Source organism: Oncorhynchus masou, chromosome 17 (assembly GCF_036934945.1).
Source record: "Oncorhynchus masou masou isolate Uvic2021 chromosome 17, UVic_Omas_1.1, whole genome shotgun sequence".
NCBI lineage: Eukaryota > Metazoa > Chordata > Actinopteri > Salmoniformes > Salmonidae > Oncorhynchus > Oncorhynchus masou.
This window is the reverse complement of record NC_088228.1, coordinates 35,247,286-35,315,992: the sequence shown is the minus strand read 5'-3', so window position 1 is coordinate 35,315,992 and position 68,707 is coordinate 35,247,286. Positions and strand designations below refer to the sequence as shown.

The following is a 68,707-nucleotide window of genomic DNA, read 5'->3' as shown; positions in this document are numbered from 1 at the left end:
AGTGTCCAAAGCTATCATCAAGGCAAAGGGTGGCTACTTTGAAGAATTTAAAATCTAAAATATATTTGGATTTGTTTAACACTTTTTCGCTTACTACATGATTCCATATGCCCAGACTCTAAAAACCTGTTTTCTGCAGCATTGAAGGTCCCCAAGATCACAGTGGCCTTCATCATTCTGAAATGGAAGAAGTTTGGAACCACCTAGACTCTTCCTAGAGCTGGCCGCCTGGTCAAACTGAGCAATCGGGGGAGAAGAGCCTTGGTTGGGGAGGTGACCAAGAACCCGATGGTCACTCTGACAGAGCTCCAGAGTTCCTCTGTGGAGATGGGAGAACCTTCCAGAAGGACAACCATCTCTGCCCCACTCCACCAATCAGGCCTTTATGGTAGAGCAGCCAGACTGAAGCCACTCCTCAGTAAAAGGCACATGACAGCCCGCTTGGAGTTTGCCAAAAGGCACATTTTTTAAATATTTTTATTTATTTTACTAGGCAAGTCAGTTAAGAACAAATTCTTATTTTCAATGACGGCCTAGGAACGGTGGGTTAACTGCCTGTTCAGGGGCAGAACGACAGATTTGTACCTTGTCAGCTCGGGGATTTGAACTTGCAACCTTTCGGTTACTAGTCCAACGCTCTAACCACTAGGCTACCCTGCCGCCCCTAAAGGACTCTGAACATGAATGCCAAGCATCACGTCTGGCATCATGCTGTGGGGAAGTTTTTCAGCGGCAGGGACTGTGAGACTAGTCAGGATCGAGGGAAAGATGAACAGAGCAAAGTACAGAGAGATCCTTGATGATAACCTGTTCCAGAGTGCTCAGGACCTCAGACTGGGGCGAAGGTTCTCCTTCCAACAGGACAATGACACTAAGCACACAGCTAAGGCAACACAGAAGGGGCTTCGGGACAAGTCTCTGAATGTCCTTGAGGGGCCCTGCCACAGCCTGGACATGAACCCGATCAAACATCTCTGGAGAGACCTGAAAATAGCTCTGTAGTGATGCTGCCCGTCCAACCTGACAGAGCTTGAGAGGTGTGCCAAGCTTGTAGCGTGATACCCAAGAAAACTCGAGACTGTAATCGCTGCCCAAGGTGCTTCAACAAAGTACTGAGTAAAGGGTCTGCAATCTTATGTAAATGGATTATTTCAGTTTTTATACATTTTCAAAAATGAATAAAAACCTGTTTTTGCTTCATTATTATATGGGGTATTGCGTGTAGATTGATGAGGGGAAAAAAATATTTAATCAATTTTAGCATAAGGTTGTAACGTAACAAAATGTGGAAAAAGTAAAGGGGTGGAACGCTCTTAGATTCACCCAGAAAGTCTCACAGCTGTAATCGATGCCAAAGGTGCTTCTACAAAGTATTGACTCGGGTGTGAATACTTATGTAAATCTGAGATCTGAGACCAGGCTAAATTCTTTAGGTTGATATCTTCTATATTTTTATTTCCCAGAGCCCAACTTCATCGCCTTGGCCCAGATGCCAGAGAGTGAGAGCAGGTCAGCAGTTGTTGATGACAAGGTATACCTGTTCTTCAGTGAGACTGCTGTGGAGTATGACTTCAACAGCAAACTGGTGGTGTCCTGCGTGGTTCGTGTCTGCACGGTGTGTGTGAACCACCGCATTTAACCATGACAAGGTGACTGGGATTATGGCCGAATACAAACAGTGTAGTTATTCCCTCCGTAAGGCAATCAAACAGGCAAAACAAAAAGTCGAAATACAACGGCTCAGACACGAACGCTATATGGCAGGGTCTACAGAGTTCCTCTGTCCTGGCTCTTTGTTCTTTTGCCCATCTTCATCTTTTATTTTTATTGGCTAGTCTGAGATATGGCTTTTTCTTTGCAACTCTCTGTTGACGTTGAGACAAGTGTTTTACGGGTACTATTTAATGAAGGTCCCACTATAGGACTTGTGAGGCGTATGATTCTCAAACTAGACACTCTAACGTACTTGTCCTCTTGCTCAGTTGTGCACCGGGGCCTCCCACTCCTCTTTCTATTCTGGTTAGGGCCAGTTTGCGCTGTTCTGTGAAGGGAGTAGTTCACAGCGTTGTACGAGATCTTCAGTTTCTTGGCAGTTTCTCGCATGGAATAGCCTTCATTTCTCAGAACATGAATAGACTGAAGAGTTTCAGAAGAAAGTCCTTTGTTTCTGGCCATTTTGAGCCTGTAATCGAACCCACAAATGCTGATGCTTCTTAAATCAGAAGAACAGTTTCAGCTTTGCCAACATAATTGCAAAAGGGTTTTCTAATGATCAATTGTCACACCCTGATATGTTTCACCCTTCCTCGTTATTGTCTCCACCCCCTCCAGGTGTCGCTTGTTTTCCCCAGTGTATTTATCTGTGTTTCCTGTCTCTCTGTGGCAGTTTGTCTTGTAAGTTTCCAAGTCAACCAGCGGTTTTCTACTTTTACATATATATATTAATTTGTTTACCCTTGCCTCTTTCTGGACTTTGTAAGCGCCTGCCTTGACCACGAGCCTGTCTGCCACTCTTTACCTCCTGGACTTTGATCTGGTTTGACCTTTTTGCCTATCCATTACCATTCTCTTGCCTACTACTTTGGCTTAATAAATATTGTAAGACTCCAACCGTCTGCATCTAGGTCTCGCCTTGATAAATTTGCCTTTTAAAATGATAAACTTGGATTAGCTAACACAATGTGCCATTGGAACGCAGGAGTGATATTCCATAAATCTGCCGTTTCCAGCTACAATAGTCATTTGCAACATTAATAAGGTCTACACTGTTTTTCTGATTAATTTGACGTTATTTTAATAGACAAAAAAATTGTTTTTCTTTCAAAACAAGGACATTTCTAAGTGATCCCAAACTTTTGAACGGTAGTGTATATCCTACCAACGGGACATTAACTGTAATATCTTATGTTTCACTGAGTCATGGCTGAACGATGACTATCGGCAGCATAGAACAGAAGCCTCTGGTAAGACACTAGGCGGGGGCCTATGCATATTTGTAAAGAACAGCTAGTGCACGATATCTAAGGAAGTCTCAAGGTTTTGCTCGCCTGAGGTAGAGTATCTCATCATAAGCTGTAGACCACACTATCTACCTATAGTTTACATATCACCACAGACGTATGCTGGTACTAAAACCACACTCAATGAGCTGTATACCGCCATAAGTGAACAGGAAAATGCTCATCCAGAGGCGGTGCTCCTAGTGGCCGGGGACTTAAATGCAGGGAAACTTAACTCAGTTTTAACTAATTTCTATTAGCATGTTAAATTTGCAGCCAGAGGGGGGAAAAACTCTAGACCACCTTTACTACAAAGCTCTCCCTCGCCCTCCATTTGGAAAATCTGACCATATTTCTATCCTCCTGCTTACATGCAAAAATTAAAACAGGAAGCACCAGTGACCTGTTCTATAAAAAAGTGGTCAGATGAAGCAGATGCTAAACTACAGGACTTTTTTGCTAGCACAGACTGGAATATGGTCCAAGATTCTTCCGATGGCATTGAGGAGTACACCACATCAGTCACTGGCTTCATCAATACATGCATGGGTGACGTTGTCCCCACAGTGACTGTACGTACATACCAGAAGCCATGGATTACAGGCATCATTCGCACTGCGCTAAAGGGTAGAGCTGCCGCTTTCAAGGAGCGGGACTCTAACCCGGAAGCTTATAAGAAATCCCACTATGCCCTCCGACGAACCATCAGGCAAGGGTCAATACAAGACTAAGATCGAATCGCCCTACATCTGCATCGACGCTTGTCGGATGTGGCAGGGCTTGCATACTATTACAGACTACAAAGGGAAGCACAGCCGAGAGCTGCCCAGTGACACAAGCCTACCAGACGAGCTAAATAACTTCTATGCTCACTTCGAGACAAGAAAAACTGAAACAAGCATTAGAGCATCAGCTTTTCCGGACGACTGTGTGATCATGCTCTCTCTCTACAGCAAGACCTTTAAACAGGTCAACATTCACAAGGTCGCATGGCCAGAAGGATTACCAGGACGTGTACTCTGAGTATACGCTGACACACTGATATTTTCAACCTCTCCCTGTCTGAGTCAAGCAGACCGCAAAAGTCCATGTGCCCAAGAACACTAAGGTAACCTGTCTAAATGACTACCGACCCATAGCACTCAAGTCTGTAGCCATGAAATGCTTTGAAAGGTTGGTCATGGCTCACATCAACACCATTATGCCAGAAACCCTAGACCCACTCCAATTTTCATACCGCCCCAACAGATCCACAGATGATGCAATCTCTATTGCACTCCACACTGCCCTCACACCTGGACAAAAGTAACACCTATGTGAGAATGCTATTAATTGACTACAGCTCAGCGTTCAACACCATACTACCCTCAAAGCTCATCACTATGCTAAGGACCCTGGGACTAAACATTTCCCTCTGCAACTGGATCCTGGACTTCCTGACGGGCCGCCCCCTGGTGGTAAGGGTAGGTAACAACACATCCGCCACGCTGATCCTCAACATGGGGGCCCCTCAGGGGTGCGTGCTCAGTCCCCTCCTGTACTCCCTGTTCACTCATGACTGCACGGCCAGGCATGACTCCATCCCCATCATTAAGTTTGCTGATGACAACAACAGCCTTATCACGGACAACGATGAGACAGCCTATAGGGAGGAGGTCAGAGAACTGGCAGTGTGGTGCCTGGACAACAACCTTTCCCTCAATGTGAGCAAGACGAGTTGATCGTGGACTACAGGAAAAGGTAGGCCGAACAGGCCCCCAATAACATCAACAGGGCTTCAGTGGAGCGGATCAAAGAGTTTCAAGTTCCTTGGTGTCCACATCACCAACGATCTATTATGGTCCAAACGCAACTGCTCGGCATCTGACTGTACAGAGGGTAGTGCGTACGGCCCAGTACATCACTGGGGCCAAGCTTCCTGCAATCGAGGATCTATATAATATGCGTGTCAGAGGAAAGCCCATAAAATTGTCAGAGACTCCAGTCACCCAAGTCATAGACAGTTCTCTGCTACTGCACGTCAAGCGGTACTGGAGCACCAAGTCTAGAACCAAAAGGCTCCTCAACAGCTTCTACCCTCAAGCCATAAGACTGCTGAACAATTAACCTGATTAGTCTGGCCACCAGACTATTTACATTGACCCACCCATCCGTTTTGGTTTGAACACTGCTGCTACTCACTGTTTATTATCTATGCATAGTCACTCCACCCCTACATACATGTACAATTTACCTCTAACCTGTACTCCCACACACTGACCCCTGAACACTGACTGATGCCCCCTGTATATAGCCTCGTTATTGTTATGTTATTGTGTTACTTTTTATTATTTTTTCATTTAGTTTATTTGGTAAATATTTTCTTTACTCTTCTTGAACTGCACTGTTGGTTAAGGGCTTGTAAGTAAGCATTTCACGGTAAGGTCTACACTTGTATTCGCCGCATGTGACAAATAAAGTTTGATTTGATTTTGATTTGATATTCTACGGTATTTTAGTTTATGCTGCTCCGACACTGCTCGTTCAAATATTTATTGATTCTTAATTCCATTCCTTTACTTTAAATGTGTGTGTATTATTGTAAAATTGTTCGATATTATTGCACTGTTGGAGCTAGAAACACAAGCATTTCACTACACCCGCAATAACATCTGCTAAACATGTGTATGTGACCAATAAAATCTGATTTATGTGTTAGTGTATCTATGTTTGTGTGTACGCGCATGTGAGAGTTTCTCTTTAACGTCTCTTTAATGCACTGTGTTGTTGTGTTCAAGGGACCTCTCTGTGGTGTGTGCATACAGCGTGTTGGACATTGGTAACCGTGGAACTGTCCTTTGTGAAGTTGGTGATGTACAGCTGTGACATCCCCACCACCAGACTTGGAGCTGTGAGTCAGACTGATATCCTCTCTTTTCTCTTGTTTTTTATTCAACTTTATTCTCTCCCCACCCCCATTTTGAGAAATGGAAACAGAACCCGGAACTAAAGTGATCTCTTGTGTTCTGGAACAGAACCGTTATTTTCAAATCTTGAGAACCTTTTTGTACCAAAAATATTCCTCATGTCTACATGTCCTCATAATTCTATAATTCGGTGAAATTATAATGCTAGTAATAGCCTAAACACATTCCAGTTCACGTCATGTCATGATGTTCAGCTTTTCAAGCCAAGCCCCCTCCATGTTCACCCCTCTCTCTCCCCACCTGTGAAATTTCTGTAGCATCTCGTGCCGTTCGGCCCATAGCAAGCTTCTCTAGCTGTGCTAATAGGTTGAGTAAATGAATGAAACTATGTTGATTTCACAGGTTACAAAAAGGAACTATATGGGTTCAAACTGGTTCAGAACTTTATTTTTTGATCAGACAGGAACAAAGGAAATATGGGTCCTGTTCAGAATGATTGGAAAATAATTTTGGTTCCAACTAAATGGATCATATTTTGAGTGTATTCAGCACTCACTGTGACTGATCAGTATGCGAAGGATGGAAGTTAAGTTTTCATTGGGAAAATCATTTTAGTTAGAACAGATAGGTGTTCTGTTACCAAATAATGACATAAACATATTTTCTAATCAATCAAATGTATTCATAAAGCCCTTTTTATATCAGCAGATGTCAAAGTGCTTATACAGAAACCCAGCCTAAAACCCCAAATAGAAAGCACGCTACTGTGTGCTTGTGTCTTGAAAGGCTTATTACATTTTGTGTAATTGCCCATTGTTGATATGCTGTAAGTGTGTGAATGAGATTAAAACATGATCACACATTGAAAAACTAGTTGCCTTCGGCTATTCAGACACAGAGGCAAGGCAGTGCCACTCATAAATATAGCAAGAGCTGTATGAAGGTGTATGAAGGTTGGCTTTACTTGGCTCATCGAGCTCTAGCGACTCCTTGTGGGAAGCCGGGTGCCTGCAGGCAGACCTCTGTCGTCAGTTGAACGACGTTTACTCTTTTAGGGGCTAAGCGGGCGGATGTTAAGAAAAGCGGTTTGGCGGGTCATGTTTCGGAGGACACATGACTCGACCTTCGCCTCCCGAGCCTGTTGGGGAGTTGCAGCGATGAGACAAGATCGAATTTGCGGGTAAAAAGGGTGTCAAATACACACAAAAAAAGTATTTACACCAACAGTCTTTATAGGCATGAGTGTTGTACACAATTCTGAAAAAAGGCCTCATTTACAAAATTAATATTTACAGGTGATTTAACCTCCATCAAATGTTATTATGGCAGCCATATTGAATTTGAGACCAAATATAAAGATAATCTGTGATGGCTCTCTGACTTAATTGCAAGACTAGGGAACCTTTACAGAACCTTTGACCCCAAAACATCTTATTTGGATGTCAGAGCCCACTTGTTTTCCTTAGAGCGATTACAATAGCCACAACATAAAATAATGTGTAACTGTATGTATTTTTGCCAGGCGGTACCATACAGCACTGAATGAAAGCAGATTTGACATGGAAAGTTGTCTATTGAACAGTTACCAAAAAGCAAAGTTTACATTCATCATGATTCTTGATAGTTATTTCTGCCTATTGTATGGATCTGTGTTTACAGGTCTTTATTTTAAAAGTTATTTAAGATATCCCAATGATGTTTGTGTATTTGGGCAGACAATTGACTTGTTGTATTCAAAATTTGAGCAATATCAGAGCTTGCCATATTGGGTTACCCCTGCAGCCAGGCATTATCCTGAACTTTGAGTCAAAGGGTGTCACAATATCTATAAATGTAACCCCTTCTGCAGTAAAATATTTTTACACAACCATCCATTTCATACATGGGAGACCATAAGAGATATGGAAAAACATGGTTGTGCTTTGAGGATTGGCCACTAGCCTAGTGCATTATCAGGATCCTGTTAACTGTACTGTATCAGTGTTGTTTACGTTATTAAAACTCTTTCTATCTGAACTGTTTTTGGCATCTCCAATGTGTGTGAATAGAATAGTCAACAGGCATGACTGGTTTCAATCTGGGGCAGGAGTGGACTTGCTAAGAAAGTGCTAACATTGGGGGTTAATTAGTCCTAAATCGAACAGCTGTTGTTTCTAAGAAAATAGGTCAACGTTACACTTAGCCAATGGTAATAGGTCAACGTTACACTTAGCCAATGGTAAAAGGGACAGTTTACTATCTTGTGATTTGTTGACATCCTCTTCCTGACTGATTATGAGACACAGTTAATGCCACTCCTAGGACAATTGAAATCTTGTCAAATGTTTTGTTATTAGACTGTTTTACCTCACAGCTCTGATGGCAACAAATGGAAGTCCGCTAGGAAAAGAATCTTTAATATGTAATTTCAGAGACAGGTACATTGAAAGCCTATCTGATCAAACTAAAATACAAACCATTCTTTGTGACAACAGAATGGGCAGGGCTGCCGTAGTAATAACTAGGAAAAGGGTTAACACTAAGATAACCAATAAAAACACAGTTGATCCCAAGTGTGTAATTGTTTTTCTTTAGGCCTTCAGACTAAACATTAACCGCTAGAACACATTAACCTTACTGATGATCCCAACTGATATGATATCTGATCTATACATTCCATTTCTATGGTTACAACCTGGCAGTGTAAGTTTCCTGGTCCGGATTGGGGTCCAGGCCCAAGGCTGGTGTTGTACTGTTGAGGTTCTAAACTCAGCTGGTTCTATCTTCTGTAGCGGTACCTCTTGAAGTGGAACCACAGCTGGAAGATCCCGTTGGCGAACTGACAACGGAACCCGTGGCGGTGAGAGTACTCCCACTCGCGGTTAACGATCTTAAAGGCAATGTCCTCATATGGCGGGCCCGCATGGAACCGCAGAACCCCAAAGTCCTTGTTGTCGGGACTGGGTTCTAGGAAGTACTGCGGTGTGGAACGTTTGTTGATCAGGTCCGGATAGAAGATGTTGAACTTGTAGCCCTGGACGATCTTAGGCGGAGGGTTGTCGAAGTCGTAATGGGTCTGGTTATATTTGTTCCACTCGAAGCCTGTGTGGACCCTGTTGAAGAAGCGAGGTTTCCGGGGACGGTATTTATCAGCCCACAGGTACATCTTCCCTGTGAGGGGAAGCTCTACGCTAAACTGAGCCTCGTCCCCGCCCATGCCCTGTTTGGCGCGACGCACAAACTCATCCTCTGCATTCTCATTGGCATCACCTGGAGAACAAGTGGTGAGCAGAGAGAGAAAGATTGATTAATAGGACGATGGGTAGAGATAGGCCTTGTAAGAATGTCTGAGCGTTTTTGTGTATGTATGAATATGGGTGTGTAGAGCCTCTTACCTGTGACGGCGAGCTGTCTGCGTGAGAGGTGTAGTTTGTGTGTGTCTTCGTCAGGTGTGATGGTGTGTGTGTCCAGCGGTAGCTCTGAGGGAAGCAGCAGTGTGGGACTGTAGCGGCCAGAGTCATACTCTGCCTGGCTCTGCTGGATCAAATCCTCCTCTGTCAGAACAGCCTCTACCACCTCACCCTTCTCCTCTCCATCCCCCTCTTTCTCCCCGTCTCCCTCCGTGGATGGGCCCGCCACTTGCTCATCCTTCTCCTCTGCATCTCTCTTTTGATTGATGGAAGGGGAGGAAGAGGAGGGTCCAGGCCCCCCTGAGGGAGTGTCTTTCTCGCTCTCGGTTCTGTGAATGAAAAAGAGGCGGCAAAGTTCAAACCTAGTGTACTTGAGCGTGCATGCGTGCGTAGAAAGAGGTTGACGGTGTGCGTGCGTGTACTCACACAGCCTCGTCCTCAGGCTCCTCTTTGATGATCGGGAAGAGAGGCTCACTCTCCACTCCCTGCTCCTGTTTCAGCTTGAACAGCTTCTGACGCAACACGTCCTGGTGCCTCTCTCTCAACCTACAACACAGATAGGGGTTGACATTTTTTTATTTTAGTCATTTAGCAAACACTCTTAGCCCGAGCGGCATACGATAAGAGTGTCTGTGAGTGGATACATTTCTGTACTTTTGCCTGTACTGGACCCCAGTGGGAATCGAACACACAACCCTGGCGTTGCAAGCACCATGCTCTACATGCAATCAACCGGTCCTCACCGTGCTCGGCCCATGAAGACCCTGACTTGCTGCATCAAGCTCTCCCAGTAGCCTATGTCCAGGTTGGATCCCCCAGCTCGGATCTTAGTCTCGATGTTGAGGTTCAGCGCCTGGAGCTGGCTGTACGTCTTTCCCTTAAACACTATCTGAACATCGGTGCTCACTGATGTGTTAATGCCATCACGACGGTCACCTGGAGAACAGAGAGACAGTCAACTAAACAGTAAACCTCACTTGACAGTCTAGGGCTGCACCAGAAATGGCACCCTATGCCCTAATTATATATTACACTACTTTTAACTAGGGTGCCATTTCCGACACTCCCTAGGAGAAAGAGACAGGGGGAGAAATGTCCTAGGCGTAAAGTATAGAGGTTGAAGATGGACAGCCAAGACATAAAATGGGCCAATGAGAGAGAGCAATACTGAGATGTCCATGTAGCTGGGCCTATGAGAGGTTGAGGTGGTGCACCTGGGCCTTTCCCAGATGCCTCCAGTTTCCGGAGCTTGCTGATCTCATCCTCTGTGATGGTGGTCATATCCCTCCAGAAGTCTACATTCTTCCCCTGCTCCAGCTCCATGTATACCTACAGAGAAAACCACACAGGGTCACAAAAAAACTCTTCCTCTGCACACCACAATTTCTCAACCAACAAGCTCCATTTATTCTAGAAAGACAGTAAGCACACACACACCTTGATATCTTCAAGCAGGTCGTCCATGTCAGTGACGGTGAGTCCGTTGAGGAAGGTGTAAGGTTCGTGCATCTCCACAGCCAAGTCGTCATCCTCAGCACTGATGTACTTAGCCAAAAGGTCTATGGGCTTAGCACGGCCGTCACGGATACGGATCTTAGACCTAAACAAACAAACATTTATTAGTTAGAGGGCTACACACAAATCCACATCGGCAGACACCGGAGTACTGAGGTGTTGTTTTTGGACCAGGTTGTTTTTGAGTGAGTAAATGGAACCACCGTGCCTTCGGAAAGTATTCAGACCCCTTGACATTTTCCACATTTTGTTTGGTTAGCCTTATTCTAAAATTAATTAGATTTAAAAAAATCCTCATCCATCAACACACCCAACAACAACAAGGGGTATTCACTCTTTGCTATGAGACTCTAAATTGAGCTCAGGTGCATCCTGTTTCCAGTGATCATCCTTCAGATGCTTCTACAACTTGACTGGAGTCCACCTGTGGTAAATTCAATTGATTGGACAGGATTTGGAAAGGCACACACCGGTCTATATAAGGTCCCACAGTTGACCGTGCATGTCAGAGCAACAACCAAGCAATGAGGTCAAAGGAATTGTCCGTAGAACTCAGAGACAGGATTGTGACGAGGCACAGATCTGTGGAAGGGTACCAAAACATTTCTGCAGCATTGAAGGTCCCAAAGAACACAGTGGCCACCATCATTCTTATATGGAAGAAGTTTGAAACCACCAAGACTCTTCCTAGAGCTGGCCGCCCGGCCAAACTGAGCAATCGGGGGAGAAGGGCCTTGGTCTGGGAGGTGACCAAGATCCCGATGGTCCCTCTGTGGAGATGGAAGAACCTTCCAGAAGGACAATCATCTCTACAGCACTCCCCCGGCGGGAACTGGGAGACTACCGGTAGTCAGGATCGAGGGAAAGATGAAAGGAGCAAAGTACAGAGAGATTCTTGATGAAAACCTGCTCCAGAGTGCTCAGGACCTCGGACTGGGGCGAAGGTTCACCTTCCAACAGGACAACAACCCTAAGCACACAGCCAAGACAACGCAGGAGTGGCTTTGGGACAAGTCTCCGAATGTCCTTGAGTGTCCCTGCCACAGCCTGGACATGAACCCGATCAAACATCTCTGGAGAGACCTGAAAATAGCTGTGAAGCCATGCTCCCCATCAAACCTGACAGAGCTTGAGAGGATCTGCAGAGAAGAATGGAAGAAACTCCCCAAATACAGGTGTGCCAAGCTTGTAGCATCATACCAAAGAAGACTCAAGGCTGTGAACGCTGCCAAAGGTGCTTCAACAATCTACTGAGTAAAGGGTCTGAATACTTGTGTAAATGTATTATTATTATTTTTTTATACATTTGCACATTTTAAAAAAACAACACGGTTTTGCTCTGTCATTATGGGGTATTGTGTGTAGATTAATGAGGGAAAGAAACAATTTAATACATTTTAGAATATGGCTGTAATGTAACAAAATATGGAAAAAGTCAAGGTGTCTGAATACTTTCTGAATGCACTGCATGTGAGAGGTTATTGAGGGTCAGGGTTTACAGAGGGATAGTAATGAAGGTGGCACCACTAACCGTAGCTTGGCCTGGTGCAAGTGAAAGTTGTCCTCTTGTTCCGCCCAGGTTTTGAAATGCTCTGCCTCCTTCTCTCTCTGCAGCATCTCCAGCTCGGTCTCTCTCATGGCCTTCTCTCTCTCCCTCTCCAGACGCAGCTGCTTCACCTAAACACAGGCAGACACACAAACACAGTTACACACACACAGGTCCTGCTCTTGCATGGCTTTCTCTCTCTCGCTCTACATTGTCCTACAGTAAAATTGCATAACTTTGTTGGAGTCAAATGTAACACTTTTTGAGGTTTATATAGTCCCAACCTCATTTTGTGTTAAAACTACATTGATTTAAAATATTTTCAAACCACAACTCTATGCACAAGGGCTACTTTTAACAATTTCCACTAAAAAAAATGTACAAAAACGAGTTTAGTAGAAGAATTGTGCAGATGTAACCCTAAGGTTTTTATGCGACCAACGTTTTCCAAAAACGATGTTAAATATCTTCTCCGAATTAAGATTAAAATATGTCTGCTATCAGTAATGATAGCTTGCGTTTGAAAAATCTCTTTTGGTTATTGAACTACAGTAAATGAAGTGGATTTATACCCGGTGCTGGCACTACGGTAACAGAATTACATCATGGGTCCCTGATCTGTACTACACAGAAATGCATAAATATGGAAACAAATGTAATTTACAGCACAGTTTCACAAGTTTGGACATCACAGTAGAATACAATGCAGTACAATACAGCGCAGCAGAGTTCAGTAGAGTTTAGTTCAGTACAATATATACTCAGCAAAAAAAGAAACATCCTCTCACTGTCAACTGCGTTCATTTTCAGCAAACTTAACATGTCTAAATATTTGTATGAACATAACAAGATTCAACAACTGAGACATAAACTGAACAAGTTCCACAGTACTGCAGTGCATCTCCTCCTCATGGACTGCACCAGATTTGCTGTGAGATGTTACCCTACTTTTCCACCAAGGCACCTGCAAGTTCCCAGACATTTCTGGGGGGAATGGCCCTAGCCCTCACCATCTGATCCAGACGTGCTCAATGAGATTGAGATCCATGCTCTTCCTTGGCCATGGCCGAACACTGACATTCCTGTCTTGCAGGAAATCACGCACAGAACGAGCAGTACGGCTGGTGGCATTGTCATGCTGGAGGGTCATGTCAGGATGAGCCTGCAGGAAGGGTACCACATGAGGATGTCTTCCCTGTAGCGCACAGCGTTGAGATTGAGCTTGTTGTCATTGCAGGCAGTCCGATGATGCTGTGACATACCGCCCCAGACCATGACGGACCCTCCACCTCCAAATCGATCACGCTCCAGAGTACAGGTCTCGGTGTAACTCTCATTCATTTGACGATAAACGAGAATCCGACCATCACCCCTGGTTAGACAAAACCGCGACTCGCCAATGAAGAGCACTTTTCGCCAGTCCTGTCTGGTCCAGCGACGGTGGGTTTATGCCCATAGGCAACATTGTTGCCGGTGATGTCTGGTGAGGACCTGCCTTACAACAGGCCTACAAGCCCTCAGTCCAGCCTCTCTCAGCCTATTGCGGACAGTCTGAGCACTGATGGAGGGATTGTACGTTCCGGCTGTAACTCGGGCAGTTGTTGTTGCCATCCTGTACCTGTTGCCCTGTCCACATCTGCAGTCCTCATTCCTCCTTGCAGCATGCCTAAGGCACGTTCACGCAGATGAGCAGGGACCCTGGGCATCTTTCTTTGGTGTTTTTTCAGAGTCAGTAGAAAGGCCTCTTTAGTGTCCTAAGTTTTCATAACTGTGACCTTAATTGCCTACCATCTGTAAGCTGTTAGTGTCTTAACGACCGTTCCACAGGTACATGTTCATTAATTGTTTATGGTTCATTGAACAAGCATGGGAAACAGAGTTTAAACCCTTTACAATGACGATCTGTGAAGATATTTGGATTTTTGCGACTTATCTTTGAAAGACAGGGTCCTGAAAGAGGGACGTTTCTTACAGCTTAGTACACTCTACTGTGCTCTACTCAATGTACAGTACTGTACTATCCAAACTTATGAAACATACCTCTATGATAGATTCAGATTTGGTTCAACTACTTTTAAAAGTCCATGGACGTTTAGTGTCCATGGAAAGAGAGGGGGCTCGTGGGTATGTGTCAGTAAGACCTGGGAGAGTTGACATTAACTAGAGAGAAAGAGAGAGGGGGTTGTCCAGACTCAGACTGTTTTAACACTGGGTTTGTCCACAAGAAAGACAAAGAAAACAGTTGTGAGCTGAACATAACAGTATGTCAGTGGAAGAGAGGACAGTAAAGCAGGTGACCATTGTGATTTCCCATTGTAGCCATTTCAGTTGCAGTAATTCCGTTACATATTTTTTGGTAATTCCTTTGCCAAATTGGTCACGGAATTACGAGTTTTAACCACATAATAATTAATTAACAAAATTGATATCAGTAAAATCACTATAACTAATTGGTAGGTCTACCATTACTTGTTACTTCTGGGGACTTAATTTAGCACCGATTTCAACTATCCTTGATTTATTATGCAGACCCAGAAAACTTGTGTTGCATAGAAGCATACCTTCTGCAGTTCTCTGCGATTCTCCTCCTGGATACGTTTGTTCCTGTCCTTCAGGTCCTTCTCACCCAGATGGCCAATGCCCTTCCTGTCCAGAGCCTGACCACAACAACAACAGAGAAATACACAAATTCCTCAGAGCCTTGTCTGATGAAGCCTGAAGACCTGACGTTGAATTGAATATAATTCTAAGTCGGGCAGAAATTAGCATTTCGATCAGGAAAGTTTCATTTCATGATCTCTACAAGCCAGAATGCTGAATAAAAATATTGGTTATCCGTGTGGTTGTTCCTTTTGCTGGTAGGAATGTGAGACAAGATTACCAACAGAATAATGTCATCAACCCAACCTTCAGTACGCTGTTCTGTAGATAATTTGTATTTCCATTTTTTTATTTTCAATACTGATGCAATTAGCACGTGACAAACACTTGACCAATATAACCGAGCCTAACTGAAAGACAAACACTTCCAGCTAATTGTGAGGAAACGTGTTTCGGCTATTGTTTACATATTGTGCATCACGTGTAATGTGACAACAGATTGATAATACAAGTGACAGAACCTATCGGCGCTGCAAAAAGTCAGGTAAACACATTCCTGTGGAAACATTATCTCCACCTCCTACCGACAAAAGGACCAACAGCATGTACAACCTGTAAAATAAGTATAAATATTTTTACTTAAAAAAATTCTGCCTTGTAGAGACTATTGCGTTTTCTTTTACAGCGACTTCTTTCAGACTGATATTCATGGAGTAACCATTGTATCAGTCTGCTGTTTAGACTAGGTCTGACAACCACTGCACTTCTAAAAGCAGGAGGTTGATAGTCCCATATACACCCATTTCTCAAGTGCTCATTCCCCTCTCCCCGTCTTACCTTCTGCCATTTGAAGGTGCCCAGCAGGTTGTTGTCTCCGAAGGGGTTGTCTGCATTGGTATAGCCCATGTACTCCTCACTCCAGCCCATCTTTTCTCTCTTCTTCCTCTCCTTGGCCTCCTTCTTGGCCAGTCGCCTGGCCCTCTTCTCCTCTGGGGTCTCCAGGGCCTTCAGCATCTCTCTCTGGTTCTTCTTCTCATCTCGTACCGAGGGACCGGCCTCTCCAGACCCCGGGCTGCCTCCACGGGCCCCGCCATCCGACCCAGAGCTCTTAGACGAGTCAGAGGATCCAGAGCGACGTCTATTACGCTCTTTGTCCCTTTGGTCCTTTCCTCTGCTTCCTTCTCTCCTCCCACGGTCTTCACTCCTCCGGCTGCTTCTTTCTCGACTTTTCTCCTTACATCGGCTTGGCTCCTTGTCTCGGCTTCTCATTCTCTCCCTGTCTCTCGTTCTCTCCCGCATCTGTCGTTCACTTTCTCTGCTGGGGCCTCTACTCCCTCTGTCTGCACTCCTCCGCCATCTCCTCTCCCGGTCATTGTTCCCCCCGTCCCTCGATCTCTTCCGGTCTGCACTAGACCCTGAGTCGGACTGGGACTGGCTCCTGCCAATCATCTTCTCTCCTTTGTCTTCTCTTCTGCTCTTCTTTTTCTCTCTTTTCTTCCTTCCCTTTGGATCATCTGAGTCAGACCTGATGGATAGAAAAACGTTTAGTTGCAGATACAGTATGTGGTTCATTTTTTGCGAACTACATACACAGTACATTTTTATTTCATATAGCTTAACCTGTAACGTTTACCTGGATCTGTCTTTTGATTTGCCCTTCAGTTTACGTCTATTGTCGCTGTTTGAGTCGCTTCTCGATCCGGGATGGTCTCTGCTACGGGGCCGCTGTCCTTGTCGCCTCGTAGATCCACCACTGCTGTCCGAGTTTCCGCTCTCAGAACGCGCAATTCTCCGGGGTTTTATGTTTCGATCAATGGACCGACTCCGGCCTCTCTTCTCTTCGGGTGATCGTGATCTGCTTATTTTGGACCTGTTTCGATCCCGGTTCCGACTACGAGAGCCAGAACGGGACCGACGATGCTTTTTTGGACCCATGGCAAAAGAGTTCCCAAATGTCTGTGGTCCGTTCTCTTCTAGGTCGCGTAAATAGGACCTGTAAAATTATTTTTGTTCGCAGCACACAACTGTATTGTATTTGAGGGGAGAAACACATTAAGAAAATTACAAACATAATTATTTAACTTAAACCACGAAGGGATCCTCTCCTAATAACCTTTATATTGATTTTGTTCACATTTGTTTAATTCTCAGGTATATTTAAAGCCTACCACTGGGACTTGCATTGAGCCCTGACGCAGTTTGTACGCGTCATATTATAAACTGATTGGTCGTTTGGTTTGGAGCAGAATGGGGGATGGTGAAATACAACTGCGCTTTTCTCAAGTATTTTATCATGAACAATGAAATCCGCACACTACATCCCATCTATATGTATTTTGTATAGAAATATTTCAGTTTACACACAAATTGACATCGAAAATGCCAAGCAAGCATTCACATCAAAACAAACAACATTCGTGTTGTTGTAACGTCACACAATTGGACTGTTTTCCAGAAATGCAGTGAGTGTAGTTTTTAAAACCTCGAAAATAATGAAATAGTTGTAAATACATTGCTATACACAATTAATTGGAGTACTTGTACAATAAACATGGTGAATAAAATGTATATCATGAATCCTTTTGGCAATTTTTGCAATGCTGATATGAGAAGCTTAAGTTCCATGTTTCATTGGAACTTCATTTCCCAGACGGCACTGCAATCTTATTGAACGTTTTGAGAGGAGAGGAGACTGCTTTCACTCCTCACATTGCTAGCCAGCAGGGACACAGACGTTCGCAGTTGAAAAATATATTCGGTGAATAATTATTAATGTTGTACAGACTTTGGCTGGTCCAAAACTAATTATTTTAGTATAACTATCAGTAGCAAAGTAACCGCTTTTTAAAATATTCATTTGATCAATAGCTAGCGCCTTATGCTAACTACTAGCTATCTCCACGGCAGTCAGCTTGGTCGGTGAGCCTAACTACTGAAATACCAAAACATTTATTTTTAGTATGAGTTTTTCTAAATTCAGCTATTTTATAAAGATAATTAGCCAGATAAAACATTGCGCGGTTTCACAACAAATCCATCCACCTGAAGCAAAATAAAAGTTAGCTAACTAGCATTTGTCCGCATCGCAAAATCGCAACAAAGAAAAGGTTTTTTTTTTTTTTGCAGAATCAGGTGGCTAGCTAGGTTGTTACGTGTGTTCGAGTAAACAACGAGGTTAACTAGATTCGCTAGTTTGCTATTTTACCATGGCGCAACATGGTCCTACTCACGTAGCAAGCTCACAGAAAGCATTAATGTTAGAAATGAAGAGCCTTCAAGAGGAGCCAGTCGAGGGCTTCAGAATAACATTGGTGGACGAGGCAGATTTATACAATTGGGAAGTGGCCATTTTTGGACCTCCTAACACTCACTATGAAGGAGGGTATTTCAAGGTAAGTTCGACGCGTAGGTATGTCAGCTTGTTTTGCAAATATGTTACATACACAAATGCTATTTTCCTAATTTATTTTGTTTGCTAGCTAGCCACCATTACTAATGGATAACTACATTGTTGGCTTCCGTTAATAATAGGCCCGTGAAAAACGTAATATCGCATCTGCATTCTATTGATGCAGCCTGCAGTGACAAGCAGTACTGTTTAGTGTCAAACTTGTTTCTGGGTCACGCTGTTGTTGCTCTCTAGTTTGGTCTACTCAGCACGGGGTTGCGACATCAGGATTACAATTGAATCCGGTTAGGTAGTTTAGGCCCCAGAGACGCATGTTAAGACATGTTGCTGACATATTTGCTTCTCTCCCTGTGTCCCACAGGCTCGCATCAAATTCCCCATTGACTACCCCTATTCACCACCTGCTTTCCGTTTCCTCACCAAGATGTGGCACCCCAACATCTATGAGGTAAGAAGAGATAAAAATTTAATTTCTAGAAAAATACATTGTGTAACCTTTTATTAAACTAGGCAAGTCAGTTAAGAACAAATTCTTATTTACAATGACAGCCAAACCCGGACAACGGCAGCTGTATGGTACTCTCAATCACAGCTGAATGTGATTCAGCCTAGATTCGAACCAGGGACTACAGTGACGCACACATCTTGCATTGAGATGCAGTGCCTTAGACCGCTGTGCCAATTAATTACTCCATGTAATTCATTTTCAGACATTTTGTGGTGTTAATCTACATTTCTCTCCATCTTTTTGTGGTCTAATCCTAGTCACACCTGCAATTTGTGAACATGAACCTGTCTGTGTATTAATTTTAGCCTCTTCCCTGTGTTAGAATGGGGACGTGTGTATATCCATTCTGCACCCTCCAGTTGATGACCCTCAGAGTGGAGAGCTGCCCTCTGAGAGGTGGAACCCTACCCAGAATGTTAGGTACACATCTCAGCATGTTCTCTAACCCCACATCCCCTTCTCTCTGTACCTTTTCCTTCTGCTTCATTTTTCCTCTATGACCTTCTCCCATTACCAAACAGTTGACAAATTCAGCTTGGTCCCTCCCTGTTTCATTTGGTTTGCTTCCGTTTAGGAAATGTTTTCCAACAGAATCCATAGAATTAATACACCCCTGCTCTCCCTCTGCTTACTATATCACTCTCCCTTCTATCATGCTCCCTTTTCATCCCTTCTTTCTCTGTCCCTCTCCTCTTTATTTATAAATAAATAAAGGTAAAAAAAAAAATGCCCCGCTCTCTCCCATTGTGCTGTGTCACCACTCATACTCAGATCACATGACACATGTCTATCTGGCTTCAGTGGAACCTCTCCAAGACTGCACAGAAACCCTGTTACACTTTGTTTATTTTCTGTCTGACCCAGTTAAGTGGAATACTATAAGTCATGTTTGTCAGTTCTAATTTAAGAAGTTGTAGGTCTTATTTTTACCAGCAACATTTTAGGTTTATATCAACATCGACAGGCATAAATATCCTAGCCTGTATCCCACAAAGCAGGATCAATGAGTCAACCAGCTTACCTCGATAGGAACTGCTTGGTGCTTCTTTCTGACATCAAACCCTCTGTGTGGCTCCTGTAGGACCATCCTTCTAAGTGTCATCTCTCTGCTGAACGAGCCCAACACCTTCTCCCCGGCCAATGTGGATGCCTCTGTCATGTACCGTAAGTGGAGAGACAGCAAGGGCAAGGACAGAGAGTACGCAGAGATCATTCGGTAGGTACACACACAAAGGACAAGAGTGTAGCAAGGACCGAGAGTACAGCACACACACACTTATTCACCCTCTCTATCTCACTGTCTCTCAGGAAGCAGGTGTTGGCCACTAAGGCTGAGGCGGAACGCGACGGGGTGAAGGTTCCCACCACACTGGCCGAATACTGTGTCCGCACTCGCGCCCCACCACCTGACGAGGGCTCTGACCTCTTCTATGACGATTACTATGACGATGAGGATCTGGAGGATGAAGACGACTGCTGCTACGATGAAGATGACTCTGGGACAGAGGAGTCGTGACGCGTCCTAAATGTGAACCTGGATGGCTGACGCATGCGCTCCCTGACTTCTCCCATAGGAGAGACAGTTCTGAAAGGACTACTTCACATATTTTAAACCTCTCACTTTTTCTATCCACAGATGGCAAGTGGTTCTCCTCCTCCGTTTCTTCTCAGAATCCAAGAACACTTAGGCTGGGCCTGATGTGCTCAGTTTTCTACCAGTGGAAAGGCTGCACCTGTTGTTTTCTGAAAGGTTTGACTAACATAAAGCAAAAAATGACATGCTACCCTTTGTCCTTGTTTGACTACCTGTTAAAAAAACAAACAGGTGTCAACATTGCACTGGTGAAAACACTTGGTAAATCAGGCCCATAAGTTAGATCTCTCACTTGTTAAGTTTCCCTTCAACTTGCCGCCTCTAGTTCCCTCACCTAATAGACTTCATTGACTGAACAGGTGACTGAAGACTTCTCCACCTGTCATGGTATCTGTGTGACTGACACAGCAGAACTTATTAATCTCCAAGATGAGGTTCTGTGTTCTCACCGCCCTTAAATTTTTGTGCGAGGGAAAACGTACGATACATTTTGCAACATGGGTGTTTCTGCATGTCAGACATCTTGGACACGTTAAATTTTCTCTTAGATGGACCGTTGCTCTTGTCGCCATACTGGTTTGAGTGAATTTAGAAAAAAAAGTGTGATCATGGAAACGCTAATGACTTTTGTCTGGGGGTCCCCAGGTTGAGCTTGAGCTGTGGCCCAACCCCAGTTTGAACATTTTAACAGCGTTTTGCTGGCTTAGAGAACACCACCTCAGTTACGGCTGTCATTTGAAAGTGGAGTGGGTGCTTCTAAAGCGCCCAACGATGCTGCGGCAACCAGTTCTCCTGCGTTTGGACAGAATCTCCTCAGAGACCCTTTGCTCACCAAGGTTCTCTGCGAAGCAGGATGGAGCCAGAGATCTCAACTAGTGGAGCCCAACTGTATGGAGAGAAAAAAAAGTTAGCTGTATGGGTTTAGCAGCTTCATAATTAGCTACGTTTGCAGTTTTTATTCTCTTTTCATTGAGAATTATGCCTGTAGTCTTTGTTAGAGAATGCTTTCAAATGTCCTGGGGTCGATGTTGGTGGGTTTCTGTAGGAAGATTGTATCTCTTCAATATGTTGTATCAGTCAGCAAGCAGTGGGAATTGGGAACGAAAATGGCAGCCACTTTTGTTTTTGCTTATTTATTTTGTGTGTGCTGCTGGGGGGTGCTATCATGAATCTCCAAACAGGTGTGTGTGTGTGTGTGTCAGCAATATTGGATGTTGCATTTTATTCTAATTTGGCTTAATTTAACTTCCTCCGGATATTTAAGAATGAGGAAAACATTTATTTTAAGATGGTAACGTGATCTAGTTTATCCTACCTGGTGGCTTCAGATATGGTTTACAGTAACATGTACACTTACTGATATGCACATATGGACGATCACCTTTTCATTTTATTTACATGTATTTTATTTTTTGCCTATTTAAAACTGAACAAATAAAGATCATTATCGGAAAACAAATTGTAGTTTCTTCCTCCTACACCCAATTGAAATGGGCAGTATACATCACAATTGTTTTTACAACAATGCAAAAGTTGATTGTAGTGTAACAATGGTGTGTGTGCTGTCGATAGTACATCAACCATAGACAGCCTACAGAAGTAATTGTCAAACTCAAAAGTTCCAGAAAGGGTTGATAATGGCAGCCATATTGGTCAGCGAGAAAATAAAAGGTGATATCAGAAATTATGTAAAGATTTGTCAACCAAAAATATTCTCACATACTGAACAAAAATATGAATCCAACTTGCAACAATTTAAAATATTTTGTGTTACAGTTCAAATAAGGAAATCAGTCAATTGAAATAAATTAGGCCCTAATCTATGGATTTCACAACTGGGCAGGGGTGCAGTCAATTAGAATGTTTTTTTTCCCCACAAAAGGGCTTTATTACAGAAATACTCCTAAACAATATTTTGCTCCGTATGGAACATTTCTGGGATCTTTTATTTCAGCTCAAGAACCATGGGACCGGCACTTAACATGTTGCTTTTATATTTTTTTCACATCAGCACAGGACCTCCACATTCGACTTGTTCACCTGCCAGATCACCCATGTTTGCACAACTGAAGAATTTCTGCACAAACTCAGAAACCGTTGCAGGGAAGCTCATCTGCGTGCTCGTCGTCCTCACCAAGGTTTTGACCTGACTGCAGTTTGGAGTCGTAATTGACTTCAGTGGGCAAATGCTCACCTTCGATGGCCACTGGCACACTGGACAAGTGTTCTCTTCACGGATGAATTCTGGTTTCAACTGTACCGGGCAGATGGTGTCGTGTGGGCGAGCAGTTTACTGATGTCAATGTTGTGAACAGAGTGCCCAATGGTGGCGGTGGGGTTATGGTATTGGCAGGCATAAGCTACGGACATTGAACACAATTGCATTTTATCGATCGCAATTTGAATACACAGAGATACCCTGACGAGATCCTGAGGCCCATTGTCGTGCCATTCATCTGCCGCCATCACATCATGTTTCAACATGATAATGCACGGCCCCATATCGCAAGAATTTGTACACAATTCCTGGAAGCTGAAAATGTCCCAGTTCTTCCAAATCAAATTTTATTTGTCACGGCGGCAGGGTAGCCTTTGTGGTTAGAGCGTTGGACTAGTAAGCGAAAGGTTGCAAGTTCGAATCCCCAAGCTGACAGGGTACAAATCTGTCGTTCTGCCCCTGAACAGGCAGTTAACCCACTGTTCCTAGGCCGTCATTGAAAATAAGAATTTGTTCTTAACTGACTTAGTAAAATAAAGGTAAAATTTAAAAAATAAAAAAACATGCGCTGAATACACTATGGGAGTCTGCTTGAAACATGTAGGTATTTCAGGGAGGTTGAAAATGTCAGTGAAGACACTTGCCAGTTGCTTTGAGTACATGGTAATCCATCTGACCCCGCGGCTTTGTGAATATTGACCTGTTTAAAGGTCTTGCTCACATCAGCTACTGAGAGCATTATCACACAGTCATCCAGAACAGCTGGTGCTCTCATGCATGCTTCAGTGTTGCTTGCCTCGAAGCGAGCATAAAAGGCATTTTGCTTGTCTGGTAGACTTGTGTCATTGGGCAGCTCGCGGCTGCTTGGGATATGTACGTACGGTCACTGTGGGGACGATGTCATCAATGCACTTATTGATGAAGCCGATGACCGAGGTAGTATACTCCTCAATGCCAGTTGATGAATCCCAGAACATATTCCAGTCTATGCCAGCAAAACAGTCCTGTAGCGTAGCATCAGCGTCATCTGACTACTTTCGCATTGAGCGAGTCACTGGTACTTTCTGCTTTAGTTTTTGCTTGGAAGCAGGAATCAGGAGGATATAATTATGGTCAGATTTGCCAAATGGAGAGCGAGGGAGAGCTTTGTAAGCATCTCTGTGTGTGAGGTTAAGGTGGTCTAGACATTTTTTCCCTCTGGTTACACATGTTGGTAGAAATGAGGTCAAACGGATTTAAGTTTGCCTGCATTAAAGTCTCCGGCCACTAGGAGCGCAACTTCTGGATGAGAATTTTCTTGTTTGGTTGAGTGCTGTCTTAGTGCCAGCATTGGTTTGTGGTGGTAAATAGATGGCTTCGAATAATATAGATAAACTCTCTTGGTAGATAGTGTGGTCTACAGCTTATCATAAGGTACTCTAACTCAGGCGAGCAATACCTCGCCCCTAGTCTTACCAGAAGTAGCTTCTCTGTCCTGCCTGTGCATGGAAAATCCCCCCAGCTCTATATTATCTGTGTCGTCGTTCGGCCACGACTCGGTGAAACATAAGATATTACAGTTTTTAATATCACGTTGGTTGTATAATCTTGATCGTAGGTCATCCATTTTATTTTCCAATGATTGCATGTTGGCCAATAGATCGGATGTCAGTGGGTGTTTACTCACTCGACTACGAATTCTCAGAAGACAACCCGACCTCCGCTCACTTTTCCATGGCCTGCATACTCACCAGACATGTGACCCATTGAGCACGTTTGGGATGCTCTGGATCGACATGTAAGTCAGCGTGTTCCAGTTCCTGCTAATATCCAGCAACTTCGCAAAGCCGTTGAAGAGGAGTGGGACAACATTCCACAAGCCACAATCAATGGCCTGATCAACTCTATACGAAATAGATGTGTCGTGCTGCATGAGGCAAATGGATGTTACACTAGATACTGACTGGTTTTCTGATCCACCCCCCTGCCTTTTTTTGTAAAGGTATCTGTGACCAATAATCAATATCTGTATTCCAAGTCGTGAAATCCATAGATTAGGGCCTAATCAATGTATTTCAATTTACTGATTTCCTTATGATCTGTAACTCAGTAAAATCTTTGAAATAATTGCATGTTCCATTTTTCTTCAGTGTAAATATCTTATCACATCACTGGCAAACCATGGTTGACCAACTCCCTGACCAAAATGGCTGAACTTTATACCATCATAAGTTTATATACTAAAGCCAAAGTAAGGGAAATATGAACTGTGAAAGTAGAAACTACAGCCAAAGATTTTTATAACTAACCCAAGATAGACCACAGCCTCTTGTTTTCAATGGGCGCAAATGAATTATAGTGTGCAGAACAAGCAAGGAGGTGGGCAGAGCCAAGTGTAGCATGTATTGCATATTTCCGTTAAGCGAACTACTCTATGAAGTGCGCCTGTGCAATAACTCAATTCGCCCTTGCACTTCAATATTTCAGAGAACTGTATTGAGATCAAATGTTTCATTGATGAGAAAATTAGTTATCTATCATCTATATCATGCTGAAACAATCCACCCTTAGGATTATTCAGCATGTCTAAAACCATTTAAACAGTAACATCTGTTACCCCCAATAACTATTTTGCCGTATCCACAATAACCTTCAACCTGGCATTTCTGCTTTCCACAACCCAAGTCGTGTTGATAACCTTACCAATGAAAGCTATGAAATTTACTTTATTCACTATTAAAGTGTCCTTTGACACAGCACATTCATGAGCGTAACATTTCTTGTCTTGAAACCATGCCAGGACCAGAAGCAACAGCCCCGAAATTATTTCTTAGTACAGGAGCAGCCATGGAAGCTCTATCATTCCGCACTGTAGTTCCAACAATCTGTCTTAAAGCCTCTGCATATGATACATCATGAATGATTCTATAACTCTGAGTCTCTCTCTGCACCTTCCATCCACCAAATTCTGCAGTATGTTCTCCCCCACAATTACAACACTTGACCTTCACATTGCTCACGCATTCACCGTAATCATGTTCCCCTCCACACTTGGCACATCTTTTCTTTACACTAAATATCTTGACTTTTTCCAAATTTTGTTACATTTTTCCCCTCATCAAACTGCACACAATACCCATAATGACAAAGCAAAAATTTTGCAAATGTATTAAAAATATCAAATGGAAATATCACATTTACATAAGTATTCAGACCCTTTACTCTGTACTTTGTTGAAGGACCTTTGGCAGCAATTACAGCCTTCTTGGGTATGACGCTACAAGCTTGGCACACCTGTATTTGGGGAGTTTCTCCCATTCTTCTCTGCAGATCCTCTCAAGCTCTGCCAGGTTGAATGGGGAGCATTACTGCACAGCTATTCTCAGGTGTCTCCAGAGATGTTCGATTGGGTTCAAGTCTGGGCTCTGGCTGGGCCACTCAGGGACGTTCAGGGACTTGTCCCGAAGCCACTCCTGCGTTGTCTTGGCTGTGTGCTTAGGGTCGTTGTCCTGTTGGACGGTGAACTGTTTCCCCAGTCTGAGGTCCAGAAAGAGCAGGTTTTCATCAAGGATCTCTCTGTACTTTGCTCCGTTCATCTCTCCCTTGATCCTGACTAGCCCCCCAGTCCCTGCTGCTGAAAAACATCCCCACAGCATGATGCTGCCACCACCATGCGTCAAGGTAGGGATGGTGCCAGGTTTCCTCCAGACGTGACGCTTGGCATTCAGGCCAAATAGTTCAATCTTGTTTTCACCAGACCAGAGAATCTTGTTTCTCATTCTCTGAGAGTCCTTTAGGTGCCTTTTGGCAAACTCCAAGCAGGCTGTAATGTGCTTTTTACTGAGGAGTGGCTTCCGTCTGGCCACTCTACCATAAAGGTCTGATTGGTGGAGTGCTGCAGAGATGGTTGTCCTTCTGAAAGGATCTCCCATCTCCACAGAAGAATTCTGGAGCTCTGTTAGAGTGACTATTGGGTTCTTGGTCACCTCCCTGACCCGAATGCTCAATTTGGCCAGGTGGACAGCTCTAGGAAGTCTTGGTGGTTCCAAACTTCTTCCATTTAAGAATGATGGAGGCCGCTGTGTTCTTGGGGACTTTCAATGCTGCAGACATTTTTGGTACCCTTCCCCAGATCTGTGCCTCGACAAAATCCTGTCTCAGAGCTCTACAGACAATTCCTTCAACCTCATAGCTTGGTCTTGTGGGACCTTATATAGACAGGTGTGTGCCTTTCCAAATAATGTCCAATCAATTCAATTTACTACAGGTAGACTTCAATCAAATTGTAGAAACATCTCAAGGATGATCAATAGAAACAGGATGCACCTTCGCTCAATTTTGAGTCTCAAAGCAAAGGGTCTGAATACTTATGTAATAAGGTAAAACATTTGCAAAAATATCTAAAAACCAGTTTTCACTTTGTCAATATGGGGTATTGTGTGTAGATTGATTAAGATTTTAGAATAAGGCTGTAACGTAACAAAATGTAGAAAAAGTCAAGGGGTCTGAATACTTTCCTAATGCACTGTACATGTCCCATTGTTTCAAATCAAAATCAAATCAAAGTTTATTTGTCACGTGCGCCGAATACAACAGGTGTAAACCTTACAGTGAAATGCTTACTTACAGGCTCTAACCAATGGTGCCAAAAAAAAGGTATGTGTGTGTGTGTGTGTAGGTAAGTAAAGAAATAAAACAACAGTAGAAAGACGTTTGAAAAAAGAGTAGCAAGGCTATATACAGACACCTGTTCGTCAGGCATATTGAGGTAGTATGTACATGTAGGTTTGGCATTTAAAACATTGCAATGGAGATGGGACAAATTCTCTGACATTGAAACTAAGGAACTTTTCCAGGCAAAACCTTCTCAAACCTCAGTATCACTGATAAGCTTTCACTTCTTTGACCCTCTTTCCTATTGATCAACTTTTGGCCTCAATCACTCTGCCTCCCTACACATTTTCTTTAATATCATATATGGACATAGATATTGGGACCCCAGTGATGACTCCCCTCAACCTAGCATAGGCACCAGGGACATGGCTTTTATTCTTCTTCCCATTACGCTTTTCCATTTGCAGAATCTCCCCTTGCTGATCCTAGCTACCTCAAAATATTAACAATCTACCATTTCCAATGAACCGGGCTAATTTGACTTCACATGTCTCTTTCTCAACAGCATTGGTTAGTCAGATCGGGTGTAAATGAGGCCCTGTGCTCTCATCAAACACCATCACCACTTTCCACTCCAACACATTATTACTATTGCTTCCTACCTTGGCCCTCTTTATGGTTTCTTTACTAGAGGCTACACTGCTTTCAGTATCATTATCTCTCTTCTTCATATGTCTTTCCACTACAGACCATTCCAGTCCTTGACCCTCATCCTCCTGCTCCATATAATCAGAACTGACACCCATATTGTTAACATTCAAGCACAACTGGAACCTTTTCTCCATTTCGTTCCTTACTACTCGCCGCCATTTCGGCTGTCAGACTTCCAAACTTCTCACACACCAACAACTCATTCACTAAGTCGGATGTCCCATTCGTTAATTTTGCTTGAACTCGGTAGCTGAAGTCCTACTCGTTTCAAAATTGCCCGCCTGGAAGTACCGGAAATACTCGAAGAATGCCTACCGCGCAGCCACTTGGCTTCCTCTCATCACCATATTTGGTAGTGAGTGGAAACGCCAACCGGATGCTTCACATTTATACATCCGGGGAATTTTCTGTCTCATTGTTCTATCTGCACGACAGCCAAGCCAAATAACTCATCAGTCATTTTAAGTAGAATCGTCCCTTATAGATGACGTCACCAAGCGGGGTCTCAACAACGAGCAAGTGGGCTGGTTTTCAGAAAGAAACAAAAGCTCATTGCGTTGAACGATAATATTTACGAGAGCATTGAGGTATATTTCTGAGTTTTTGTTGAGGAGCTGCAGTAATGTCTGTAAACTACGCCGCTGGACTGTCTACATATGCGGACAAAGGTGTTTGCGGGCTCCCCGAGGTAAACACACAGGCAGGTGTTAGCTAGCTAGCTAAGTTATTAGTAGCTACAAAGCTTTTCGAGGATTCCCTCTAGTCTAGCCAGAAGTGTACCTACTACCGCAGCACAATATCCAATACTGCCAATATACAGGTAGTTCAAAACTAGCTAGCTAATACTATTATATCTCGGTTACACACGAAAGCTAACATGAACGCCAGTGTAGTGTTTCCCCTTCATTACGTTTTTGTTGCTGGTGCCATAGTCCTTTTGGCACGTTTTGCCATGTTCTCCACACACTGCACCGGGCACCCCACTGAAATAGATGAGTCAAACCTGTCCTAACCCAACACTACCCTCTACACTCTCTCCCTTCTTTCTTACTCTTCCCACCCCGTCCGGTCCTCTCATCTTCATCCTCCCTTCACTTTCCCCTCATCTCTGCCCCCGTTATCTCCCCATCCCTACTCTCTCCCAGTCGTTTGACAGTAAAGAAGAGTTAAAGGGGAAGGTGGAGGCTCTGGCCCAGCTGATTAGGGAGTCCCAGTACCTGGTGGTCCACTCTGGGGCAGGCATCAGCACCTCTTCAGGCATACCTGACTTCAGGTAAGCTCATTACCCTGTACCGCTCAACCACTCAGAGCGCATCGCCATAGGCTAAAGAAGCACACTCTCCTCCACCTCTCCTTGGTTGTAAAATGCTTGGTTCATGGCTATGCTGAACTGACACAGAGGATTTGGCCAGTTTAGAAATATATTATTAGTAAAGGCTCGCCATGTTCAATGAACCTATTTGAATTGGATCAGTGTCTTTTTCTCACTCAAGAAATTGAATAATGAATGATGCATTTTAAACGATTCAAGTAAGAATACAGGAAATGTGAGTCAACACCAGCCTCTTATTTGGCTGCAGTACTGTGGTATCAGCAGAGGGGGGCAGTATAGGCTAGCTCTATTACCAGAGCAATGATTGTACCGTAGTGTTGGCTGGATCTCTGTGATGTTTGGTGACTTTCACACCAACTTTCCAACGTTTTTTTTTTTACATTACTTGTCATTACAATGTAATTCTTATTCTCTCGGTCTCTGCTTGTGTCTTCACGGGTTTTCCCTTTTCTCCATTGCTGCTGTGCGGAAAAGGACTTGAGGACTTTACATTCATATTTAATTAATCAGCCTTCTGTCATTCTGGTTTGTCTGCCTGCCTGTCTGTTTGTCCTTGAATTTAATTAATGGTCTATTACTGAAAAACAAAGGCATAAAAAGGACACTTTCCCCCCTAAAGCCAGTTTGCAGACTTTCATTGCTCTTCATGTCCAGCGGCCCTTTTCTCTAAAAGATAAGTACATAATACCTGGCTGACGTACTCCTCTAGCCTAATGACTGTCTTACCAAATGGCTGAGTAGCTTTGATCTGGTCTGAGCAGACGATAAGTCACACAATGAGAGGTGAGAGAGCGGGGGCTGTGTCAGTTAAAAGAGAATGGGAGAGAGGGGAATGCTATGGCCTTCATTCTGTATTCTCAGTATGTCTCGCTCTTCCTCTTGCATAGAAATGCATCTCTTGCCTTTTGAAGCCCGGCAGCCCTTACTACAGAGATGTGGAAAGATTGCTTGACAGTCTGTCTTGTATGTTGCCCTGTCATAACCTTAGATGTGAGTGTGTGTGTGTTTGTACACACCTCTCACACTTCTATGTTGTCTCCCTCTCTCAGGGGTCCCAAAGGAGTGTGGACAATGGAGGAGAGGGGCGAGTCTCCCCACTTTGACACCACATTCGAGGAAGCTCGGCCCAGCCTCACTCACATGGCCCTGCTGGGGCTGCAGAGAGCCAGCTACCTCAAATACCTCATCAGCCAGAATGTGGACGGCATCCACGTCCGCTCCGGCTTCCCCAGGTAACACTCCTTTGCAAAATAGACTCTGTATCTCAATGGGTTTTTCATTGTTAAATAAAATATGAAACCTGCTAAACTATCCTAATGAAACACTACAATCATTCTCTGACCAGGACCCGTATTTATCAAGTGTCTCAGAGAATAAATGCAGATCTAGGATCAGTTTTGTCTTTTAGATCATAAATAATAAGATTCTATGGACAGGAGGGACCTGATTCTAGATCATGACTCCTATTCTAAAGACTCTTTGAATAAGCCCTGGTCTCTCTTGTGAATAGGATTTCATAGAATTGGAACGGCTACAGCTAGAGAGTGAAATCAATATGATTCAATACATTAACAGGAGAATACCATTATTCCAATCTATATGGTATTCAGTTGGGAAGGAAATGCAAAACTAAAGTACTCTGTTCAAATCAAAGTTTATTTGTCATGTGTGCCGAATACAGCAGGTGTAGACCTTAGAGTGAAATGCTTACTTACAGGCCCTAACCAACATTGCAATTTGTAAGTAAAAAATAGGTATTAGGTGAACAATAGATAAGTAAAGAAATAAAAACAACAGTGAAAATAACAGTAGCGAGGCTATATACAGTAGCAAGGTTGTAACAGTAGCGAGGCTATGTACAGTAGCAAGGTTGTAACAGTAGCGAGGCTATATACAGTAGCAAGGTTGTAACAGTAGCGAGGCTATGTACAGGCACCGGTTAGTCGGGCTAATTGATGCAATACGTAGGTATAGTTAAAGTCACACATAGATGATAAAAACAGAGAGTAGCAGGAGCGTAAAAGAGGGGTTGGTGGGTAGGGGTGGTGGGACACAATACAGATAGTCCGGGGAGCCAATGTGCGTTGCTTCAACACTCATTTACATTCATATAAATTGTTTTTCACTACATACTTATGTGAAATAAGCAGTCTCTCTTTCTCTCTCTGATTCAGAAATCTGCTCTCTGAGTTGCATGGGAACATGTTCGTGGAGGAGTGTGGGAAGTGTGGCAAGTACGTCTGTTCAAACCACTCTTCCTGAAAGATGTCACACACGACGAATTCAAAAGAATAGAAATGTTATGCGCTTCACATTAGGATGAAAGCATAGCGAAACACAGTTCAGCCCATCTTGAACAAAAATTGTTATTTTGTGTGCCCTCAACTGGTTAATTCATACTGAACCCACTCTCTTTGTCACACATACACACGTCATATAAAAGCCAGATTGATTAACCCTGCACTGATGCTAAATCTTATTGTGACCGCTTTTTTTCTTCCCAATTTCTTGATATCCAATTGGTAGTTAGTCTTGTACCATTGCTGCAACCCCCGTACGGACTTAGGGAAAGGTGAAGATAGAGCGCCATGTGTCCGCCAAAACATGACCCCGCCAAGCCGCACTGCTTCTTGACAGCACTGCTCGCTTAACCCGGAAGCCAGCCGCACCAATGTGTCGGAGGAAACAACGTACAGATGGCGACCGAAGTCAGCTTGCAGGCGCCCGGGCCACCACAAAAAGTCGCTAGAGTGTGATGAGACAAGGATATCCCAGCCGGCCAAACCCTCCCCTAACCCGGACAACGCTGGGTCAATTGTGTGCTGCCTCATGGGTCTCCCGGGCGCAGCCGGCTGCGGCACAGCCTGGGATCGAACCCTGGTCTGTAATGATGCCTCTAGCACTGCGAAGCAGTGCCTTAGATCCGCTGCCCCACTCGGGAGGCATTGATGCTAATTCTAATCTAAATTCTAATCTAAATCTGCCAACACTGTTTCCCTACTTCACCTGTCAATTCCACAAAAATAAACAAGAATAGACAGACTTCTCACTTTCCATATGTTAACAACATGAGGCAACTTGGGCAAGGGAGGCTGGCTTGTAAGCAGGGGAAATCCATTCCAGCAACATACTAATAGGAATCACTTATCTAGCCTTCAGCCACCATCTGTACTGCCCTACACGGGCATGACAACAGCAAAGTATATACATCAGCCACCTCACACGCTCTTTAAACTCTTTGAAATGTGTTTGTTCGCTGATCTGTGTTGATAGCTGTCACATGTAAAGTGGCACTGTCCATCAGAGTTCTAATACTGAATTATATGTCACTGCCTCACCGAAGGTTCTTCACCAGTAAGTCAATGTGAAAGGCATCACAGGTTCTGACGGATGTGTGGTTTTTCAGGCAGTATGTGCGGGAAAAGGTGATTGGTGTGATGGGGCTGAAACCCACTGGAAAATACTGTGAGGAGGTCCGGGGAAGAGGACTCAGGTCCTGCAGGTAACACAAGCACACACTGGGGATTACTCATCCAGCTTCACCATCTTGGTATTTCAGGGAAATACACTAATAAGATATCAGATCATCACGCTGTATCAGTACATAGCCAGGTGTCTGCTAAGAAATTACCCTAAAGTGTGTGTGTGTTCACACAGGGGGAAGCTCATCAGTACCATACTGGACTGGGAGGAAGCTCTGCCTGAAAAAGACCTCAACAGAGCCGAAGAAGCTAGCAGGTAAGAGAAAAAGATAGACAGACAGAGAACAAAAGCAGAGCACCTCCTTAAATAAGTAAGTGTATTTCTGTTGGCCCTGTAGGTCAGAATGTAAGGTAACCCTGTTATATGGCGGCACAGTCTTGTGTATGCCTCTATCTATTGATGTGCAAACCACCGCTCCATTTCTGGGTCAACTAATTCCCAACGTAATCCCCTTTAGTGGATGACCTTTCTCCTCTTCATTAAATCTACAATTATGCGCGCGCACACACATTGCACTTACATAATTAGACTGAAGTGATTTAGATTAGAACAATTGTCTGTCACAGATCCTTGTTGGCCCTGACCTAGCTTTTGAGGAAGGCTAAGTAGCAAATAGGCAGAGGGTATATTGTTAGACATCAGGTATCCTATGGAAAGGAGAAGGCCAACAGTCTGGTTGTTACATCAGAAGTGAATGGTTATCTGTAGGAGCAATGCATATGGTGGAGTCAAGTAAGGTTGGATTTGAGCCAGGGGCTTGGAATGTACTGAGTAAAGGAAATCACATGGTTGCGGTCACTGATAAGGGTGGGGAGCTGTGGATTTGTGAAGAATGGGGGCCGAGGTTAGGTCACCGTAAGGGAGAAGGAACAGCTTATTACCCACATCACTTAACTTCCTGCCTAGCAATAAAGCTGTAATGTTTAGAGGGAAGGATGAGACTTCACCTAGAGTATATAATATATATACTTGTGCTTGTGGGACTATGTCTTTGTCTGTTCAGCTGTCTGACCCATTGGGTGAATCAACTTGGTTTGAGCTTTAATAATCGTCCGTGAGTTTTTACTTGGTTCATTTAGAACCTAACAAGGCTGAATGATAAAACAGCTATTTCCGTGTTAAAATGTTATGGGATGCATTTTCTCCGTTGTTTTTGAAGGTAGGTCACTCTGGTAGGCCTACATTATGATCAAATAGCCACAGTAGCCTACTTGGCCACTGATAAAATGGTAACTTAAAGCGGGTACAGCCTCAGTGTCCACAGTGAACGTGCGCAGGAAGTTACACAGAATCTTCACAACATTCGAGTTTGCAGTCAGCAGACCTGAAATTTGCTCAGTGCCGACATCTTTTTGTGGGAACAGTGCCTGGGTCTGAACACCTCCTCCCTCTGCAACTGGATAATGGACTGGTGGTGAGGGTAGGCAACATCACCTCCGCCATGCTGACCCTCAACACGGGGGTGTGTTCTTAGTCCCTTTGTGTGTTTTTGTTCTGCCTTGTGTTATTTTTAGTATTACTGCATTATTGATACTGCGTTGTTGGGATTAGAGCTTGCACGAACAGTAGTTCACTTTACTTGTACATGTGACATTAAAACAACTTAACACAGTGTTCAGTGCATTCAGAAAGTATTCAGGCCCCTTGACTTTTTCCACATTTTGTAACGTTAAAGCCTTGTTCTAAAATTGATTAAATAAAACATTTTCCTCATCAATCTACACACAATACCCCATAATGACAAAGTGAAAACAGGTTTTAGACATTTTTGCAAATTGATGAAAACAGAAATACCTTATTTAGATGTGTATTTGGGCTCTTTGCTATGAGGCTCAATTGATATCAGGTGCATCCTTTCCATTGATCATCCTTGAGCTGTTTCTACAACGTGATTGGAGTCCACCTGTGGTAAATTCAATTGATTGGACATGATTTGGAAAGGCACACACCTGTCTAGATAAGGTCCTACAGTCGACAGTGCATGTCAGAGCAACAACCAGCAATGAGGTTGAAGGAATTGTCCGTAGAGCTCCGAGACAGGATTGTGTCGAGGCACAGATCTGGGGAAAGGTACCAAAAAATGGCTGCAGCATTGAAGGTCCCTAAGAACACAGTGGCCTCCGTCATTCCTAAATGGAAGAAGTTTGGAACCACGAAGACGCTTTCTAATGCTGGCCACCCGGCCAAACAGAGCAATCGGGGGAGAAGAGCCTTGGTCTGGGAGGTGACCAAGGACCTGATGGTCACTGACAGAGCTCCAGATTTCCTCTGTGGAGATGGGAGAACCTTTCAGAAGGACCACCGTCTCTGCAACACTCCACCAATCAGGTATTGTATGGTAGAGTGGCCCGATGAAAGCCACTCCTCAGTAAAAAGGCACATGACAGCCAGCATGGAGTTTTCCAAAAGGCACCTAAAGGACTCTCAGACCATGAGGAACAAGATTCTCTGGTCTGACGAAACCAAGATTGAACTATTTGGCCTGAAAGTCTCAATGTCCCTGAGTGGCCCAATCAGTGCCTGGACTTGAACCTGATCGAACATCTCTGGAGACACCTAAAAATAGCTGTGCAGTGACACTCCCCATCCAACCTGACCGAACTTGAGAGGATCTAAATAGAAGAATAGGAAAATTTCCCCAAATACAGGTGTGCCAAAGAGGACTTGAGGCTGTAATGGCTGCAAAAGATACTAAAACAAAGTACTGAGTAAAGGGTCTGAATACTTATGTAAATGTGATATTTGTATTTATAAATTTACAACAACAATTTAACCAGTTTTTGCTTTGTAATTATGGGGTTTGTGTGTAGACTGGGGAAGAAAAAGCTGTTTTAATTAATTTTAGAATAAGGATGTAAATTTACAAAATGTGGAAAAAGTCAAGGGGTCTGAATAATTTCCGAATGCACTGTATATAGCAGGTTCTATGGTGGTGGACCTGGTTGTTTGTAGGTAATGATTATGGATAATGTAGTTTTGTGGTGTTTCTCTGTCTAGACGGGCCGACCTGGCGCTGACCCTGGGTACCTCTCTGCAGATCAAGCCCAGCGGAGACCTGCCCCTCTTCACCAAACGCAAGGGGGGCAAGGTGGTCATCGTCAACCTTCAGCCCACCAAACATGTGAGTCTCGCAAACCACACGCACACACATACAAACCCCAACTTAAAAAACACATGAGTAACCCACACACTCACATATACAAGCATTTCGCTACACCTGCAATAACATCTGCTAAACATGTATGTGACAAATAAAACGATTTGATACACACACACACAACAATCTGTGCACCACTAAGCGGACACGCACACAAACCTCAACTTACGTGTAATTAACTCAATCACGCTGTATCCTATTAAACATGAGTTGCGAACATGAACACAATATCGGCCGATTTCCACAAATGATTGTTTGCACAGTTCAAATCAGCTAGCTCTCGGATGTTTACAGCCTGTTATCTTCAGAAGTTTCCTATTGTCACATAGAACCGTGTAATTTTAAGGTCTGGTGTTCCACAGAAGGTTCGAGCTAAAAATAGAAACCCAGCTGCATGAATAATTCAGCCAATGTGTTCAGTGAGATCATACTTGATTAATGACTCAACACATTCTCTCAGCTAATCCTACTGCAGAACCTATAGAAAGTTAAGAGGCAATTCAATGATGGCCTATATTCCGTAAGGAATACAAAGGCATAAGTAAGATGCAGTAGCGTCTTGATGTGTAGTCCTGCACTTGTCTGGGTGGTTTCGCCCTTAAAGGTGGACAAGTAAAATTTTCGCAGCTGACGGTTCTCATTTGAGGGCCTGCCGTTTTTTGGATCAGGTTACATCACATGGTAAGTATATACTCCTATCCTGGCCCTTCTGTCGTTTGTGTTTTGCAAACACTGACGTGGTAGGTAGTAGGTTGTTACTGGTCGAGGTCTCAAGCTCATGTTTGTTTCTGTCTGGCAGGACAAACACGCGCACCTGCGTATCAACGGTTATGTGGACGAGGTCATGAGCCAGTTGATGGAGCTGCTGGGATTGGACATTCCAAAGTGGGACGGGCCCACCGTCTGCGAGAGCTCCACCCCTGACCAGAAACCACTTCCTGCCATTGCTATAAAGAAGGAAGTAAAGAAGGGTGTGAAGAAAGAGGCTAAAAGGGAGGGTAGGAAAAGACTAGGAGAACCAAAGAAGGAAGAGGAGGATGAAGAGAAGATTGCAGTAAAGAAAGAGAGGGCGGAACAAACAACAGAAGAGCATGAGAAAGACCTGCAGGGCTGTACTGACTCTAACCCTATCCCGGTCCAAACACAGGACCAGGACCTGTCCAGAGGTGGAGACCAGAACGAGGGGGCCAACTCCCCAACCCTCTCCCTCTGACAGTTCAGACAGCCCCCAAGAGCCTAACAGAGTGAAGAATAAGCTAGTAGTGTCTTAGTATTGTCCCATAATCAGTTCTTATACACACTGACCTAGAACAATGCTGCCTGGGACCAATGCAGAAAGGTCTGTGTAAGTGAGAATGTACAGTACCAGTCCAACGTTTGGACACCTACTCATTCAAGGGTTTTTCTTGTTATTTCCTACATTGTAGAATAGTAGTGAATACGTATATGAAATAACACATATGGAGTCATGTAGTAACCAAAAAAGTTTTAAACAAATAAAAATATTTCACCCTTTGCCTTGACAATTTTGCACACTCTTGGCATTCTCTCAACCAGCTTGGAATGATTCTCCAATAGTCTTGAAGTTGGGTGATTGAGGAGGCCAGGCCATCTAATGCAGCACTCCATCACTCTCTTTCTTGGTCAAATAGCCCATACACAGCCTGGAGGTGTGTTGGGTCATTGTCCTGTTGAAAAACAAATGAAAGTCCCACTAAGTGCAAAAATATCAAATTTTGACTCATCAGACCAAAGGACAGATTTCCACTGGTCTAATGTCCATTGCTTGTGTTTCTTAGCCCAAGCAAGTCTCTTCTTATTGGTGTCCTTTAGTATTGGTTTCTTTGCAGCAATTCGACCATGAATGCCTGATTCCTCTGAACAGTTGACATTGAGATGTGTCTGTTACTAGAACTCTGTGAAGCATTTATTTGTGCTGCAATTTGTGAGGCTGGTAACTCTAATGAACTTATTCTCTGCAGCAGAGGTAACTTCCTCATGAGAGCCAGTTTCAACATAGTGCTTCATGGTTTTTGTGACTGCATTTGAAGAAACTTTCAAAGTTCGACATTTTCCGGATTGACTGATCTTTATGTCTTAAAGTAATTATGTACTGTCGTTTCTCTTTGCTTATTTGAACTGTTCTTGCCATAATATGAACTTAGTCCTATTTGGTAAAAGACCATCTTCTGTATTCTAGCCCAACACAACAGATTGGCTCAAACAAATTAAGAAGGAAAGAAATTCAACAAATTAACTTTTAAGAAGGCACACCTGTTAATTGAAATGCATTCCAAGTGCCTTCCTCATGAGGCTGGTTGAGAGAATGCCAAGATTGTGCAAAGCTGTCAAAGGTAAAGGGTGGCTACCTTGAATAATCAAAAATATGTCCTTAACAATTTTGGTTACTACATGATTCCATGTGTGTTATTCCATAGTTTTGATGTCTTCACTATTATTGTACAAGCGTTTGACTGTTACTGTATACCTCTGACAGAACATAGGGAAGGCTTGATTAAGTAACAGGGAGAACCAGCAGGAGTGCGGCTCTCTAGTGAACATTTCTCAGCAATACAGATATAGAGAAGGGAAAGAAGAGCCTTGAATATAATAGTAATCTGACCATGAAGACATGTACACTAGAAGTGCCAGAGCAAGGCCACCCAACACCACACAATCACCCATACTTAAAATGTATGCATGCATGACTGTAAGTCACGTTGGATAAAAGCCTCTGCTAAATGGCATATAATATTTTACATTTCAAACAGCTGAGTGAGGTATGGGTCAAGCACCCGTTTAGAACTCTGGAGTAGAGCACTACGACATGGTGTCTTGCAGAGGGGGCTAACGGGTGTAAATTGAAGGCAGGTGGTGTGAAATGGTAAAAAGTAAGTGATTTTGCCATAGTGCTAGCATACATGATCACATCTGTGTTTTGTTAGACACTTTACTGTTTATTTGGAGTACGGACACTTCGTTTAGTGATGGGCATTACACTGGGATTTCTAATGCAGTCTAATTTTGTACAGCCATTCTAGAATTGTTTCGCCTCGCAACTCAGTAACTCCTTCCTGTCATGGGAATACTATGACAGGAAGTTTTTTTTGTTATTGTATATTCTGCTGCTTGTCACTGTCAAGCCATCTGTCCTAGTTGACTTTCTCTTGAACTTTTATTTAGAAAGAATGATGTAGTTTGTTGCAACATTGTTTATTTCTGTACCTTTTTTTTTACAGATGTTTTGTAATAAACACTTGATTGTCGCTGTGTGTGTCTATCTGAGAGACGTGTTTGTGTGAGTGATGTCCTAGTTTTTCTGTATGGTTTCTGGTTGGTCCATTTAGCTCAAGTGTTCTGCTCGGCAAACCCAGGGCCCTTGTAAAAAATGCATGTGCTCCGTTTGTGTGAGGGGACACTGCTTACACCCATCTGACCTGATCATATTCAGGGGAAGTGTCTAGGTTTGTTAGGGACTAGAGACACCAGAGCCCTATACTACGAAGCAGATTTTGAAGAGTTGGCGAGGTAGCTTTGGTCAACGGAGTTCAACTTGAGATAACCGGTCATATGAAAGTGGCTCACCTTTTAGCGAGGTACATTTCTATGGCAACGAATCCTTCAGAACTAACCTACTACAGGGCAGGCTACTTCAAGGCCAAATCCACTTTCCCTGAATGAAATGACTGAGCCGCTAGTTGAGTATCAATGAAATCAGATTCCCTCCCTCGCAAAGATTGCATCATCCCCTTCATTTGAGTAAAATTACTATTTTATTAATCAAATGTTTTATTAATAAGTAGTTAAAATAGCTGTCACATTAAGTCATGACAGGATGCATTTGAAAGTTTACGCACAGTACAACTTGTATGACTTTATCAAAATAATTTTATTGGCAGGTGGGGAAGAAGGTGATTGTGCATTGAAGCACAACAAAGCCACATCAAAGATGGCATTAACGATACGTAATAAAATTAAAACGGCACTTCTAGTCTATTTCACACCATAGTCTGCTGAATTTGCAAGAATTTTTCTTTCATGTTGATTTCAGCAAAAATTAGAATGTGACACTGACCCATGGATTTCTGTTTCAGCATTGTCTCAATGAAGAGTTCGACTAGCCATGCGCAACATGCACGCACAGTTACAAGCCTGCTAGAGTTAGCATCTGGGGGACAAGCAATATCCACCGTCGTATGGATGAAGCCTGAGCTGGAATGTGAAGCTAACTGAAGCTGGCTAGCTTTATAAAAGCCTGAGTAGATCTAGCTTGCTTCGTAATATACCATTCTGGCAGTTCCAAAGCAATCATCTATTAAGAATGCTATGGTTGAACAGTGTTCACTCACACACCTTGAAGACATCTTGCCAGTAGACACTCCCAAAGTACTCACTCATCATCTTCGCTTGCTCTTTGGAGCTTAGCGCCTTGACAAATGGATCTCCACGCCATCTTATTCTGGGCCAGGTCCGAGGCTTTGTAGGTTTTCCTCCGACTGATCGGACCATCTGGCTATCCGTCTTCCTCTTGGGTGTGGCCAGTTGGTGGATGGCTCTTTGAGGATAAGGGCAAGCTCCAGAGGTTGGTTTGATCTGAACAGTCAGTGTCGGAACGATCTGACCAGGGAGGAGACGGGGTTAGTCATAGAGTTTGGGATGTGGTCGTGACATGTGATGCCCTATATGCGGCGTAGGCACTTGGAGTCAAAGGCGTCTAGACAACGTGTGAGGGTCCAGGTGAGGGTTTTGTTGTTTCCAGAGGATGTTTGGACTGGCCATGGTTGAGGCTGCCTGGCAGAATTCGTAGGTGGATGTCAGCTTTGCTCTTGCAGTCAGTTGTTAATTTGCTTCCAAGGTAGCAGAACTTAGGAACAACGCAGACCTGGTGGGTGTCCACAACAGGGCTGGTTGGAGGGGGTTCGAAGTCACTGAAGGATAGGATCTTAGTTTTGTCGCAGCTGATCAGAGGCTGAGTGGCTGGCTCTCCTTATTCATGATCTCAAGGGCAAGGTGTATGATGTCCAAGATCTTGGCCAGGATTGCGACGTCGTCCCCATAGTCCAGATCAATGAAGCTGAGGCTGCCATAACTGGTACCGCACGTGACGGGCGACAGTCCAAAGCCATTACGAAGTCAATGGCTGTGGTAAAGATTGTACGTGCCATGAGATAGAAGCTGTTTTTCAGTCTCTCGGTCCCTGCTTTGATGCACCTGTACTGACCTCGCTTTCTGGATGATAGCGGGGTGAACAGGCAATGGCTCGGGTGGTTGTTGTCCTTGATGATCTTTATGGCCTTCCTGTGACATCGGGTGGTGTAGGTGTCCTGGAGGGCAGGTAGTTTGCCCCCGGTGATGCGTTGTGCAGACCTCACTACCCTCTGGAGAGCCTTACGGTTGTGGGTGGAGCAGTTGCCGTACCAGGCGATTGTGCATATCAATGTGCCAAACTGACAATGACAGACGGAAGGCCAGTGCGAGTGGAGTCACAATCAGTTAACTGTATGAGGCTACTACTGTGAGCTAGAGAAGAAGAGATGGTTACACAATTGAAGTGGCTTGTTATATTACTCTGTGCAAAAATAGTTAGACCGGATGTAGGTTAAAGCTGGGATCTTAGCTTTGATCCTTATCTTACCATTCGTTGATCAATTTAGTGCCAGGGATGAATCAAAACCAACAGAATTTGTGGCTCTTGATAACTGGAGTTCCCGCCCTGTCTTCCTCAACCCCAACCACAAGCCCATCCTAGAGAAAAGCACTTCAGCTCATTCTGGTCCAGGAAGTAGACACAGTGTGATTTGATAGGGAATGTGCCATTGTCTAAGGCAGTGTGGATATAGGACGTTGCCATGGCTACTTCACACAGCTGCTGTTGTTTCAGGCGATTTCAGTGCAGTAGCAGAGACGTAGAGTGGCTGTTTATTAGATATCCGAGGTTGCTTTAAGGGAGTCAATGTGGGGCTTTCAAACACAAATCTATTTACACAATACTTGCCAGCCAGTGAGGTCTGTCTGACTGCGATGTGGTGAAATATTGACATGTAATCATCACACAAATTACTACCCATCAGATAACTTTCTAATTTATGCTTTTAAATGAAATACCAGTGAATGCATGATGCTCCCACTACCGCTCTGTTTCCATTTTGTGTTATGTATGATTCATAGTTCATAAACATTAGTCATAGGTGGCAGCACTACACGATAAGGCCCAAGTCAATACAGACCCTCTCTGCTGGCGTCATGGTAACCTAAATAGATAAGCAAATGAGGCTGAAGACGAGGCTGAAGATGAGGTGTGTTGTGGAATTAGAGTTTAGAGGAGTGTTTGCTTGACTGCACATCACATCATCTGTGTATTCAGAACACATATTAGGCATATAATATGGTTTCCGCTTACCTTTGTCTTGAAAGTGTTGTCTCGCCTCCTGAACCCCAAACCTGATTCAACTTATCGTGTTGATTCGACTTGTTCATAAATATAGAAGTTATGTCACTTGTGTTAGTGTTGAGATGAAACAAAAGCCTGCACACTCTGTAGTTCTTTAGGACCATGGTTGGTTGGTAAAGTGCTGGGCTGAAACAAAAGCCTGCACACTCTGTAGTTCTTTAGGACCATGGTTGGTTGGTAACCACTGCAGTTCCCCACTGTTTGAAGATATTGGGCAGAAGGAGCTGTCCAGGGTCCTGAAATGTTAAGCCCCTGTGGTGGTGGTGCTGCTGAATGGACAGCTCTGATCTCCATTAATTGTATATAACATTTACATTTTCATTATATAAACATTTACATTACATAAATACATTACTTAATACTTATACATTTACATATACTGTACATACTACATATTCTTTTATTTCTTCTAAAACGTGTTTCCCTGAGGATCCTGTAAACCTCATTTTACATTGTTAAATATGTGCGTCATTGTTTAACCTTACCACTAACCTCTTCTTTACTGTAAGTGGTGTTTATTTCCTGAAACAACCTTCATCTCTCCAGACATAGGATGCCACTCTTCTCTTGACTTGATTATAATGGTTATACCCACACAGACACACTTAGCATTCCAGTTCAGTGCAATCATCTTCACCCTACAGTTCTTCTGAAAATACCCTATGTTTCAATTGCTGTTTTTATCACAAGTACATGCCTTTTTCTGGTTGGAATAAAAAAGGCTAAGATTATCTGACAAACCACCACAATCTTATCATTCGTGCTCTGCTGCTATTACTAGTGCAGAAAAATAAACATAATGTATAAAATGCATATTCAAGATGATGTGATAAAAATGCATTGAATCAAATCAGCATAATGATAATGTATTGATGATTATCATCATCAGTTATGTCAGTTATGTTATCATTTATAAGCTTTATGCTTTTCTCAAACTGAAAGCGCTCTACATTGCATGGGAGTAACTCACGTCTCACATCACTTTTAATCTCCCCCTCCTCAGCCTGATGCTGTTTGTTTTAATATTGGACTAGATTAAAGGTAGATATCCTCCTCTCTCAGTCCCCTAGAGCTGTGGACCGTGATTTGATCTTGGTGCTTTCTACTAGTGATGTGGGGGGAAAAATGGATATAAGTACATATCGCAATATTATGTTTGGACGATATTATATTGATATGTGACTCCAATTATTGATTTGTAAATAGACAGAAGTAAACTCAGCAAAAAAGGAATCGGCCCTTTTTCAGGACACTGTCTTTCAAAGATAATAAAAAAAAAAATCAAAATACCTTCACAGATCTTCATTGCACAGGGTTTAAACACTGTTTCCCATGCTTGTTCAATGAACCATAAACAATTAATGAACATGCACCTGTGGAACGGTCATTAAGACACTAAAAACTTACAGATGGTAGGCAATTAAGGTCACAGTTATGAAAACTTAGGACACTAAAGAGGCCTTTCTACTGACTCTGAAAAAACACCAAAGAAAGATGCCCAGGGTCCCTGCTCATCTGCGTGAACGTGCCTTAGGCATGCTGCAAGGAGGAATGAGGACTGCAGATGTGGCCAGGGCAATAAATTGCAATGTCCATACTGTGAAGCGCCTGAGACAGCGCTACAGGGAGACACGACGGACAGCTGGTCATCCTCGCAGTGACAGACCACGTGTAACAACACCTGTACAGGATCGGTACATCCGAACATCACACCTGGAGGACAGGTACATCACACCTGCAAGGACAGGTACAGGATGGCAACAACAACTGCCCGAGTTACACCAGGAACGCACAATACCTCCATCAGTGCTCAGACTGTCCGCAATAGACTGAGAGAGGATGGACTGAGGGCTTGCAGGCCTGTTGTAAGGCAAGTCCTCACCAGAAATCGCTGTTAACAACGTTGCCTATGGGCACAAACCCACTGTCGCTGGACCAGACAGGACTGGAAAAAGTGCTCTTCACTGAAGAGTCGCGGTTTTGTCTCACCAGGGGTGATGGTCGGATTCACGTTTATCGTCGAAGGAATGAGCGTTACACCGAGGCCTGTACTCTGGAGCGTGATCGGACTGAGCTTGTTGTCATTGCAGACAATCTCAACGCTGTGAGTTACAGGGAAGACATCCTCCTCCCTCATATGGTACCCTGACATGACCCTCCAGCATGACAATGCCACCAACCGTATTTCTCGTTCTGTGCGTGATTTCTTGCAAGACAGGGATGTCAGTGTTCAGTTATGGCCAGTGAAGAGCCCGGATCTCAATCCCATTGAGCACGTCTGGGACGAAGGGTGAGGGCTAGCACGTCTGTTGGATCAGAGTGTGAGGGCTAGGGCCATTCCCCCCAGAAATGTCCGGGAACTTGCAGGTGCCTTGGTGGAAGAATGGGGTAACATCTCACAGCAAGAAATGGCAAATCTGGTGCAGTCGATGAGGGGGAGATGCACTGCAGTACTTAATGCAGCTGGTGGCTGAAAATAAACGCAGTTGACAGTGAGAGGGAGTTTCTTTTTTTGCTGAGTTTATGTAGACACCGCGTCAAATGAATGGATTCGGCTATTTCAGCCACACCCGTTGCTGACAGGTGTATAAAATCAAGCACACAGCCATGCAATCTCCATAGACAAACATTGGCAGTAGAATGTCCTGTACTGAAGAGCTCAGTGACTTTCAACGTGGCACTGTCATAGGATACCACCTTTCCAACAAGTCAGTTAATCAAATTTCTGCCCTGGTAGAGCTGCCCCGGTCAACTGTAAGCGTTTTTATTGTGAAGTGGAAACGTCTAGGAGCAACAAAGGCTCAGCCGCAAAGTGTTAGGCCACACAAGCTCACAGAACGGGACCGCCTAGTGCTGAAGAGCGCAAAAATTGTCTGTCCTCGGTTGCAACACTCACTACCGAGTTCCAAACTGCCTCTGGAAGCAACGTCAGCAACGGAACTGTTTGTCGGGAGCTTCATGAAATGGGTTTCCATGGCCGAGCAGCCGCACTCAAGCCTAAGATAACCATGTGCAATGCCAAGCGTCGGCTGCAGTGGTGTAAAGCTCGCCGCCATTGGACTCTGGAGCAGTGGAAACACTTTCTTCAGAGTAATGAATCACACTTCACCATCTGGCAGTCCGATGGACAAATCTGGGTTTGGTGGATGCCAGGAGAACGCTGCCTGGCCCAATACATAGTGCCAACTGTAAAGTTTGGCAGAGGACGAATAATGTTCTGGGAATGTTTTTCATGGTTCGGACTAGGCCCCTTAGTTCCAGTGAAGGGAATTCTTAATGCTACATTATACAATGACATTCTAGACAATTCTGTGCTTCCAACTTTGTAGCAACAGTTTGGGGAAGGCCCTTCCCTGTTATTACAAGAACTTGACTGGCCTGCACAGAGCCCTGACCACAACCCCATCGAACACCGTTGGGATGAATTGGAACACCGACTGTAGTAAGCCAGGTCTAATTGCCCAACATCAGTTCCTGACCTCAGCAGGTCCCAGCGCAATTTCCCAACATCTAGTGGAAGCCTTCCCAGAAGAGTAGAGGTTGTATTAGCAGCAAAGGAGAGACCAACTCCATATTAATGCCCATGATTTTGGAGTGAGATGTCCAACGAGCAGTTGTCCACATACTTTTAGTCATGTAGTGTATATATTTTTGCGACTAGGTAGCATTAGCTAGCACTATTTGGCTGGCTGTACCTGAGCCGAAAAAGCTAAGTGATTTTTCATCCTACAGCTTGTTCTCAATCATCTTTTTAATTAATGTAAACATGTTTTCAAATAGTGAGCCAACAAACTTTCATCACTTTTATTTCCCTGACTGGAACTCATTTTCTCATGCTCTTTTGTCTCTTTGCAGTAGACATGTAGTGAGCAATTTGGAACATCAAATCGCAATAAAATCACAGTTTCGAATTGCCATACAAATGCAGTACCAGTCAAAAGTTTGGACACACCTACTCCTTCTAGGGTTTTTCTTTATTTTTACTATGTTCTACATTGTAGAATAATAATAAAGACATCAAAACTATGAAATAACACATATGGAATGTTGTAGTAACCAAAAAAGTGTTAAACAAATCAAAATATACTTTATATTTGAGATTCTTCAAAGTAGCCACCCTTTGCCTTGATGACAGCTTTGCACACTCTTGACCTTCTCTTCACGAGGTTCACCTGGAATGCATTTCAATTAACAGGTGTGCCTTGTTAAAAGTTAATTTGTGGAATTTATTTCCTTCTTAATGTGTTTGAGCCAATCAGTTGTGTTGTATACAGAAGATAGCCCTATTTGGTAAAATACCAAGTCCATATTATGGCAAGAACAGCTCAAATAAGCAAAGAGAAACGACAGTCCATCATTACTTTAAGACATGAAGGTCAGCCAATCTGAAAAAGTTCAAGAAGTTTGAAAGTTTCTTCAAGTGCAGTCGCAAAAACCATCAAGCGCTATGATGAAACTGGTTCTCATGAGGACCGCCACTGGAAAGGAAGACCCAGAGTTACCTCTGATGCAGAGGATAACTTCATTAGAGTTACCAGCCTCAGAAATTTCAGAAATAAAGCTTCACAGAGTTCAAGTAACAGACACATCTCAACATGAACTGTTCAGAGGAGATTGCGTGAATCAGGCCTTCAGGGTTGAATTGCTGCAAAGAAACCACTACTATAAGACACCAATAAGAAGAAGAGTCTTGCTTGGGCCAAGAAACACGAGCAATGGACATTAGACCAGTAGGAATCTTTCCTTTGGTCTGATGAATCCCAATTTGTGATTTTTGGTTCCAACCGTGTCTTTGTGAGATGCAGAGTAGGTGAACTGAGGATCTCTGCATGTGTGGTTCCCACCATGAAGAATGGAGGAGGAGGTGTGATGGTGTGGGGGTGCATTGCTGGTGACACTGTCAGTGGTGTATTTAGAATTCAATGCACACAATCAGCATGGCTACCACAGCATTCTGCAGCGATACGCCATCCCATCTGGTAAGGACTTAGTGGGATTTCCATTTGTTTTTCAACAGGAAAATGACCCAAAACACCTCCAGGCTGTGTAAAGGGCTATATGGCCAAGAAGGAGAGTGATGGAGTGCTGCATAAGATGACCTGGCCTCCACAATCACCCGACCTCAGTCCAATTGAGATGGTTTGGGATGACTTGGCCCATGAGTGAAGGAAAAGCAGCCAACAAGTGCTCAGCATATGTGGGAAGTCCTTCAAGACTGTTGGAAAAGCATTCCAGGTGAAGCTGGTTGCGAGAATGCCAAGAGTGTGCAAAGCTGTAATCGTGGCAAAGGGTGGCTACTTTGAAGAATCTTAAATATAAAATATATTGGGGATTTTTAACACTTTTTTGCTTTCTACATGATTACATATGTGTTATTTCATAGATTTGATGTCTTCACTATTATTCTACAATGTAGAAAATAGTAAAAAATAAAGAGAAACCCTTGAATCAATAGGTGTGTTCAATCTTTTGACTGGTACTGTATATATAAGATATATATAAGATCTGTACCTGACCTAATGAAGGCTAGATATAGATAGATAAATAAATAAGTGAATAGCAGTGATGGTTGGCCTTCAATAATAATACTTTGACAAACCTGGCTGAGCTCTGAAATCCCTTCATCTCTATTCACAGTGCTCAATTTGCAATATGTGCATTACAGCAGGTTGATGAATTATTGCATTCTGAAATCAACTGTGGATGTAATTGTTTTGAGGCTATGGTATCATTGTGCGCTTTTGAAATCTTCTGCTTTTAATATTCTCTCGTTGTGTTCTTGTCACGCCCTGATCTGTTTCACCTGTCCTTGTGCTTGTCTCCACCCCCTCCAGGTGTCGCCCATCTTCCCCATTATCCCCTGGGTACTTATACCTGTGTTCTCTGTTTGTCTGTTGCCAGTTCGTCTTGTTTGTCAACTCAACCAGCGTTTTGTCTCAGCTCCTGCTTTTCCCCAGTCTATCTGTTTCTTGCCCTCCTAGTTTTGACCCTTACCTGTCCTGACTCTGAGCCCGCCTGCCTTACCTCTCTGCCTGACCCTGAGCCTGCCTGCCGTCCTGTACCGTTGCCCTCAACTCTGGATTATCAACCCCTGCCTGCCTTGAACTGTTGTTTGCCTGTCCCTGTTACTGTAATAAACTTGGTTACTTCAACAAAGTCTGCATTTGGGTCTTACCTGAAACCTGATAGTTATCTTATACCCCAGGCTCCCCTGTTCTTGCATATTCAGTAGTTTTGACACTTGCTAGCGTTTGTTTAAAGATTTACTTCATCCCGCCGTAGACCAATTTGTTGTTGGTGCTGTATTCTTATTGATTTAAGACTGTCATAGCTGCATACTCATATTCACGTTGAAAACATAAACATTATAACATCATTTCACGTACCTGCAACAAATGTTTATTTTGATTATTATAAGATAGGAAAGCTATACAACGCTAGCTTTAAGCACCAGCTTGTCAGAGCAGCTCACAGATCACTGCACCTGTACATACAGTGCCTTGCGAAAGTATTCGGCCCCCTTGAACTTTGCAACCTTTTGCCACATTTCAGGCTTCAAACATAAAGATATAAAACTGTATTTTTTGTGAAGAATCAACAACAAGTGGGACACAATCATGAAGTGGAACGACATTTATTGGATATTTCAAACTTTTTTAACAAATCAAAAACTGAAAAATTGGGCGTGCAAAATTATTCAGCCCCCTTAAGTTAATACTTTGTAGCGCCACCTTTAGCTGCGATTACAGCTGTAAGTCGCTTGGGGTATGTCTCTATCAGTTTTGCACATCGAGAGACTGACATTTTTTCCCATTCCTCCTTGCAAAACAGCTCGAGCTCAGTGAGGTTGGATGGAGAGCATTTGTGAACAGCAGTTTTCAGTTCTTTCCACAGATTCTCGATTGGATTCAGATCTGGACTTTGACTTGGCCATTCTAACACCTGGATATGTTAATTTTTGAACCATTCCATTGTAGATTTTGCTTTATGTTTTGGATCATTGTCTTGTTGGAAGACAAATCTCCGTCCCAGTCTCAGGTCTTTTGCAGACTCCATCAGGTTTTCTTCCAGAATGGTCCTGTATTTGGCTCCATCCATCTTCCCATCAATTTTAACCATCTTCCCTGTCCCTGCTGAAGAAAAGCAGGCCCAAACCATGATGCTGCCACCACCATGTTTGACAGTGGGTATGGTGTGTTCAGGGTGATGAGGTGTGTTGCTTTTACGCCAAACATAACGTTTTGCATTGTTGCCAAAAAGTTCAATTTTGGTTTCATCTGACCAGAGCACCTTCTTCCACATGTTTGGTGTGTCTCCCAGGTGGCTTGTGGCAAACTTTAAACAACACTTTTTATGGATATCTTTAAGAAATGGCTTTCTTCTTGCCACTCTTCCATAAAGGCCAGATTTGTGCAATATACGAATGTTGTCCCACCTCGGCTGTAGATCTCTGCAGTTCATCCAGAGTGATCATGGGCCTCTTGGCTGCATCTCTGATCAGTCTTCTCCTTGTATGAGCTGAAAGTTGGTCTGATCAGTGGTCTGATCCTCGTCAACATTGGATCATTCAGAGATCCTCACTGAACTTCTGGAGAGAGTTTGCTGCACTGAAAGTAAAGGGGCTGAATAATTTTGCACGCCCAATTTTTCAGTTTTTGATTTGTTAAAAAAGTTTGAAATATCCAATAAATGTCGTTCCACTTCATGATTGTGTCCCACTTGTTGATTCTTCACAAAAAAATACAGTTTAATATCTTTATGTTTGAAGCCTGAAATGTGGCAAAAGGTCGCAAAGTTCAAGGGGCCCGAATACTTTCTCAAGGCACTGTAGCTCATCTGTAAATAGGCCATCCAATCTACCTAATCCCCATACTGTATTTATTTATTTATCTTGCTCCTTTGCACCACAGTATCTCTACTTGCACTTTCATCTTCTGCACATTCCACCATTCCAGTGTTTAATTGCTGTATTGTAACTACCTCGCCACCATGGCCTATTCATTGCCTTACCTCTCTTATCCTACCTCATTTGCACATGGGGTATATAGATTTTTCTACTGTATTATTGATTGTATGTTTGTTTATTCCATGTGTAACTCTTTGTTGTTGTATGTGTCGAACTGCTTTGCTTCATCTTGGCCAGGTCGCAGTTGCAAATGAGAACTTGTTCTCAACTAGCCTCCCTGGTTAAATAAAGGTGAAATAAAAAATGTAATTAAATAAAAAACACACTGAGAAGCACCCAAGTTATCCCTGTCAAGCACATTGTTTTTCTCTGCTTGTCTGTATTATAGGGACATCAGGCAAATCACTGCTCTGCTTGGTAAACAAATACATCAAATACACAAATATAAAATATCTACATTTACACCTTTCCCATGACTACTACCCATGACAGTCCTACAGACTGATGCAGTGCAAGGGAATCCTTTTTAATAATACTTTTTTATTGAGTTTGTCAATGAAACTTAAATAAGAAATTCTATGAAAATACAGTAAGTCAAGTAAGTAAAAAAAACAAGTAGGTGAATATTGTTCAATAGCCACATTATTCAGTAAATCAATATATTACATGATATCTATAATGCATTACCCCACCTATTAGGGTTCAGCACCCTAGCCTCAGGGCAATTCATATGATTTGGGACATTTCTTTGTGTCCCTCCATTCAGTATGATCTGATCTGTTATGTAACGTAACATTACATATCATACTAAATGGAGGTACACACATTTTTGTAAAATGTCCTACTTATGGCTCTGATTTCAGGTTGGGTACAGAGGCTCAGTTGATCGCATCAACTGTTTAATACATAAGGCAGTGGACACCAACCCTGGTCCTGGGGAGCTAACAATGTGTTTTAACTCATCACTCACTGATCAATACCTTAATTAGCTGAATCAAGTGTATTAGAGCTGGTGGTGCTACAGTAGCCTAGTGATTGAGTAGGAAGTCAGTGGTGTTGGTTAGGAAGGAGCTCCGTATCTGCGTGGTTGAGATTGCATTTGCGATAGTGTAGTCAGAGGCTGTGGTTGTAGTCATAGTTGTGGTCATGGTTGTGGTTGGTTTGGGGGTCTGAGTCGGCGTACTCTGGCCTGAGTCGGAGCTTCCCCACCAGGGTTGACAGGGCCTCCACCCACCCAGCCACTGAGAAGACAGATGGGGGTGATATCTCTGTGTCCACCACCGCCAGCAGAGAACGAGATCTCTCTGAGAGAGTGCGAAAGAGAGAGGTGAGCCGTATAGTCAGATAGTAAGGTGTGTGTGCACGCATAGGTCTGTGTTTGTGTGTGTCTGTGTGTCTGTGTGTGTGTGTGTATTTTCACACTAACCTCTATCCTTGCTGAAGTCTCCCTCCTGGCTGACATGGCTGTGTGGGTCAGGCAGCAGACTGGGAGAGAGGAGGAGAGAGAAAGAGAGAAGCAGCACCTATAGAGAAAAAGAGAGGGAGGGAGAGCATGAACTGCTGCTCGACCCATTCTATTTATATAGTGTTCAACTGTGGATCTAAGTATTCAATCACAAGGCCTGAGTATTCAATCACAGACATGGTAACAGCCCAGCAACCACCGCAGTGACCTATTTCTTATGTGATCCTGCTCTTTGTGTATATTCCATACCAGGATGCAGGTCGCTTTCTGGGCAGTCTTACTGGAGCCATTAGGTAGAAGAATGTGTAGCCTGGCCAGCTGCTCCAACAGAGAACTGCAGTACCACACACAGAGAGGATTCAGTACATGAAGAGACATGAGAGAGGATAATGAGCTGTATAGTCAAATAGAGATGATTCAAAGCATTCCATTCAAGACAGGAAAGAAGGAAGGAGATTGTAGGGGAGGAAGGAAAGAAGGAGAGAGTAGAGGCGAAGGGGAAGAAGAGAAGAGGAAGGAAGGAGGAAGGGTTAAGGGGAGGAGCCTTGAACAGGTCTCCTTGTAAACAAGCTGTTTAATGCCTTACGTGTTGGTTTCCTCCAGTTGGTGGACTTTCCTCTGAAGCGCCAGGTTGTGTTTACTACAGGCATCCATCCTGCCAGGGCAGAGAGAGACACTCCATCAGTTCACAAACCTTTTATGCATTACAATACCGCAATCAACGAGCTGTATAAGGCCATAATCAAACAAGACAATGCTAACCCAGAAGCGGCGCCTCTAATAGCCCGAGGACTTTAATGCAGGAAAACTTACATCCGTTTAACCTAATTTCTACCAGCATGTCATGTGCAACCAACGGGGAAAAAACTTTAGACCACCTTAACTCCATGAGCTCTCCCATGGCCTCTATTTGGCAAATCCGACCGTAATTGTATCCCCCTGATTCCTGCGTACACGCGAAAAATCAAACAGGAAGTACCAGTGACTCGCTCAATATGGAAGTGGTCAGATGACGCAAATGCTAAGCTACAGGACTGTTTTACTAGCACAGACTGGAATATGTTCCGGGATTCATCCGATGGCATTGAGGAGTTTACCACATCAGTCACCAGCTTCATCAATATGTGCATCGATGGCATCGTCCCCACAGTGACCGTAAGTACATTGCCCAACCAGAAGCCATGGACAACAGGTAACGTCCGCACTGAGCTAAAGGCTAGAGCTGCCGCTTTCAAGGAGCATGACACTATTCTGGACGCTTATAAGAAATCCCGCTATGCCCTCCTGCAAACCATCAAACAGGCAAAGCGTCAATACAGGACTAAGATTGAATCTTACTACTGGCTCTGATGCTCGTCGGATGTGGCAGGGCTGGCAAATTATTACGGATTACAAAGGGAAACCCAGCCACGAGCTACCCAGTAACGCAAGCCTACCAGACGAGCTAAATGCCTTCTATGCTCGCTTCGAGGGAAGCAAAACTGAACCATGAATGAACCATCCAGACAACTGTGTGATCACGCTCTCCGTATTCAATGTGAGTAAGACCTTTAAACGGGTCAACATTCACAAGGCCGCAGGGTCAGACGGATTACCAAGACGCGTACTCAGAGCATGCGCTGACCAACTGACAAGTGTCTTCACTGACATTTTCAAACTCTCCCTGACCGAGTCTGTAATACCTACAATTTTCAAGCAGACCACCATAGTCCCTGTGCCAAAGAATGCCAAGGTAACCTGCCTAAATGACTACCGCCCTGTAGCACTCACGTCTGTAGCCATGAAGTGCTTTAAAAGGCTGGTCATGGCTCACATCAACACAATCATCCCAGAAACCCTAGACCCACTACAATTTGGATACCCCAACAGATCCACAGATGACCCAATCTCTATTGCACTCCACACTGCCCTTTTCCACCTGGACAAAAGTGACACCTACGTAAGAATGCTGTTCGTTGACTACAGATCAGCGTTCAACACCATAGTGCCCTCAAAGCACATCACTAAGCTAAGGACCTTTGTACTAAACACCTCCCTCTGCAACTGGATCCTGGACTTCCTGACGTGCCGCCCCCAGGTGATAAGGGTAGGCAACAACACATCTGCCATGCTGATAAAAAACACGGGGGCCCATCGAGTGTGTGCTTAGTCCCCTCCTGTACTCGCTGTTCACCCATGACTACGTGGCCTCACACGACTCCAACAACATCATTACATTTGCCGACAACACAATGGTGGTAGGCCTGATCACCGACATCGATGAGACAGCCTACAGGGAGGAGGTCAGAGACCTGGCAGTGTGGTGCCAGGACAACAACCTCTTCCTCAACGTGAGCAAGACAAAGAGGCTGATCTTGGACTACAGGAAAAGGAGGGCCGAGCATGCCCCCATTCACATCAAGGGGGCTGTAGTGGAGCAGGTCGAGAGCTTCAAGTTCCTTGGTGTACACATCACCAACAAACTATCATGGTCCATCGCACCAAGACAGTCGTGAAGATGGCACAACAACTCCTATTCCCCCTCAGGAGACTGAAAAGAGCTGGTATGGGTCCTCAGATCCTCAAAAAGTTCTACAGCTGCACCTTTGAGAGCATCCTGGTTGCATCACCACTTGGTATGGCAACTGCTCATCATCTGACTGCAAGGTGCTACAGAGGGTAGTGTGTACGGCCCAGTACATCACTGGGGACAAGCCATCCATCCATGCCATCCAGGACCTCTACACCAGGCGGTGTCAGAGAAAGGCCCTAAAAATGGTCAAAGACTCCAGCCAGTCATAGACTGTTCTCTCTGCTACCTCACGGCAAGCGGTACCGGAGCGCCAAGTCTAGGTCCAAAAGGCTCCTTATAACAGGTTCTACCCCAAAGCCATAAGACTGCTTAACAATGACCCCTTTTTTACGGTGCTGCTACTCGCTGTTTATTATCTATGCTAGTCATTTTACCCCTACTTACTCTATGCTAGTCATTTTACCCCTACATACATGTACATATTAACCTCAATTACCTCGACTAACCTGTACCCTCTCACATTGACACAGTATCGGTACGCCCTGTATATAGCCTCGTTATTGTTATTTTCTTGTGTTACTTTTATTTACTTATTTTATTAAATTCTTCTTTATTTTATTAGCACATATTTTCTTACTTAGAAAATTCTGTATTGTTGATTAAGCACTTGTAAGTAAGCATTTCACGGTAAAGTCTACTCCTGTTGTATTTGGTGGATGTGATAAATAACATTTGATTGGATAATTACTGGTGCATTGGACCACCAACTGGGCTACATTGCTTTTGGTCCATACCTGCCCTCCAGACCATCTACGTACTCCCTCTTCTTCTTCCTGCTCTCCTGGGCCGACTGCTTGTTGCGGATCTTCCTGCGGATCTTCTTCAGGACCCTCTCCTCGTACTGATCCAGAAGAACATAGTCAGACAGCAGAGAGAGTGAGCGAATGAAGACAGAGATGATTAGAGTTGGTTAAAGTGAAAGAGTACAAACGTTTTTTTAAAGTTAAATTGTAACAAACAGGGATGGTTGGCTGGCCAGGTGGACATTAGGGCCTGTGGTAGCCTACCTTAGTAAAGGGCAGTTGGCTGGGCAGGTGGACACCCTCTTTAGCCAGCAGCTTCTTCTCGTCCTCGTTAAGGACCACCTCCTGCAGGGAATTCTGGGAGTCACAGGAGAATAGGAAGACACAACGATTACTGTCTGACAACATCCCGAAAATGATGTGCACGCATTGCAGGGGTAGAATTACCTGTGTTGTTATGATTACGAACGGTCAGATTACGAACGGTTGTTTCAGCTAGTTGAATCTTGTTCTTGATACCATGTCTTGTTTTGAGGTGTTTTGACTTATACCATGTATATGATAATTTGGCTCATAATTGATACATACAGTTGAAGTCGGAAGTTTACATACACTTAGGTTGGATTCATTAAAACAAAATTTTCAACCACTCCATACATTTCTTGTTAACAATCTATAGTTTTGGCAAGTCGGTTAGGACATCTACTTTGTCCATGACACAGATCATTTTTACAACAATTGTTTACAGACAGATTATTTCACTTATAATTCAATGTATCACTATTCCAGTGGGTACAAAGTTTGCATACACTAAGTTGACTGTGCCTTTAAACAGCTTGGAAAATACCAGAAATGGATTTAGAAGCTTCAGCCATCATACCGCTCAGGAAGGAGACGCGTTCTGTCTACTCGAGATGAACGTACTTTGGTGCAAAAAGTGCTAATCAATCCCAGAACAACAGCAAAGGATCTTGTGGGGATGCTGGAGGTAACAGGTACAAACGTATCTATATCCACAGTAAAACAAGTCCAATATCGACATAACCTGAAAGGCCGCTCAGCAAGGAAGAAGCCACTGCTCCAAAACCGCCAGAAAAAGCCAGACTACGGTTTGCAACTGCACATGGGGACAAAGATCATACTTTTTGGAGAAATGTCCTCTGGTCTGATGAAACAAAAATAGAACTATTTGGCCATAATGACCATCGTTATGTTTGGAGGAAAAAGGGGGAGGCTTGCAACCCGAAGAACACCATCCCAACCCGTGAAGCACAGTGTCACGCACTGACCTTAGAGAGCCTTTTTATGTCTCTATTTGGTTTGGTCAGGGTGTGATTTGGGTGGGCATTCTATGTTCTGTTTTCTATGTTTTTGTATGTTTTGGCCGAGTTCTCAATCAGGGACAGCTGTCTATCATTGTCTCTGATTGGGATTCATACTTAGGCAGCCTTCTCCCTTCTGTCATTGTGGGAAGTTGTCTTTGTTAGGGGCACTATAGCCCTTGTAAGCTTCACGGTCGTTTTTGTTATTTCTTGTTTTGTTGTTGTATGCTCACCACGCTGCACCTTGGTCTTCCTTGAATGACGGGCGTGACACACGGGGGAGGCAACATCATGTTGTGGGGGTGCTTTGCTGCAGGAGGGACTGGTGCACTTCACAAAATAGATGGCATCATGAGGCAGGAAAATGATGTGGATATATTGAAGCAACATCTCAAGACATCAGACAGGAAGTTAAGTCTTGGTCGCAAATGGGTCTTCCAAATGGACAATGACCCCAAGCATACTTCCAAAGTTGTGGCAAAATGACTTAAGGACAACAAAGTCAAGGTATTGGAGTGGCCATCACAAAGCCCTGACCTCAATCCTATAGAACATTTGTGGGCAGAACTGAAAAGGCATGTGCGATCTGACGGAAACATGGATCACCTGGAGGCCTACAAACCTGACTCAGTTACACCAGCTCTGTCAGGAGGAATGGGCCAAAATTATGTGGGAAGCATGTGGAAGGCTACCCGAAATGTTTGACCCAAGTTAAACAATTTACAGGCAATGCTACCAAATACTAATTGAGTGTATGTAAACTTCTGACCCACTGGGAATGTGATGAAAGAAATAAAAGCAAAATAAATCATTCTCTCTACTATTATTCTGACATTTCACATTCTTAAAATAAAGTGGTGATCTTACCTGACCTAAGACAGGGAATTTGTTTGTAGAATTTAATGTCAGGAATTGAAAAATTCCAGACTGAAAAACTTCAGACTTCAACTGTGGCTAACTACCAACTGTAACGACGTATTAGAGACAAGAAGTGCTTATTGTCCAAATGTATTTATGTTTTTAATAAACATTTGAAGATGAAATATAGTTTACATGTTATCAATAATACATGTTATCAATAATCTAAACCAACCCCGTCTGTTTTGCCCCCCGAAGATGCGCACACATCGGTTTTGTCACTCAAAACCTATACTGTGTTTGTCCTATTTTCTGCCGATCTCTGTCTGTGTGTCTGTTTGTCTGTGTCAATCTGGGTCTCTCTGTCTCTCGCCTCCTCCCCTAGAACCTAGACCTACAGCTCCAGTTTTGAACAGTTCTGAATGGATTTCGTACCGTAGATGAAAGCAATATGGCGTGGCCTCCACTCCCATGTACCTCTGACTCACCGTCTCTCTTATTCCAGACAGTAGCAGGTCCTTGACAGTGAGATGGTAACCAGAGGGCAGCTGGGAGTTGTGGGTATCCCCATTGCTCTCTTGGAAGAGGCCAGACTCCCATCCATCTGAGAAGACAGAGAGACGTAGGACCAGATTTACTGAGGGCTCAAAACAGTTACAAGATTGTGTTCTATTTTATTCTATTCCATTCCATTATTCTATTTACTAACGTTACTGTGTGTCGGGGAAATCTGTAATATTAGGTCAAATCCAATGGCTCTCCCACAGGCACCAACAGCTAGCTCTGATCTACTTAACACCCAACTTGTTAAGAAGGCCTGAGCGGTGGGAGACATTATCACGGGGATGCAGTATGCCTGTCACAAGATGGTCATGAGATGGTCACATTCACCAATGAGAATGTATAGATAGTTCTGTACGACCAATGAGATGTTGTGTGTGTTGACAGTTAAAAAGAAATATACTTTTAGATCTGATTGCTGACCGTTGAAGCACGACCCTTCATCGGCTGGTGTATTATCAAACAAGTAGAGTTTTGAGAACTGTCTAAGATTCCTTGATTTGTTTTCACTCCTCTGCAAGTCTGAACTTACTGTTTGGCCATTTTGTAATTTGAGTGAACTATCCATTTCAGATTAGGGATAGGGTTAAACTTAATTTCATTCATTCATTCCGAGTGGTTAAGGTTAGGTTTAAGAGAGGGGTTCCAAAACTTTTATGCCCACGACCCCATTTTGATATCAACATTTTCTCGCCACCCCACCATGTAAACAAAGTGATGTAATCAAAAGACAATGTTCACTTTTTTTAGTTGGTGCTATAGCAGTCTATTACAAATCAGTTTGACAGTACTTTTGACAGTATTTCAATCTAAAATAAGTATGGTTTAATGTGACTGAAATGCATCAGAAAGGAAATTCAGAAGATCATCAGACAATCATTTTGTATGAGTCCAGCTCTGTAGAATGGACCAAACCTGGATTCAAATACATGTGTATTTGTGTATTTATATTTATAACAAATAAACAAATAATTTGTTTCTCTGTATTTGACTATTTTTCAAATAATGTGGCCAAATCAAATAAATGTAGGAATGTTTAAGTATTTTCAAATATTTGTTTCCAAATACATAATTTCAAATACACCTTGGACCAAACAGACCTGAGTTGAAATGCATAAAGTATTTCAATATTTGTATTTGAAAATTATATACCAACACTTGTGTATTACCAAATCACTTGTGTACCTGTTACTTCCAGCATCTTCACAAGGTCCTTTGCTGTTGTTCTGGGATTGATTTGCACTTTTCACACCAAAGTTCGTTCATCTCTAGGAGACCGAACGTGTCTCCTTCCTGAGCGATATGACAGCTGATTGGTCCAATCGTGTTTATACTTGCGTACTATTGTTTGTACAGATGAACTTGGTACCTTCAGGCGTTTGAAAATTGCTCCCAAGGATGAACTAGACTTGTGGAGGTTTACAATTTATTTTCTGAGGTCATTGCTGATTTCTTTTGATTTTTCTGTTTGAAGGTAGGCCTTGAAATACATCCACAGGTACACCTCCAATTGACTCAAATGATGTCAATTAGCTTATCAGAAGCTTCTAAAGCTATGACGTAATTTTCTGGAATTTTCCAACCTGTTTAAAGGCACAGTCAACTTAGTGTATGTAAACTTCTGACCCACTGGAATAGTGATACAGTGAATTATAAGTGAAATAATCTGTTAACAATTTTTGGAAAATTACTTGTGTCATGCACGCAGTAGATGTCCTAACCGACTTGCCAAAACTATAATTTGTTAACAAGAAATTTGTGGAGTGGTTGAAAAAGGAGTTTTAATGACTCCAACCTAAGTGTATGTAAATTTACGACTTCAACTGTCTGTGCATCTGTTCCAGAGGTGTGTATTACCTAAGTCAATGGAGACATCAGGTGCCAGGCAGTGCATTGCAGACCTGGTGAGGTTATAGTGGAGGTTAGGGAGATGGGCTTGGTCGAAGGCATGGAAGGGGGGGCTGGAGGGCGGGTTACGGCTGTCCAGGTGATCGGAGCCAGAGTTGGGATCCTCACTGATGCCACTGTCGCTGGGGGAGTAGGGCCACATGGGGGAGGTGGGGGCAGACGAAGAGTCAGTGCCACCTAACAGAGTATCCAGGAAATCATCACCGCCACCGTCTTGGCTCGGAGACTGCAGGAGGTTGTGTGTGTGTGTGTGTGTGTGTGCGTGTGTGGGTATGTGTGTGTGTGCGTGCGTGCGTGCACGGGGAGGATGAGATACATGCAGAGAGGGAAAATAAAACCAAAGACACGTCATCAAACATACAGTACACAAACAGATTACAGGTTATCTTACTATACAGAAACCTACTAAACACTCAGGAATAATGCAATCACTCACACACACACAAACATGCACGCAAACGCATACACACCCATACATCAGCCAGAGATAATACCCCTGTGTCGGGCTATTAAAGATAAAGAACTGCTATGATTGAGGTCTGACAGTTCTGGTGAAGGGAACAGGATGCCCCCTCCCCACAAGCTGTCAATGAGAGTCATATATTTAGAAATATAAATATATGTCTCTGCTGTCAATCAATAACTGTCATTGGGCAATGGGAAAAGATGATGATGGCAGATGGACAAGGTCAACATGGACCACGCAAGACCAAAAAAAGACATGGGATTGAGCATATTATCCTATTCAGATTGGTTACATTTGTGGCTGACTTTCCCTAAGTATGAATGTAAAATCTCTTTTTCTCGTCTTCCTGGCTTTTGACCCTTGCCTGAGCCTACCTGCCGTCCTGTACCTTGCCCGACCTCTGGATTACTGAACTCTGCCTCCCTTGACCTGTCGTATGCCTGCCCCGGTTACAATCAACATTGTTACTTCACACAGTCTGCACTTGGGTCTTACCTTGATACCTGATACCAGGAAATCTATGGGTCCTAGTTACTTACTGACCAGGAGAAACTCAGATATGTCACAAAATCTCTAGGGTGCTTTTACTGATGGAAAGGGCTGGAGGAGAAAGTGGAATGGTGTTGTCACTCACCTCGGATGATGTGATTTGTGGCTGGTTACCATGGCAACTGAGGGTTCCGTCTGACTGGTTGAACAGGAGATCTATAAATTCAATTCCTCCCTATAGAGGAGAAACATACTGATTGGCTACAACTCGGGACAGGAGTATTTTCTGACTATATGTTACGCCCTGATCTGTTTCACCTGGCCTTGTGCTTGTCCCCACCCCTTCCAGGTGTCGCCCATCTGCCCCACTTATCCTCTGGGTATTTATACCTGTTTTTCTGTCTGTCTGTGCCAGTTCATCTTGTTTGTCAAGCTTACCAGCGCCTGTCTTTCCCAGCCTCTCTTTTTCTTCGTCCTCCTGGTTTTTGACCGTTGCCTGCCCTGACCCTGTACCCACCCGCCTAACCACTCTGCCTGACCCTGAGCCTGCCATCCTGTACCTTTGCTCCTATCAACCCCTGCCTGCCTTGACCTGTCGTTTGCCTGCCCCTGTTGTTACAATAAACATTGTTACTTCACACAGTCTGCACTTGGGTCTTACCTTGATACCTGATAGTACGAACTGGCCATGATTGACCCAGCATTGACCCAGCTCCACAACGCCATCTCCTCCCAAGGAGCCACCATTGGTAGGCAAGAGAAGTTGATTCGCGGTCTGATGGAAGGGTTCCAGGCCGTGGCCGAACGTCACGACCTAGCCTTGGGACGCATTGCGGGAGCCATTCCGTGGGTTGCCTACTAGGCAGCCGACCACAACGGTAACCTCCCAGCCCCTCTGTAACCCGGCTGGTAGCAGCGCTGTCACCCCGATTTCCCAGGAACCCCCAATACCTTCCCCGGAGCGCTATGTTGGAGATTCCATAACCTACCAGGCCTTTCTCTCCATTGCTCCCTCATTTTCGAGCTGCAGCCTTCTTCGTTCCCCTCGGACCGCTCGAAGATAGCGTACATTATTACGCTGATGTCCGGTTGGGCACTCGCCTGGGCCACGGCGGTGTGGGAGCAACAATCCGCCGTCTGCCTCAGTCTGGAGGTATTCGTGGCGGAGGTGAGAAAGGTGTTAAAGGCTCCGGTGTCCGGGAGAGAGGCTGCCCGGAAGTTACTCCAGCTTCGGTAGGACACCCTCAGTGTAGCAGACTATGCTGTGGAGTTCCGCACTCTAGAAGCGGAGGGTACCTGGAACCCTGAAGCGCTGTTGGACACGTTCCTGCACGGATTACCGGAGGAGGTAAAAGATGAGCTGGCAGCCCAAGAACTACCAACGGATCTCGACTCACTCATTGCTTTAACCATCCGGATCGATGGTTGGCTATGGGAACGTATGAGCGAGAAGAGGTCCGATTGCGATCCCAATCACTCACTGAGGGATCCCACCTTGCAGCTGATGAACTCCGGAAGTCCCCGGCGTCTACGTCCCCGGCGTCTACGTCCCCAAGAGGATTCGAGTCTACCCAAGTCTCTCCAAGAGCCTGAAGACTGCCGATTCACCTCTTCCCGAGCCGATGCAGCTCGGCAGGGCTAGGCTGTCTCCAGCCGAATGTGCAGACTTGAGACCCAGAGTTGTCTGTATTGCAGTACTGCCGGTTATTTTGTGTCTATCTGTCCCTTCAAGAGACCTAGCTCATTCGTTGGAGTGAGTACTCTGGTGGGTCTGAAAGGTAATTGTTTTTCTCCCCTTACTCGCCCCCCCTCTCCCTGCCACCCTGCTGTGGGGCGACCAGTCCAAGTCTCTCCAGGTACTCATCGACTCAGGGACCGATGTGAGTCTCATGGACGTTACCCTGGCATCTGAGCTGGGTATCCCCACTCAACCCCTCTCCATTCCCATGGGTGTTAGAGTGCTGGATGGGCGCTCTATAGGCCGAGTCACCCACCAGACCTCCCCCAGTCAACCTACAAGTGTTGGGGAACCACAGCGAGATGATCCAATTCCTGCTGGTTGAGTCTCCGCAGGTTCCCGTGGTATTGGACCTGGCCTTCATCGCCGACTTTCACCGCCGGCACCCCAGTCAACCAGGGGTCCGCCCAGAGGGAGGGGTACTGTCACGCCCTGATCTGTCTCACCTGTCCTTGTGCTTGTCTCCACCCCTTCCAGGTGTCGCCCATCTTCCCCACTTATCCTCTAGGTATTTATACCTGTGTTTTCTGTCTGTGCCAGTTTGTCTTGTTTGTCATGCTTACTAGCGTTTGTCCTGTCAGCTCCTGTCTTTTCCCAGCCTGTCTTTTTCTTGTCTTCCTGGTGTTTGACCCTTGCCTGTCTTGACCCTGTTTCCGCCCGCCTGACCACTCTGCCTGTCCCAGACCCTGAGCCTGCCTGCCGACTATAACTGGGTCACATAGCAAAAATTACACAGGGAATCTCTTTACAGGAGCTATAGACACAGAGGAATGTGGGTGTTTGTTATAGTTGTATTTTTGTGTTTCCTGTGCTCCCTTCTTGATTGATGTAATCGTGTCACTAGCTCCTTATTGTGTACTTTCTGTTTGTTGCTTTTGTAATGCAGTGCTCCCTTGCAAAATAGACTTTGATCTCAATGTGACATTAAATAAATAGACAGGTGGACACAAAAATAACAGATCAGGGCACCTCTATAGAGGTATAAACTTGTTAACATGGATCCTGAGACCACTCAGAGTCAATGAATAATCCTGACTCTTCCTATAGATAAATATAAAGAGTAGACTACATCACTCCATAACACCAATACATATACGCAACTTTGGTTTTAGAAGTGGGGGGGGGACATAATCATTATTTTTTATTATTTTATTATTTTCCAGTCGGATAAACACTCCAAGCAGCCTATCCGACCGCTCGGTGGCGTCAGGCATGGTCCTAAAGCACACCGTAGCCTGATTTTTGGATCACATTCCAATGAGAAAGGCCGTCATTGTAAATAAGAATTTGTTCTTAACTGTCTTGCCTAGTTAAAGGTTCAATTATTTTTTTTAACTGGGCGGACAAAAATGCTATTTCAGAATGTGGGGCATGTGTCTGTATGTCATTATAGAACCCACAAATGAGTATGTTTTTTTAAATTGAAGTCTTAATATGATCACAATGCTCTATGGTGAAATAAGCTGACATTGAAAGCCACTTCAAACTATGAATGATAAAGCACACATCTAATTCAATCACCTGTCTAAGAAACACAACAACAAAAAACAGAAATCCACACAAGATAGTTTTCTTTACCTTGTTTGAGATATGGGTCATTATTCCAACTTTCCAATAAGATTGGTGCAAGAAGTTGTAAATATCCAACAGGAATGGTCAAAAGTTGTCAATAGCAACCTTGATAAATATTTCAAACTGGGATTGCAGTGAGTGTTTCCTGTAGCTAAGTATGTGCGTTTTTGTATGCGCATATGAGCCTGTTCCACGGGACAAAGTTGAAATTCCAATCATATTGAAATCTCAGCAGAATTGAGATTGTGTGTGTGTGTGTGTGTGTGTGTGTGTGTGTGTGTGTGTGTGTGTGTGTGTGTGTGTGTGTGTGTGTGTGTGTGTGTGTGTGTGTGTGTGTGTGTGTGTGTGTGTGTGTGTGAGATCCCCCCCCCCCCCACCAAACACACACACACATTTTAATTTAAATCATCAAATTTTGTTTAATCTGAACAGTTCCTAAATTCCTTTCCATGTTTCATGTTTTAGATATTTTATTAATGTAATTGACACAGGGGTACTTTTATCCATCATAGAGTACCATGTAGAATGTAGTCAAACTAGGGTGACCATTTGGGGTTTTAGTTCCATTATTTGCACATATTACATCACTTTTTTTCTGGTATATCATATGATTAATAAATAAGCGATGCATATAAATCAACACATTGTTGTGTTTAGTTAATGACAGCTATTTCTCAATTCAACAATAACCTGAGGCCTTATCAGTGTGCCTTGCTCTTATCTCTATATACGAGGGCGTCTGCCTGCCAATGTGCGTGTGTCTAAGAATTATACCTACCATAAAGAACATTGTGTCATGTTCTCTAATAATGTTTTATCATTGCATTTATCAAAGACAAAAGAGGTGTACCTTTCAGAACATGGTTTCTAAATGACTGTAGCTGGAAGTTTCCATGCAATTGTTTTACACAAATTCCCATGGATATGAAAATTGTGGGGGAGTGTATCAGAGATATCTGACCACAACATAACATCAGAATGAATGACCAAGAGAGTTATATATTTGCCTGTAATGTGACTTTTGCAGGTGGGTGTTGTCCAGAGGCCATATTCAACCGTACCATGATGAAGATATTAATGCCAGGAGTCAGGACACTTTGGTTTTTTTAATGATATACAGTCATTCAGAATGTACTCGGACCTCTTAAAATGTTCCACTTTTTGTTACATTTCAGCCTTTTTCTAAAATGGATTTAATACACATTTCCTCATCAATCTACATACCCCATATTGACGAAGTGAAAACAGGTTTTTAGACATTTTTGCACATTTATTTCAAATAAAAAACAGAAATACCTTATTTATGTAAGTACTCAGACCCTTCGCTATGAGACTCTAAATTGAGCTCAGGTGCATCCTGTTTCAATTTGATCATCCTAGAGATGTTTCTACAACTTGATTGGAGTCCACCTGTGGCAAATGCAATTCATTGGACATGATTTGGAAATGCACACACCTGGCTATAAAAGCCATGAGGTCGAGGGATATTTTCCGTACAGCACCGAGACAGGATTGTGTCCAGGCACAGATCTTGGGGAAGGGTACCAAAACATTTCTTCCATATTGAATGTCCCCAAGAACACAGTGGCCTCCATCATTCTTAAATGGAAGAAGTTTGGAACCACCAAGACTCTTCCTAGAGCTGGCCGCCCTGCCAAACTGAGCAATCGGGGAAGAGGGCCTTGATTCGTGAGGTGACCAAGAACCCAATGGTCACTCTGACAGAGCTCCAAAGTTCCTCTGAGGAGATGGGAGAACCTTCCAGAAGGACAACCATCTCTGCCGCACTTCACCAATCAGGCTTTTATGGTAGAGTGGCCAGATGTAAAAGGCACATGGCAGCCAGCCTGGAGTTTGCCAAAAGGCACCTAAAGGACTCTCAGACCATGAGAAACAACATTTATTTTAATATAAAGTTAGCAAAAATGGATAAGATTATGGAGAGGTAAATACTTGTCTATTTATGGAAAAATCCCATTGATGAACTATTTGGAATCACAGTTTACTTACTAATGGCACTGCCTACTCCAGATTACTTGTTTTTTTAAATGATATGCACAAGAAAGGTTTTTTATTTGGAATGTTAAGCCAGGAAAAATTAAACGTGCCTATTTATATAATGAATATGAGTTTGTGGGGCTAAAATAATTTAATATTAAAGCTTTAAAACTCTCACTAAAAGCTTCACTCATACATTGCCCTTTCTTAAACAAGCCATGTAAAGCTAGTTACAATTTCAGTTTTATCCTCCAGAAGAGATAGAACAAGTATTACAACAAATATTATGGTAAAATTCAAATATACTGATTAATAAAAAAAACATTCTTTATGGACATTTAAAAAAAAAGGTATTATATTTATGAATAGAAACAGAGGAGTTACAGTATGTCACATATGCAGCTAACGAAAATATATGGGAATATCTGCTCATTCCAAATTTACAACCAACTGATTGCAGCACTACCACAAAAATGGAGGAGGCAAGTGGAAAAGGGAGAAGGTAAGGATCTTGTTTGCCTGCCATATATTAAAGATACAAATTGGCTGAAAGGTACTGTCATAAATAGAAAAATATACCAGTTTTATTTGAGGACAAAAATGTTGGCAGCTGAGCCATACAGGTTGCAAAATAAATGTGAAGAGATTTTCAATTTACCAATCACATGGTTTGTGATTACACTTGATTCAACACTTTTTCAATTAAAATTATTTTCTAAAATTCTTGCCACCAACATAATTCTATATAGATGGGGCATACAACAAACTCAGCTCTGTAGATTTTTTTGTGAAGAGACCGAATCAATGGATCATTTATTTTGGTATTGCCCCCATGTAGCTTGTTTCTGGTCACAGGTTCAGGAATGGTTTAAAAAATCATTTACATGCACTTAAAATTAACCTTACAAATAGCAATGTTGGATGATTTGGAAAGCCATAGTCAGTCAATAAATAATATAATAATACTCATAGGAAAGGTATCTGTGGATACTATATGATTAGAAAGGTTAAAAATTATGTAAAACATCACAGCACAATTGAAAAATATATGACACATGGAAACCAAACGAGGGTGTTCTATGGTGATAGGTGGGATGGGCTGAGAATGGCTGAGGATTGGGGTTAAAGAACTTATGCTAATGCATTATTGTTATGTGACTGCTTTATATAAAAGTATCATGTATGTGTATGTCAAATGTAAAATGTGTATGTAATATGTATATCAGCAAAAAAATAAACGTCCTCTCACTGTCAACTGCGTTTGTTTTCAGCAAACTTAACATCTGTAAATATTTGTATGAACATAACAAGATTCAACAACTGAGACATAAACTGAACAAGTTCCACAGACATGTGACTAACAGAAATGGAATAATGTGTCCATGAACAAAAGGGGGGGTCAAAATCAAAAGTAACAGTCAGTATCAGGTGTGGCCACCAGCTGCATTAAGTACTGCATTGCATCTCCTCCTCATGGAGTACACCAGATTTGCCCTTTCTTGCTGTGAGATGCTACCCCACTCTTCCACCAAGGCACCTGCAAGTTCCCGGACATTTCTGGGGGGAATGGCCCAGGCCATCACCCTCCGATCCATCAGGTCCCAGACGTGCTCAGTGGGATTGAGATCCGGGCTCTTCGCTGGCCTAGGCAGAACACTGACATTCCTGTCTTGCAGGAAATCGCGCACAGGATGAGCAGTATGGCTGGTGGCTTTGTCATGCTGGAGGGTCATGACAGGATGAGCCTGCAGGAAGGGTACCACATGAGTGAGGAGGATGTCTTCCCTGTAACACACAGCGTTGAGATTGCCTGCAATGACAACAATCTCAGTCTGATGATGCTGTGACACACCGCCCCAGACCATGACGGACCCTCCACCTCCAAATCGATCCCGCTCCAGAGTACAGGCCTCGGTGTAACGCTCATTCCTTCGACAATAAACTCAAATCCAACCATCACCCCTGGTGAGACAAATCCGTGACTCGTCAGTGAAGAGCACTTTTTGCCAGTCCTGTCTGGTTCAGCGACAGTGGGTTTGTGCCCATAGGCAACATTGTTGCCGGTGATGTCTGGTGAGGACTTGCCTTACAACAGGCATACAAGCCCTCAGTCCAGCCTCTCTCAGCCTATTGCGGACAGTCTGAGCACTGATGGAGGGATTGTGCGTTCCTGGTGTAACTCGGGCAGTTGCTGTTGCCATCCTGTGCCTGTTCCTCAGGTGTCATGTTCGGATGTACCGACCCTGTGCAGGTGTTGTTACACGTGGTCTGTCACTGCGAGGACGATCAGCTGTCTGTCCTGTCTTCCTGTAGCACTGTCTTAGGCATCTCACAGTACGGACATTGTAATTTATCTGCAGTCCTCATGCCTCCTTGCAGCATTCCTAAGGCACGTTCACACAGATGAGCAGGCACCCTGGGCATCTTTCTTTTGGTGTTTTTCAGAGTCAATAGAAAGGCCTCTTTAGTGTCCTAAGTTTTCATAACTGTGATAACCTTAATTGCCTACCGTCTGAAAGCTGTTAGTGTCTTTAACAACCGTTCCACAGGTGCATGTTTATGAATTGTTTATGGTTCATTGAACAAGCGTGGGAAACTGTGTTTAAACCCTTTACAATGAAGATCTGTGAAGTTATTTGGATTTTTACGAATTATCTTTGAAAGACAGGGTCCTGAAAAGGGCGTTGTTTATATGT

At 43.6% G+C, this 68,707-nt stretch overlaps 4 protein-coding genes across 5 annotated transcripts; 2 read left to right on the top strand and 2 right to left on the bottom strand.

Annotated features, from left to right (window-relative positions):
* Nucleotides 1–8,285: 8,285 nt before the first annotated feature.
* Nucleotides 8,286–17,105, bottom strand: LOC135558936 (splicing factor Cactin-like). The gene is made up of 10 exons (XM_064993168.1): nt 16,590–17,105; nt 15,794–16,481; nt 14,917–15,012; nt 12,341–12,486; nt 10,732–10,894; nt 10,509–10,623; nt 10,038–10,230; nt 9,721–9,840; nt 9,280–9,623; nt 8,286–9,154 (listed from the first exon to the last, which is right to left on the bottom strand). The coding sequence occupies exons 1-10, from the start codon at nt 16,889–16,891 to the stop codon at nt 8,664–8,666; spliced, it is 2,658 nt and encodes an 885-aa protein (XP_064849240.1). The 5' UTR covers nt 16,892–17,105; the 3' UTR covers nt 8,286–8,663.
* A 526-nt stretch (nt 17,106–17,631) lies between these two features.
* On the top strand, nt 17,632–21,926 carry LOC135558935 (ubiquitin-conjugating enzyme E2 R1). Its single transcript, XM_064993167.1, has 5 exons — nt 17,632–18,348; nt 18,727–18,813; nt 19,196–19,293; nt 19,955–20,089; nt 20,182–21,926. Exons 1-5 carry the CDS (start codon nt 18,163–18,165, stop codon nt 20,387–20,389), a joined length of 714 nt encoding a protein of 237 aa, XP_064849239.1. The 5' UTR covers nt 17,632–18,162; the 3' UTR covers nt 20,390–21,926.
* Nucleotides 21,927–28,467: 6,541 nt separating this feature from the next.
* Nucleotides 28,468–39,228, top strand: sirt6 (sirtuin 6). The gene is made up of 8 exons (XM_064993166.1): nt 28,468–28,677; nt 29,135–29,262; nt 30,372–30,554; nt 31,497–31,556; nt 32,729–32,824; nt 32,980–33,060; nt 35,803–35,926; nt 36,762–39,228. The coding sequence occupies exons 1-8, from the start codon at nt 28,612–28,614 to the stop codon at nt 37,173–37,175; spliced, it is 1,152 nt and encodes a 383-aa protein (XP_064849238.1). The 5' UTR covers nt 28,468–28,611; the 3' UTR covers nt 37,176–39,228.
* An 11,613-nt stretch (nt 39,229–50,841) lies between these two features.
* On the bottom strand, nt 50,842–64,212 carry LOC135558933 (cyclic AMP-responsive element-binding protein 3-like protein 3-A). 2 transcript variants are annotated; one of them, XM_064993164.1, is made up of 10 exons: nt 64,020–64,211; nt 60,849–60,938; nt 59,698–59,974; nt 57,768–57,883; nt 55,364–55,456; nt 55,091–55,197; nt 52,371–52,439; nt 52,034–52,118; nt 51,746–51,842; nt 50,842–51,623 (listed from the first exon to the last, which is right to left on the bottom strand). In XM_064993164.1, exons 1-10 carry the CDS (start codon nt 64,038–64,040, stop codon nt 51,433–51,435), a joined length of 1,146 nt encoding a protein of 381 aa, XP_064849236.1. In that variant the 5' UTR covers nt 64,041–64,211; the 3' UTR covers nt 50,842–51,432. The 2 variants fall into 2 exon arrangements, with proteins under 2 accessions (XP_064849236.1, XP_064849237.1); XM_064993165.1 differs by lacking the exon at nt 60,849–60,938 and having other exon boundaries at nt 64,020–64,212.
* Nucleotides 64,213–68,707: the final 4,495 nt, after the last annotated feature.

What these genes read in the sequence shown, in the direction of transcription:
- LOC135558936 (XM_064993168.1), bottom strand. Translation starts at nt 16,891, where the DNA reads ATGGGTCCAAAAAAGCATCGTCGGTCCCGTTCTGGCTCTCGTAGTCGG. An exon ending in TTGCACCAGGCCAAGCTACG is followed by an intron (nt 10,895 to 12,340) that starts GTTAGTGGTGCC and finishes TTGTTTGTTTAG; the next exon opens with GTCTAAGATCCGTATCCGTG. An exon ending in ACCTGCTTGAAGATATCAAG is followed by an intron (nt 10,624 to 10,731) that starts GTGTGTGTGTGC and finishes TTTTCTCTGTAG; the next exon opens with GTATACATGGAGCTGGAGCA.
- sirt6 (XM_064993166.1), top strand. Translation starts at nt 28,612, where the DNA reads ATGTCTGTAAACTACGCCGCTGGACTGTCTACATATGCGGACAAAGGT. An exon ending in GTCCGCTCCGGCTTCCCCAG is followed by an intron (nt 30,555 to 31,496) that starts GTAACACTCCTT and finishes TCTCTGATTCAG; the next exon opens with AAATCTGCTCTCTGAGTTGC. An exon ending in AGAGCCGAAGAAGCTAGCAG is followed by an intron (nt 33,061 to 35,802) that starts GTAAGAGAAAAA and finishes TTCTCTGTCTAG; the next exon opens with ACGGGCCGACCTGGCGCTGA.
- LOC135558935 (XM_064993167.1), top strand. Translation starts at nt 18,163, where the DNA reads ATGGCGCAACATGGTCCTACTCACGTAGCAAGCTCACAGAAAGCATTA. An exon ending in ATGAAGGAGGGTATTTCAAG is followed by an intron (nt 18,349 to 18,726) that starts GTAAGTTCGACG and finishes TGTGTCCCACAG; the next exon opens with GCTCGCATCAAATTCCCCAT. An exon ending in GAGTACGCAGAGATCATTCG is followed by an intron (nt 20,090 to 20,181) that starts GTAGGTACACAC and finishes ACTGTCTCTCAG; the next exon opens with GAAGCAGGTGTTGGCCACTA.
- LOC135558933 (XM_064993164.1), bottom strand. Translation starts at nt 64,040, where the DNA reads ATGACCCATATCTCAAACAAG. An exon ending in CAACTGGAGGAAACCAACAC is followed by an intron (nt 52,119 to 52,370) that starts GTAAGGCATTAA and finishes GTGGTACTGCAG; the next exon opens with TTCTCTGTTGGAGCAGCTGG. An exon ending in AGACTTCAGCAAGGATAGAG is followed by an intron (nt 51,624 to 51,745) that starts GTTAGTGTGAAA and finishes GCACTCTCTCAG; the next exon opens with AGAGATCTCGTTCTCTGCTG.